The sequence below is a fragment of the Chiloscyllium plagiosum genome, unplaced genomic scaffold (genome assembly GCF_037043375.1).
Source record: "Chiloscyllium plagiosum isolate Xiang-an unplaced genomic scaffold, Cpla_swu_hap1 HiC_scaffold_10, whole genome shotgun sequence".
Lineage (NCBI taxonomy): Eukaryota > Metazoa > Chordata > Chondrichthyes > Orectolobiformes > Hemiscylliidae > Chiloscyllium > Chiloscyllium plagiosum.
Genome location: NW_028270148.1, coordinates 46,486,437 through 46,558,525, shown reverse-complemented (window position 1 = coordinate 46,558,525; position 72,089 = coordinate 46,486,437). Strand labels below are relative to the sequence as shown.

General features: G+C 43.4%; 1 long non-coding RNA gene across 1 annotated transcript; it reads right to left on the bottom strand.

Moving 5' to 3' along the window:
- Positions 1–29,129: 29,129 nt before the first annotated feature.
- Positions 29,130–52,997, bottom strand: LOC148148951 (uncharacterized). The gene is made up of 3 exons (XR_015758291.1): positions 52,890–52,997; positions 34,086–34,207; positions 29,130–29,200 (listed from the first exon to the last, which is right to left on the bottom strand). It is a non-coding gene; the product is annotated as an uncharacterized LOC148148951 (long non-coding RNA).
- Positions 52,998–72,089: the final 19,092 nt, after the last annotated feature.

Below are 72,089 nucleotides of genomic sequence, written 5' to 3'. Positions count from 1 at the left end.
TTCCCGTTGGCGAGGGTCATCTCTTCACGGGGTGAAGAGCTGTACGCTGAGTGCCTCACAACCCGTCTTTTAGCTCCATCATGGACATTTTGCTCTTGGAATGAGAGGAAGAGAGCGACTGAGTGTGATGAAAGTGGGTCACACTGCTGTTAGTAGTGGTACAAGTGGGGGAAAAGTGGTGAGGTTTCCCAAGTGAGTGACTAAGCAGCCAAGAGGCTTTGCGGGGTTAGTAGTGTAGGAAGATTGGGCAGGTGAGAGTGCATGAGGAAGGATGTTGCTTGCAATAGTGAGACTGGTTTAAACAATTCATTTAGATAAATGTAAGGTGCTGCATTTTGGAAAAGCAAATCATAGCTGGACTTACACTCTTAATGATAAGATCCTGAACAAAGGTATGTCGGAGTGCAGGTTCATAGCTCCTTGAAAGTGGAGTCACAGGTAGATAGGATAGTGAAGAAGGCGTATGGTATGCTTTCCTTTATTGGTCAGAGTATTGAATACACGAGTTGGGAGGTCATGTTGCAGCTGTACAGGACATTGGTTAGGCCACTGTTGGAATATTGTGTGCAATTCTGGTCTCCTTCCTATCGGAAAGATGTTGTGAAACTTGAAAGAGTTCAGAAAAGATTTACAAGGATGTTGCCAGGGTTGGAGGATTTGAGCACAGGGAGAGGCTAAAAAGGCTGGGGCTGTTTTCCCTGGAGCATCGGAGGCTGAGGGGTGACCTTATAGAGATTTTAAAAAATCATGAGGAGATGGAAATGATAAAAAGACAAGGTATTTTCCCTGGGGTGGGGAGTCCAGGACTAGAGGGCTTAGATTTAGGGTGAGAGGGGAAAGATTTAAAAGGGACCTAAGGGGCAACTTTTTTTATGCAGAGGGTGGTACGTGTATGGAATGAGCTGCCAGAGGATGTGGTGGAGGCTGGTACAATTTCAACATTTAAAAGGCATCTGGATGGCTATATGAATAGGAAGAGTTTGGACGGATTTGGGCCAAGTAATTGCAAATGCAACTAGATTAGGTTACACTATCTGGTTGGCATGGACGAATTGGACCGAATAGTCTGTTTCTGTGCTGTAATTCTCTATGACTCTGTGACTCTATGATGGGAGAGAATGCAGAGATAGAATGGGTGTGAGGTAGCAGAGACAGAAGATGATGGTATTTCCTCTGACAGAATGGAGAAGGACATTGACTTTCCTCCTGACCTGTGGGGCATTCATCTGGGCAGTTTTTGCAAGGTCTAGTGCCATGGGCTCCTCCATTCGTCCTGGGGGAAGAGAACATCCTTACTCTGGACCACTCATACATCCAGATTCGTGTCTACAAAATGGAGTGCCAATTTCCCCTTGTCTGTCATGTCTGGGGAAGATGATACAATCCACAAAGGGCAATTCCGGACTGACAGTGTTAAATATGGCACCGGCAGTAGGAATCCCAGGAGGTCCTGGCTGTGACAAATGCTTCTATCTGTGGGAGAATCGGACTAGTTAGGCACCAATAGGGACTTGGTGCCTAGTTGAGCATTTGGGATGATAGCAGGAGAAAACTTGTTCGACCTCAAGGAGAGAACCCCTCCATGAACATCGGCAAAAAATAACACTTAGCTGATTCAGTCCCATGTCTCTCTATTGGCTATTGTATCATTACTATTTATTTCAATTTGTACTAACTATCCATCTTTTACAAATGTATTCAGGTGAAGAGTGGATGGGTATATGAATAGGAAGGGTTTAGAGGGCCAAGAGAAAATGAGGTCTGCAGATGCTGGAGATCAGAGATGGAAATGTGTTGCTGGAGAAGCGCAGCAGGTCAGGCAGCATCGAGGGAACAGGAGAATCGACGTTTCGGGCATTAGCCCTTCTCCAGGAATGAGGAAAGTTTGTCCAGCAGGCTAAGATAAAAGATAGGGAGGAGGGACTTGGGGGAGGGGCGTCGGAAATGTGATAGGTGGAAAAAGGTCAAGGTGAGGGTGATAGGACAGATTGGGGTGGGGGCGGAGAGGTCGGGAAGAAGATTGCAGGTTAGGGAGGCGGTGCTGAATTTGATGGATTTGACTGAGACAGGCTGGGGGGAGGGGAAATGAGGAAACTGGTGAAATCCGAGTTCATCCCTTGTGGTTGGAGGGTTCCTAGGCAGAAGATGAGGCGTTCTTCCTCCAACCGTCGTTTCGCTGTGGTCTGACGATGGAGGAGTCCAAAGACCTGCATATCCTTGGTGGAGTGGGAGGGGGAATTGAAATGTTGAGCTACAGGGTGGTTGGGTTGGTTGGTCCGTGTGTCCCAGAGGTGTTCTCTGAAACGCTCCGCAAGTAGGCGGCCTGTCTCCCCAATATAGAGGAGGCCACATCGGGTACAGAGGATGCAATAGATGATATGTGTGGAGGTACAGGTGAATCTGTGGCGGATATGGAAGTTTCCTTTGGGGCCTTGGAGGGAGGTGAGAGGGGAGGTGTGGGCGCAAGTCTTGCACCTCCTGCGGTTGCAGGGGAAGGTGCCGGGAGTGGAGGTTGGGTTGGTGGGGGGTGTGGATCTGACGAGGGAGTCACGGAGGGAGTGGTCTTTACGGAATGCTGATAGGGGAGGGGAGGGAAATATATCCTTGGTGGTGGGATCCGTTTGGAGGTGGCGGAAATGACGGCGGATGATGCGCTGTACATGGAGGTTAGTGGGGTGGTAGGTGAGGACCAGTGGGGTTCTGTCCTGGTGGCGGTTGGAGGGGCGGGGTTCAAGGGTGGAGGATCGGGAAGTGGAAGAGATGCGGTGGAGGGCATCGTCGATCACATCGGGGGGGAAATTGCGGTCCTTGAAGAAGGAGGCCATCTGGGATGTGCGTTTTTGGAACTGGTCCTCCTGGGAGCAGATGCGGCGGAGTCGAAGGAATTGGGAGAATGGGATGGCGTTTTTGCAGGGGGCAGGATGGGAGGAGGTGTAGTCCAGGTAGCTGTGGGAGTCGGTTGGTTTGTAGTAGATGTCCGTGTTGATCCGGTCGCCTGAGATGGAAATAGAAAGGTCGAGGAAGGGGAGGGAGGAATCTGAGACTGTCCAGGTGAATTTGAGGTCGGGGTGGAAGGTGTTGGTGAAGTGGATGAACTGTTCCACCTCCTCGTGGGAGCACGAGGCGGCGCCGATACAGTCATCGATGTAGCGGAGGAAAAGGTGGGGGGTGGGGCCAGTGTAGTTGCGGAAGATGGATTGTTCCACATATCCTACCAGTGCTTCCTGTGAAAAATCCATTCTCTCTTCTGCAGAACAGGGATAGCTTGTGAGGCCACCCACATAGCTGCTGAGACTGTTCTACTGGCTGGTTAACAATGCAGTGGGGCTAATAGGACAGTAGCACAGCAAAGGCCAATGCTTCTTTTCTGGTTACTGGGATCTGCGTGTTTCAGAGATTCCACAGGGTTGGACCTGGTTCCCGTTGGCGAGGGTCATCTCTTCACGGGGTGAAGAGCTGTACGCTGAGTGCCTCACAACCCGTCTTTTAGCTCCATCATGGACATTTTGCTCTTGGAATGAGAGGAAGAGAGCGACTGAGTGTGATGAAAGTGGGTCACACTGCTGTTAGTAGTGGTACAAGTGGGGGAAAAGTGGTGAGGTTTCCCAAGTGAGTGACTAAGCAACCAAGAGGCTTTGCGGGGTTAGTAGTGTAGGAAGATTGGGCAGGTGAGAGTGCATGAGGAAGGATGTTCCTTGCAATAGTGAGACTGGTTTAAACAATTCATTTAGATAAATGTAAGGTGCTGCATTTTGGAAAAGCAAATCATAGCTGGACTTACACTCTTAATGATAAGATCCTGAACAAAGGTATGTCGGAGTGCAGGTTCATAGCTCCTTGAAAGTGGAGTCACAGGTAGATAGGATAGTGAAGAAGGCGTATGGTATGCTTTCCTTTATTGGTCAGAGTATTGAATACATGAGTTGGGAGGTCATGTTGCAGCTGTACAGGACATTGGTTAGGCCACTGTTGGAATATTGTGTGCAATTCTGGTCTCCTTCCTATCGGAAAGATGTTGTGAAACTTGAAAGAGTTCAGAAAAGATTTACAAGGATGTTGCCAGGGTTGGAGGATTTGAGCACAGGGAGAGGCTAAAAAGGCTGGGGCTGTTTTCCCTGGAGCATCGGAGGCTGAGGGGTGACCTTATAGAGATTTTAAAAAATCATGAGGAGATGGAAATGATAAAAAGACAAGGTATTTTCCCTGGGGTGGGGAGTCCAGGACTAGAGGGCTTAGATTTAGGGTGAGAGGGGAAAGATTTAAAAGGGACCTAAGGGGCAACTTTTTTTATGCAGAGGGTGGTACGTGTATGGAATGAGCTGCCAGAGGATGTGGTGGAGGCTGGTACAATTTCAACATTTAAAAGGCATCTGGATGGCTATATGAATAGGAAGAGTTTGGACGGATTTGGGCCAAGTAATTGCAAATGCAACTAGATTAGGTTACACTATCTGGTTGGCATGGACGAATTGGACCGAATAGTCTGTTTCTGTGCTGTAATTCTCTATGACTCTGTGACTCTATGATGGGAGAGAATGCAGAGATAGAATGGGTGTGAGGTAGCAGAGACAGAAGATGATGGTATTTCCTCTGACAGAATGGAGAAGGACATTGACTTTCCTCCTGACCTGTGGGGCATTCATCTGGGCAGTTTTTGCAAGGTCTAGTGCCATGGGCTCCTCCATTCGTCCTGGGGGAAGAGAACATTCTTACTCTGGACCACTCATACATCCAGATTCGTGTCTACAAAATGGAGTGCCAATTTCCCCTTGTCTGTCATGTCTGGGGAAGATGATACAATCCACAAAGGGCAATTCCGGACTGACAGTGTTAAATATGGCACCGGCAGTAGGAATCCCAGGAGGTCCTGGCTGTGACAAATGCTTCTATCTGTGGGAGAATCGGACTAGTTAGGCACCAATAGGGACTTGGTGCCTAGTTGAGCATTTGGGATGATAGCAGGAGAAAACTTGTTCGACCTCAAGGAGAGAACCCCTCCATGAACATCGGCAAAAAATAACACTTAGCTGATTCAGTCCCATGTCTCTCTATTGGCTATTGTATCATTACTATTTATTTCAATTTGTACTAACTATCCATCTTTTACAAATGTATTCAGGTGAAGAGTGGATGGGTATATGAATAGGAAGGGTTTAGAGGGCCAAGAGAAAATGAGGTCTGCAGATGCTGGAGATCAGAGATGGAAATGTGTTGCTGGAGAAGCGCAGCAGGTCAGGCAGCATCGAGGGAACAGGAGAATCGACGTTTCGGGCATTAGCCCTTCTCCAGGAATGAGGAAAGTTTGTCCAGCAGGCTAAGATAAAAGATAGGGAGGAGGGACTTGGGGGAGGGGCGTCGGAAATGTGATAGGTGGAAAAAGGTCAAGGTGAGGGTGATAGGACAGATTGGGGTGGGGGCGGAGAGGTCGGGAAGAAGATTGCAGGTTAGGGAGGCGGTGCTGAATTTGATGGATTTGACTGAGACAGGCTGGGGGGAGGGGAAATGAGGAAACTGGTGAAATCCGAGTTCATCCCTTGTGGTTGGAGGGTTCCTAGGCAGAAGATGAGGCGTTCTTCCTCCAACCGTCGTTTCGCTGTGGTCTGACGATGGAGGAGTCCAAAGACCTGCATATCCTTGGTGGAGTGGGAGGGGGAATTGAAATGTTGAGCTACAGGGTGGTTGGGTTGGTTGGTCCGTGTGTCCCAGAGGTGTTCTCTGAAACGCTCCGCAAGTAGGCGGCCTGTCTCCCCAATATAGAGGAGGCCACATCGGGTACAGAGGATGCAATAGATGATATGTGTGGAGGTACAGGTGAATCTGTGGCGGATATGGAAGTTTCCTTTGGGGCCTTGGAGGGAGGTGAGAGGGGAGGTGTGGGCGCAAGTCTTGCACCTCCTGCGGTTGCAGGGGAAGGTGCCGGGAGTGGAGGTTGGGTTGGTGGGGGGTGTGGATCTGACGAGGGAGTCACGGAGGGAGTGGTCTTTACGGAATGCTGATAGGGGAGGGGAGGGAAATATATCCTTGGTGGTGGGATCCGTTTGGAGGTGGCGGAAATGACGGCGGATGATGCGCTGTACATGGAGGTTAGTGGGGTGGTAGGTGAGGACCAGTGGGGTTCTGTCCTGGTGGCGGTTGGAGGGGCGGGGTTCAAGGGTGGAGGATCGGGAAGTGGAAGAGATGCGGTGGAGGGCATCGTCGATCACATCGGGGGGGAAATTGCGGTCCTTGAAGAAGGAGGCCATCTGGGATGTGCGTTTTTGGAACTGGTCCTCCTGGGAGCAGATGCGGCGGAGTCGAAGGAATTGGGAGAATGGGATGGCGTTTTTGCAGGGGGCAGGATGGGAGGAGGTGTAGTCCAGGTAGCTGTGGGAGTCAGTTGGTTTGTAGTAGATGTCCGTGTTGATCCGGTCGCCTGAGATGGAAATAGAAAGGTCGAGGAAGGGGAGGGAGGAATCTGAGACTGTCCAGGTGAATTTAAGGTCGGGGTGGAAGGTGTTGGTGAAGTGGATGAACTGTTCCACCTCCTCGTGGGAGCACGAGGCGGCGCCGATACAGTCATCGATGTAGCGGAGGAAAAGGTGGGGGGTGGGGCCAGTGTAGTTGCGGAAGATGGATTGTTCCACATATCCTACGAAGAGGCAGGCATAGCTGGGGCCCATGCGGGTGCCCATGGCTACTCCTTTCGTTTGGAGGAAGTGGGAGGATTGGAAAGAGAAGTTGTTCAGGGTGAGGACCAGTTCAGTCAGTCGAAGGAGGGTGTCAGTGGAAGGGTACTGGTCGGTACGGCGGGAAAGGAAGAAGCGGAGGGCTTTGAGTCCTTCGTGATGGGGGATGGAGGTGTACAGGGACTGGATGTCCATGGTGAAAATAAGGCGTTGGGGACCGGAGAAGCGAAAATCATGGAGCAGGTGGAGGGCGTGGGTGGTGTCCCGAACGTAGGTGGGGAGTTCTTGGACTCAGGGGGACAGGACGGTGTCAAGGTAGGCGGAGATGAGTTCGGTGGGGCAGGAGCAGGCGGAGACAATGGGTCGGCCGGGGCAGTCAGGTTTGTGGATTTTGGGCAGGAGGTAGAAGCGGGAGGGGCGGAGACAATGGGTCGGCCGGGGCAGTCAGGTGGCGGAGATCCTCTTCGTAGGATATGTGGAACAATCCATCTTCCGCAACTACACTGGCCCCACCCCCCACCTTTTCCTCCGCTACATCGATGACTGTATCGGCGCCGCCTCGTGCTCCCACGAGGAGGTGGAACAGTTCATCCACTTCACCAACACCTTCCACCCCGACCTCAAATTCACCTGGACAGTCTCAGATTCCTCCCTCCCCTTCCTCGACCTTTCTATTTCCATCTCAGGCGACCGGATCAACACGGACATCTACTACAAACCAACCGACTCCCACAGCTACCTGGACTACACCTCCTCCCATCCTGCCCCCTGCAAAAACGCCACCCCATTCTCCCAATTCCTTCGACTCCGCCGCATCTGCTCCCAGGAGGACCAGTTCCAAAAACGCACATCCCAGATGGCCTCCTTCTTCAAGGACCGCAATTTCCCCCCCGATGTGATCGACGATGCCCTCCACCGCATCTCTTCCACTTCCCGATCCTCCACCCTTGAACCCCGCCCCTCCAACCGCCACCAGGACAGAACCCCACTGGTCCTCACCTACCACCCCACTAACCTCCATGTACAGCGCATCATCCGCCGTCATTTCCGCCACCTCCAAACGGACCCCACCACCAAGGATATATTTCCCTCCCCTCCCCTATCAGCATTCCGTAAAGACCACTCCCTCCGTGACTCCCTCATCAGATCCACACCCCCCACCAACCCAACCTCCACTCCCGGCACCTTCCCCTGCAACCGCAGGAGGTGCAAGACTTGCGCCCACACCTCCCCTCTCACCTCCCTCCAAGGCCCCAAAGGAAACTTCCATATCCGCCACAGATTCACCTGTACCTCCACACATATCATCTATTGCATCCTCTGTACCCGATGTGGCCTCCTCTATATTGGGGAGACAGGCCGCCTACTTGCGAAGCGTTTCAGAGAACACCTCTGGGACACACGGACCAACCAACCCAACCACCCTGTAGCTCAACATTTCAATTCCCCCTCCCACTCCACCAAGGATATGCAGGTCTTTGGACTCCTCCATCGTCAGACCACAGCGAAACGACGGTTGGAGGAAGAACGCCTCATCTTCCGGCCAGGAACCCTCCAACCACAAGGGATGAACTCGGATTTCACCAGTTTCCTCATTTCCCCTCCCCCCAGCCTGTCTCAGTCAAATCCATCAAATTCAGCACCGCCTCCCTAACCTGCAATCTTCTTCCCGACCTCTCCGCCCCCACCCCAATCTGTCCTATCACCCTCACCTTGACCTTTTTCCACCTATCACATTTCCGACGCCCCTCCCCCAAGTCCCTCCTCCCTATCTTTTATCTTAGCCTGCTGGACAAACTTTCCTCATTCCTGAAGAAGGGCTAATGCCCGAAACGTCGATTCTCCTGTTCCCTAGATGCTGCCTGACCTGCTGCGCTTCTCCAGCAACACATTTCCATCTTTAGAGGGCCAAGTACTCGCAAATGGGGCTAGATTAGATTGGGAGAACTGGTCAGCATGGACGAGTTGGGCCGAAGGGTCTGTTTCCGTGCTTTAAAACTCTATGACTCTATGACTCTAAGAGCCTTTAATTATTTTGCCTGTTCTCCATACTTTGATCATATTTCCCAGTGCAGTCTTACATTTGTACACTCTATTTTTCCTCTGGGTGTCATTACTCAAATTGTAACCCTCAAACTATTACCCATTCTCATTGAATCTTATTTCTCAAATATTCCAGTGTTAGTACTTGGCACTGATGGTAGAAGCAAGCTACCATCTCTCAGCTATTCTCCTCAAATTGATACGCCTGGCTGTGTAAGGTAAGAGTTGGGCTGTGCCGAGATTCTCAGTATAAAATCTGAACAGTAAGAGCTGCACTGAAAACTGAGGTTTGAGATTACCTTTCAAATTGCACTAATTGTGGTTTTAGTGGGTGTGGATGTCTACTTATGGAGATCATTTAAAGATGTTGCGTGAAGAGAATTTCAGAAGTCTTTCTACTAGTAGTGTCTAAATGATGATAATATTTTGGCATTTTTAAGAAGACGGATCATAATAAGCAACGTGGGAAATGGAAATCCCATCTAGTGAAGAGGTTGTGGGTGCAGAGATTGAACTACATTGTTGAGGTGAGATTGAGGGTTTTAAAAAATCATACTTAATCCCTGAGCTGGGAGTGCTTGATGCTGTTACTTCATGCATAGGATAAAGGTATTGAATTCAACGGTTCTCATATTTCAAACCTTAGAAACATCACAAAAGAAATTCTGTGGCAAATTCTCCCCGGACCATGACTCTTACAGACTGTGGATTATATTCCAAAATTGCATAACTTACAGTTTGTATTAGATCAGAAGCATATTTCTCATTATTGTTTGAAACTACAGTTCACAATGTGGAAAGATAAATGAAACAATGGCAGATTTAGCAATCTTTGCCAATGAGAGGTTTTGCCTGAGCTGTCAGGAGGGTGCGTGGAGAAAGATTTAGTTTGATGTGACAGCAGTAATAGAATCCGTTTTGACTAGATTCGTCAGATATTATTTGCCAGTATTGACCATCCCATCCTATTCACATGGCTGATATAATTAACTGTATTTTGATAGAAGCTAACCACTGAGTATCTACATAAATGGCATGTTTTACAGGATGGCTACATTTGACATGCAAGTCAGAGTCCTTTGACAAAAATAGAAGCCTGATTTTGGATCAAAGCTAATCAGAGCTAATTCTGCCCAGTCTCCAATCAGTCCTATGGTTAATGCAGTTGAAGAGGCCCACCAAAGGTTAGTGCTGAATTATTTTTGTGGGACCCAGACAGGAAGAAAACTCCACTGTACCAAAACTAATCTAGGACCCTGCCATCCATGGACTTATAGCCTTGAGGAATGACGCCCTCTCCCTTGGAGTCCTCCTCTCTTCCCAACGCCATGCAGCAAACCATGTTGTTGGCAAACCCTACCTAATCTTAAGGCCTTAACCCAATGGCGTGCCATTCAATTTAAATGGTAGGTGCCACATGACTAGAATGGCTGATTCGCCAGAAAAACATCATAGATCTTGTCCCCACTGAATCGGAATGAATCACGTCTTTTGGGTCATGCATGAATGCACCAGAACTTGAAAGGAAAGGACTGAGAATGGACTATTTTGGCTTTTTGAAATTTAATTGTAATTCTGCTGAAGTAAAGGAGTTGTGGCAATGGGCCATTTACTGTCAAAAAATAGAAAGTGAATGACTTCATCACATATTTTGCAAACAGTGAAGTCACCCGTGGTGTGACAATTAGGTCACAAGTTAAATATTTTTGGTATTCAGTGACCTTACTTGTACCATGGATTTTCTGCAAAATGTCAACATTCTGAAAAAAGCTAACTGGTTTCTCATTTAATTGCTTAAATTAGTAAATTATAAACCTTCTAGAGTATTTTCAGTAATGCTTAACTGTATTCACTGCTTTGAAATGCTACAGGCATCAAATTTTCCCAGTTTCCATTGTATTCAAAGTTCATGTGTTCTGTTGTCTGAGATAAATGAGTTGTTTGATCACAGTCATAGAACTTTGAGGATTATCACTTTCATGTTGTTTGATATATACCAGAATGTGAAGAGTAACAATTAAGATGCATATTTCAGAATTCTAAGGAAGTTCCATGTGTGACCTCTGCATTCCAACACACAGATTGTGCTACCAAATGTGAGTTATGTTACACTTTCAATTGGAAATTGTAATGGTTGTGTTCTGAATAAGAGCTATTTTCAGTTAATGCATCGCATTATTAATTGATGTCTTCAGCAACACTTAGATCAATTGATTACATTCTCACTAAAACGTCCTGTTCTTTTTTCTGGAAATCTTAGTTTTCTAATTCTTAGTTGATACTTTTATATGATTGTTTGACTTTCACATTTTAGACATTATAGACTTTTTAAGTATCTGTGCAAGAGATATACACTTTGTGTTTGGCAATATAAATCAGCACTCACTACCAAACAAGTTAACTCATCTTCATACTGCAGACAGTTAACTATTAAGTGCTAAGACATACTATTACACAGATACGTTCCAAACTCATTTCGCAGAAGTGCTCAACATCCATGGGGGCAACGGGCAAATTCGTTCTGAAAGTGCTTGGGAAAGTTCAATCATGGGTGCAATTGATTAGAGAAATGACCGAATTGGTGAGGAACCACTCTTCCAGTTACAGGCTGGTTCTGCCTCACATTTGCTGCTGATGTGATTAGATGAGCAGCAAGCAGAGGATGAAAGAAAGGAAATGAGTCACTAGCATGTCTCTTGCTGGGCTGTGAGTGCCATCTGTCAGATCTTCTATCTACTGGGAATGGGGGGAGGAGTGCCTGCTGTGAGACAGTGGATGAGGGGGTTGTGCCTGTTCTGCATGAGAACAAATAGCGCATATAGTAACTTAAACACAGGAATTATTGGCCCCGAATGATGTGGACTGTGATAAAATTTGTGGCAAAATCATGTCCGAAGTCTGGTGAGGCCTATCTCAATGTTGCCAACAAATCACTGTGTCTTTTGTACATTTGCTGAGTGGCCTACAGCTATCTGTTGCCATTTATAGGGGTATTAGAGTTTATTAAATGTCCCATTAGTGCCTATACTCTGCTCATTAATACTCAGCTATGCATCTTAGCAAGCACACTAAACAATCTAGATGTTGAGAGTTCCTGACATGGCAATCAGAGCAAGTACCAGGTAAGTTCAGGCCACAGGTTGTTTAGACACCATGTTGGGCACCAGGTACCAACATCTCACGGTATGCTCACCAGCCACATGCATCCTACATCTACAGACACTGACATCCGGCATGTGCCAGCTTCTAAGAACTCTCATGGCACAGGGCAGTACAGTGGCTCAGTAGTTAGCACTGCTGCCTCAGTGCCAGGGATGCGGGTTCAATTCTCGGGCAACTGCCTATGTGGAGTTTGCACATTCTCCTCATGTCTGCTTGGGTTTCCTCAGGTGCTCCAGTTTCCTCCCACAGTCCAAAGATGTGTAGGTTAGGTGAATTGGCCATGCTAAATTGCCCATATATCCAGGGATATGTGGGTTAGGTGCATTAGTCAGGAGAAAAAGTAACAGGGTAAAGGAATAGGTCTGGGTGAGATAGTCTTCAGTGGGTCAGTGTGGACTTGTGAGGGCATATGGCCTGTTTCCACACAGTCGGGATTCTATGCCATCACCAATTCACTTAGAGGACACTTCTGCACTTCAGTGCTGTACCTCAGACTGTACTGGCAGCTACCACTATAATGCTGCAGCAAGAACACAGTGCTCAGGAACAGCACCCCAGCTGACTGCACCATGCTGCAACTCCAGCCTGTTCACTCACTGCCCTTGCACTCATTCGCTCTGAGCCTACCTAGTGCTCACACCCCTGTCTTGCATTGCCTAACCCTGCCTTTTTGTGCTTTACCCCCTCGGCCAGAGACACAATTTCACAGCACTGTTGTCTTACTTAGCACAGGAACAAAGCCAGTAAGTTTGGCATGGCTGACAGTTGTACTCAATCTTGGCTGTCAGTCAAGTCGAAAGAGGTAACCTTCATACAGAGGGTCATAGGAACATAGGAAGGATGGGTCATTCAAGCCCTTGAGCTTGCTCCACAATACAAAGAATTCATGGCTGTTCTGTGGCCTATCTCCGTAGGCCTGGCTTGGGCCCATAAAACCTTGGTACCCTTACTTCATAAATATTTGTCTCTCCCAGATTTAAATTTAACAATTGAATTAACTTCAATCAGTATTTGAGGAAAAGAGTTCCAAACCTCCGCTACTCTTTGAATGTGTTTGCTAACATTTCGACTTTATGGCCGGGCCCCAATTCTGTGACAATGCTTCCTGATTTGAGAATCAACTACTGGAAATAGTTTATCTTTATCTACCCTGTCATTCCCTGTTAATATCCTGAAGAGCTTGATTAGATCACCCACTCACCTTTTAATGGTCTAGAGAATAAAGACAATTTGTTTAATCTGTAAAGTCAAGATATCATCCTTGTAAACCTGTATTGAACTCCCTCCAAGGCCAAAACATCCTTCCTAAGATCTGCTCACAGTAATGCAAGTGAGATCTAACTAAGGTTTTGTTTAACTGCAGTATAACATCTACATCCCTCATTCCTGATGAAGGACTTTTGCCTGAAACGTTGATTTTTCTGCTCCTTGGATGCTGCCTGACCTTCTGTGCTTTTCCAGCATCACACTCTCCACTCTAACCTCCAGCATCTGCGGTCCTCACTTTCGCCTATCTGCATCCCTATACTCTAACCCTGTAGATAATGAAAGCCAGCATTCCATTAGTCTTCTTGTCTATGTTTTGCACCTATTTGTGGCATTTTTAAAAGCTATGCACCTTAATCCCCCAAATCTTGTTCGGCTCCCACTCTATTTAACTTGAGCCTGCTAAAAATTAACCGGACCTATCCGTTTTCAGTGCAAAATGGATACCTTCTCACTCGCTTGTATTAAAATCCATCTGCCACAGCTTTGTCCATTCACCTAATCCATCAATATCTTGCTGTAAATTTATGCTGTCATCAGCACTGTCTATAATACTGCCCAGTTTTGTGTCATCAGCAAATCTGGATATTAATGCTATTATCCAAATTGTTAATGAATACTGTGAATAACTGAGGCCCCAAAACAAATCCCTGTGGGACACCACTAGTCACATTGCTGACAGTTTGAGTACTTACCTATTATTCAAATTCTCTGTTTCCTGTCACTCAATCAATTTCCTAAACTTGTCAGCAATTTGTTATAAACCCACCTGAGCAAACAATCTCTTGTGAGGGACTTTATCAAAAGCCTTCTGATATTTCATATATTAGGGCGGCACAGTGGTTCTGCAGTTAGCACTGCTGCCTCACAGCACCAGGGACCCGGGTGTGATTCCAAACTTGGATGACTGTCTGTGTGGAGTTTGCACATTCTCCCCGTGTCTGCGTGGGTTTCCTCCGGGTGTTCCGGTTTCCTCTCACAGTCCAAAGATATGCAGATTAGATGAATTGGTCATGCTAAGTTGCCCATAGTATGCCCTGTGGAGTTTGCACATTCTCCTCATGTCTGCTTGGGTTTCCTCAGGTGCTCCAGTTTCCTCCCACAGTCCAAAGATGTGTAGGTTAGGTGAATTGGCCATGCTAAATTGCCCATATATCCAGGGATATGTGGGTTAGGTGCATTAGTCAGGAGAAAAAGTAACAGGGTAAAGGAATAGGTCTGGGTGAGATAGTCTTCAGTGGGTCAGTGTGGACTTGTGAGGGCATATGGCCTGTTTCCACACAGTCGGGATTCTATGCCATCACCAATTCACTTAGAGGACACTTCTGCACTTCAGTGCTGTACCTCAGGCTGTACTGGCAGCTACCACTATAATGCTGCAGCAAGAACACTTAGTGCTCAGGAACAGCACCCCAGCTGACTGCACCATGCTGCAACTCCAGCCTGTTCACTCACTGCCCTTGCACTCATTTGCTCTGAGCCTACCTAGTGCCATAGTTGCCCATAGTTGCCCATTAGCCCTTCCTGAAGAAGGGCTAATGCCCGAAACGTCGATTCTCCTGTTCCCTAGATGCTGCCTGACCTGCTGCGCTTTTCCAGCAACACATTTCCATCTCTGATCTCCAGCATCTGCAGACCTCACTTTCTCCCCTAAGTTACCCATAGTGTTCAGGGATGTGAAGGCTAGGTGCATTAGTCAGGTGTAAATATAGGGTAGGGGAATGGATCTGGGTGGGATAATCTCCGGAGGAGTGGTGTGGACTTCTTGAGCTGGAGAGCCTGTTTCCACACTGTAGGGATGCTATGAAATTGTATGAAAATATCAACATCACCCATCAACTTACCTCTGTCCACCACCGTTGCCACTTTTTCAAGCAACTCTATGAGGTTGTCAAGCATGACATACCATTTTTAAATCCATGCTGATTCTTCCTGATTAACCGATATTTTTCAAGTTGATAGACCACTAACAATTCTCCGTCACAGATGTTAGATCTGTAATTCCCTGGTTTCCCTCTATCACCCTTCTTAAAGAGTGGAGTGACATGAACAAATTTCCAAGCCAGAGGTACAATTCCTTAATGCAGGGAACTCTGAAAGATATTGTTAGGGCATTGGCAATGTGCTCTCCTATCTCCTTTAATACCCATAGATGAGGTCCTGAGGATGTGTCACTCTTTAGTTCCATTAATGTCCCACTATTGATGATGAATAAGCTGATTTTATTTTGACTCTTTTCTAAGCCTCTTAATTTCTTTGGGACTCCCAACAAGCTAGCCTCCTTTTCTGCTGTGAGTATTGAAGCAAAGTGATCATTCAGCACGTCTGCCAATTTCCCATGGTCATTAACAATATCTCCACTTCCCACCTTCAATAGAGCAAAAGTCAGCAATAGATAAGGAAATAGCAGGAGAACTTAATAAGTACTCTGGATCAGTCTTCACAGTGGAAGACATGAGTAATATCCCAACAATTAAAGGGATTCAGGGGGCTGAGTTGAGTATGGTTGCCATTACAAAAGAGAAAGTACTAGAAAAGCTAAAAGGTCTTAAAATTGATAAATCCCCCGGCCCCGATGGGCTACATCCTAGAGTTCTGAGGGAGGTGGCTGAGGAAATAATGGAGGCGTTGATTGAGATCTTTCAAAAGTCACTGGAGTCAGGGAAAGTCCCAGATGATTGGAAGATCGCTGTTGTAACCCCCTTGTTCAAGAAAGGATCAAGGCAAAAGATAGAAAATTATAGGCCAATTAGCCTAACCTCGGTTGTTGGTAAAATTCTAGAATCCATCATTAAGGATGAGGTTTCTAAATTCTTGGAAGAGCAGTGTCGGATTAGAACAAGTCAACATGGATTTAGTAAGGGGAGATCATGCCTGACAAACCTGTTGGAGTTCGTTGAAGAGGTGACAAGTAGGTTAGACCAGGGAAACCCAGTGGATGTTATCTACCTAGACTTCCAAAAGGCATTTGATAAGGTGCCACACGGGAGGCTGCTGAGCAAGGTGAGGGCCCATGGTGTTCGAGGTGAGCTACTGGTATGGATTGAGGATTGGCTGTCTGACAGAAGGCAGAGAGTTGGGATAAAAGGTTCATTGTCGGAATGGCAGCCGGTGACAAGCGGTGTCCTGCAGGGTTCAGTGTTGGGGCCGCAGCTGTTCACATTATATATTAATGAACTGAATGAAGGGGTTGGGGGCATTCTAGTGAAGTTTGCCGATGATACAAAGTTAGGTGGACAGGTAGGTAGTACTGAGGAAATGGGGAGGCTGCAGAAGTATCTAGACAGTTTAGGAGAGTGGTCCAGGAAATGGCTGATGAAGTTCAATGTGAGCAAATGCGAGGTCTTGCACTTTGGAAAAAAGAATACAAGCATGGACTACTTTCTAAACGGAGAGAAAATTCGTAAAGCCAAAGTACAGAGGGATCTGGGAGTGCTAGTTGAGGATTCTCTAAAGGTAAACATGCAGGTTGAGTCCATGATTAAGAAAGCGAATGCAATGTTGTCAATTATCTCAAGAGTGTTGGAATATAAAAGCACTGTTGTGCTACTGAGACTTTATAAAGCTCTGGTTAGGCCCCATTTGGAGTACTGTGTGTCCAGTTTTGGTCCCCACACCTCAAGCAGGACATACTGGCACTGGAGCATGTCCAGCGGAGGTTCACATGGATGATCCCTGGAATGGTAGGTCTAACATATGAGGAACGGCTGAGGATCCTGGGATTGTATTCATTGGAGTTTAGAAGATTAAGGGGAGATCTAATAGAAACTTACAAGATAATACATGGCTTGGAGAGGGTGGACGCTAGGAAATTGTTTCCGTTAGGCGAGGAGACTAGGACCCGTGGACACAGCCTTAGAATTAGAGGGGGTAAATTCAGAACAGAAACGCGGAGACATTTCTTCAGCCAGAGAGTGGTGGGCCTGTGGAATTCATTGCCACAGACTACAGTGGAGGCTGGGACGCTAAATGTCTTAAAGGCAGAAATTAATAAATTCTTGATGTCACAGGAATTAAGGGCTATGGGGAGAATGCGGGTAAGTGGAGTTGAAATGCCCATCAGCCATGATTGAACGGCAGAGTGGACTCGATGGGCTGAATGGCCTTACTTCTGCTCCTATGTCTTATGGTCTTATGGTCTTATAGTACACATAACCAGCCACTTGCCCTTTATATAACAATAAAATCTCTTCTTATTGTCTTTTATGTCCCTTCCAAGTTTCCTTTCAAACCCATTATAGCTGATCTTACAAATCACTTTGTGGCCCTTTGTTGGTGTTTGTATTGTCCCATTCTGTGGGATCTGTAATGTTTATTGCATTTTTTATCAGCCCTTTCTTTTAAGGTTGTGCTATTCCCTACCTCCTTAGATGTTCATAGCTGTTATTGTTTTGTGAGGCAGGGCTTCTACTTCTCATGGATACAAAGTGCTTCTAAATAGAATAAATGTTTCTTTGAACACCCTTCACTGTTCCTCAATTGTTTTACCTCACAGAGCTTCCCAGTTTACTGTGGATAGTCTCTGTCTCATCTCATTAAAATCTACCTTACTTAATCCAGAATTCGCGAACCAATCTTTGCTTCTCTCTTACAAATTCTGCATATAACTCAAATATGCTATGATCACTATTTGGCAAATGCTCATGAACAACTAGGCCACTAATAACATTACTACATCCAGTATTGCTTGTTCTTTTGTCACATCCAAAAGCATCCTGGAAAATATTCTGTGTACAGTCTAGAAATTCACAATCTTTCTGCAAGGTGTTTGTCTGTCTCTCCTAGTCTATGTTAAGATTAAAGGCTAAGGTTAATGCTGTTCTGCCAATGCTACATAGTTGCTTCATTTCAGCATTTCAATAATCTAGCACTGCTGAGCTCCTACTAGATGGTCTATATATGACAGTTATTGTGGCTTCAGTTCCTTTATGGTTCCTCAATGTATAAGGAACCAAATGTTGAGCAAATCATCAATCATCTTGACATTTTCTGCCCCGTTGCAGGCTATTTTCCTCCTGGAATAAAAGAGCGGCAAGAAAGTAAGGGAGATGAGTGTGTGGCACAGCTGTTACTTCAGGTGCAGATAAAGGTTGATGCTAGTGTCCCAAGTGAATGAGCAGGTAGGCAGGGGGCATACAGGATTTGTGATCTTCAGGAGTTGAATGAGTGAGGGTGACTAGGAAAGATATTACAGGCAATTGTGAGAGTGGCAGAGAATGAGCCTTCATGGAAGATGGTACACTACCAGTGACAGATGAATGAGAGGTATCAGAGAGAAGATGGTGGCACTAACGCTGGAGGAAGTCACTAACTTCTCCTGATAGTACTGTGAGTTTCTGCAAATGGCAGCCTTGAACCAGGCTGTCATTGCCTGTTGAAGTGACCTTTTATGCTGGTCCTGTGAGGAAGGGGACACTTTGTCTGAGCAAGAAATCCTCCAGCTTCTGTCTACAAAGTGGATTGCCAAATTTCCTTTCTCTAGCATGCCTATGGCACATGTCAGGAACTAGTGCAGAGCAGCTGTGAATGGACAATAGTTGTCGACATGCAACATGGTCTTTTAAAGGTGCCACAGGCACCTGGGATGTTGGTCTTTCAGTGGCTATTCAGTGGGCAGTGAGTTGTTTCAGGAACGGTGAGTGATAAGGTAGGGTGGAAATGTTCATCTCCTGATCTATCACCTGTTTTGCACAATATGCTTTAAGATTTTGTATCATCGTTAATTTTTATAATTCACCACCAATAGTTGGTCTTCCCCTTGGAATTTTTCTTTCTCATTAGAATGTACCTATTCTGTGCATTGCGAAAAATCCCTTTAAACATTCGGCACCACCTCTCAATTGATCTATCCCTTGATCTAATTGGCCAGTTCACTTTAGCTAGTTCTGCTTTCATGGTCGCATAATTTCCCTTATTGGATTAAAAACACTCATCTTGAATCCATTCTTCTTTCCCTCAGACAGAAATTAAATTTAATCATATTTTGATTGCTGCTACTTAAGGGTGCCATTAATGAGCCTACTGATTAACCCTATTGTTTACATAACACTAAGCTTGCTACATCTTGTTCCCTGTTTGGCTTCAGAATTGCAGTTCTAAGAATTTCCTAAAACATTCAATGAGTTCTTCATCCTCGGTCCCTTTGTTTGTTTGATTTTTCCAGTCTCGATGTTGTTTAAAATTCCCCTAGAATTGTTGCTCTATCTTTCTGATCAACTCCTATTGTTTCTTACTCTACATTTTCCATAATGTGTAGTACTGTTAGGGACCCTGTACTCCATTGCAACAAATATCTTCTTGTCTTTATTATTTCAATCTCTACCCAAACGATTTTTACATCCTGGTTTTCTGAACTTAGATCATTCCTCTCTATTGTGCCTATACCATTGTTCATTAAGAAAGCCACCACTCTATCGTTTCCTAGCTTCCTGTTCTTCCAAAACGTTAACAGCATGTTCTGAGGAATAATAAGGAACAAAACAAGACTTGCATTTATATCACGCTTTTCATGTGCATCACTGTCAACCTGTTTACTGCAAATGAAATATTTTTGAATTGTAGTCACTACTGTAGTATAGAAAATGTAGCACTAGATATGTATGCAGAGAACTCCCACAAATGGAAATGTGATCATGATAGAGAACTTGTTCTTTGTTAATTGAAGGATAAATATCATCTGGGACACTAACCTCTCTACTTCTTTTCAAAATAGTGTCATGAGTTCTTCAACATCTACCCAAACAACCTGAAGGGACCTCAGTTTAATGTCTCATTTGAACATTGGCACCTCCAACAGTGCAGGCCTCACTCAGTACTGTACTATCATGTCAGCCTTGGTCTTTGTGCTCAAGCTGTGGAACCTGGAACCCTATGGTTCTGAGGCAAGAGTGTTACCAACTGAAACATGATTTACCATAAGACTATAAGAAATGGGAGTGGAAGTAAGGCCATTTGGCCCATCGAGTCCACTCCGCCATTTAATCATGGCTGATTGGCATTTCAACGCGACTTACCCTGTATTCCTTAATTCCTTGCGAGATTAAGAATTTATCAGTCTCTGCCTTGAAGACATTTAACATCCCAGCCTCCACTGTGCTCTGTGGCAGTGAATTCCACAGACCCACCACTCTCTGGTTGAAGAAATGTCTCCTCATTTTCATTCTAAATTGACCCCCTCTAATTCCAAGGCTATGCCCATGAATCCTAGTATCCCTACCTGACGGAAACAATTTCCCAGTGTCCACCTTTTCTAAGCCATGCATTATCTTGTAAGTTTCTATTCGATCGCCCATCAACCTTCTGAGCTCTAACAAATACAATCCCAGGATTCTTAGCCGTTCATTGTATGTTAGGCCTACCATTCCAGGGATGAACCGTGTGAATCTCCGCTGGACATGCTCCAGTGTCAGTATGTCTTTCCTAAGATGCTCAGCCCAAAACTGGACACGGTATTCTAAATGGGGCCTAACCAGAGCTTTATAAAGTCTTCATAACACCTCACTGCTTTTACATTCCAACCCTCTTGAAATAAATGACAACATTACATTTACTTTTTTAACCATGGACTCAACCTGCAAGTCAAACATGGACAAAGATGGAAGATTGTGAAGAGAGTCAGGATAAGTAGGTAACAAAGGATGTGTAAAATGCCTATACTCCCGTATTCTCCATCATTAGTCTCAATGAGTGTTGCACCTCCTCTGGCCTGTAACAGCCACCAGCTCTCACACCTTTGCTCATACCACATCTCAAGTTGCAGTCCAATGGGGTAGAGGAAGCACTCCCTTGAATTTCATTTCCAAAAGCCTAATGAATCAGTTGCAATTGTAATCCATTCAAACACATTCTAAGATTTACAATGATTGTATTAAAACAGAGATAGTGCTATTATTACTATTCTGAAATAAGTTGTAGTGCACATTCTCTCTATATGAAATAATGATATATAGTTAGGCACAATGTAATACTTATCAGGTATAGAGTTAACAGAATATAATGCATGTGCCAAAAACACCTTTGGTATCTATGAATTGACAACCGCTCATTGCATGAATGAAATATATGGGAGAAAGAATGAACCATTCAATAAAAGCAAGTGAACATGATTAAAAAAAATTGTCATCATATCTGACTCTATGGGCTCAAACCCACTGGGGTCAAAGGAGCCAATTCTCAAACTATTTCTGAGCTTAAATAAGCTACTCTGGGAAACATTCTCGCATTTCCTATGCACAAAAGAATGAAGTAGGTTTCATTTGTCATGCCCTTAATTTAGATGAATGGCATATTTCTATACAATTTTCCATTCAGCTGAATGTTTCAAATTCCATCTTTTCTGCATCATCTCAATTCTTTCATTAAGATGTAACAAAATTATATGCCCACAATACGGGTTCCAATGACATTAATCCTATCAAGGTCTTGAGTATTTCACACCCCGAATTTATCCAAATATGATTTTCACAATATCAAAAGGCCAATGTTTTATTATTTCTCAATAAGATTTAGCAAAGACAGCTTGCTGGCCAAGCTGCATATACATACTATTCCCTTCTCTTTTCCCTGAATTTATTGGACTAGAATTTGGTGGTGCTATATTTCTCAGGTGTAAAACAGGCAGTAAAATGGACAGCTTAGTGGGCATTAGGTTGCCTCCAATTTGGTGAAGGCAGAAAAACATGTACCTAAGACCTACACTTGAAACAGGCATTAGACCCTTCCCTAACTAACAGCAGTAGCGTAAGATTTGATATTGTGGTGCTTGTTTGACCACATTTTTCAGCCTTGGCCTACTTAAGTCTTTTTGATGGGTGGCATTACATTCACTAGGAACCCAATCACATGAAAAGATGGCTGTGCCATGTCTTGAAAGTGTGGACAGAGTGAATGGCAACCTTTATGATGCTGTTTGACAATTTTTTTTTATGTTTTTAAGATTTCCACTTATGCTGGTGCAATCCATGGTAAATTGCACTTTTTAGCTATTGTAAATCTCCCCCTCCATTGCTGCAAATTAACAAAGGAACAGGCACCTGGATTGGAGTAAATGTAATAGTATCCACATCAAAGCTTTATGAATGCTTAATTTTAACTTTTGTTTATCTTCCTTGGATTTGAGTTTCGCTGATGAGTCCAGCATCGTTTGCTCATTCCAAACTGCTCTTGAGAAGATGAGGTGGTGAACTGCCTTCATTAAAAGGCTGCAGTCCATTTGTTCAAGGTACACTCGCAGTGCTGTCGGATGGGAATCCCAGGATTTTGTCCCAGCGATATTGAAGGAACAGTGATCTTACTCTAAATGCAGAAGGGGTGTACTATGGAGGGGAACTTCCCTCCATTGTCTTTCAAGGATGGAGAGAAAGTGGGTTTGGAAAGTGCTGTGGAAGGTAACATGATGGATTGCTGCAGTGCGTCTTGTAAAAGGTCGGAACTACTGCAATTGCACATTAGTGAAGGAGGGAATAAACCCTGAAAATGGTGTCGGGCAGTTGACCAGAAAAAGCTGCTTTGTTGTGGATTTTGTGCAGCCACTTAAATTCTGCTGAATCCTCTCTCATTTAGTCACGTGGAGGGTATTCCATAATTCCTGACATGTGTCTGGTACATGGTAGACTGGCTTTGCGGAATTGGAAAGGGAGTTAGTTGAAGCAGAATTTCCAGATTCTAGCTGTATCCGCAGTATTTATTTGTCTGCTCCAGTTCAGTTTCTGGTCAATGGTAGCCCCAGAATTTATAGCGAGATATTTAGTGACAGTAATGCCATTGAATTTCAAGGGGAAAAGATTAAAATTTGTCTTGTTGGAGATGGTCATTGCCTGATATTTCTGTAGTGTGGACGTTACTTGCTGCTTATCAGTCTAGGACAGACTCTTATTCAGGTCAGAGCGACATGGTGAGCAGAATTGGCAACAAGTGCAGTGAGGCCCATCTTAATATTGTAATCATCTCACCCCACCTTTCACAAACAGCATGACAAGATTTTCATGAGGCAGTGGAGATTTATAAAGGTTAAAATGCTTTATAAATGCTTTTTTAACACTACAACTTTCCTTATTAGTATTCAAACTTGGAAAACAAGCTCAACATTGGGAAAACCTGGCAAAGAAACCAGAGCAGGTACCTGAAGACCACCCCCCACCCTTCACTGGCTCCAGACATGGTCCCTATCAATTCTTCGGGACCCAACTGTTTTCATTTCTGAGGTACACCCACTCTCCTGTTCTGGATCCAAGTGGCCTTCCCCCTGTTCCAGATTGGAGCTCCCACCCTTGTTCCAGACCTGTACCCCTTCACTTGCACCAAGCCCAACCCTTTCTTCAGCTCTTAAAGCCAAGCCCCTTTACCCTCTGGGAGCCAAGCCCCTTTCCCAGCTCCAGACCTGACCTGACCTACATAACCTCCCCCATTTATTACCCTGTGTTTGACATATCTGGGGTAAATAAAATGGACCACGTGGTGCAGCTGCAGACTGTTAGTGCTTGAACAAGTGCACGGTTGAGTTTTAAAGGTAGCCACAGTGCCAGTGCCAGGAATCTTGGGAAAGGTCGCTCAACTCAAAACGTTAATTCTGATTTCTCTGCACAGATGTTGCCAAACCTATTGAGCTTTTGCAGCAATTTCTGTTCTTGCTCCAGGAATCTTGTGATGTGTGGGATGCAATAGGGGTGTGGTGTGATAGGGGCGTGGTGGGTAATTAGTTATAGAATCATAGAGATATACAGCACAGAAACAGACTCTTTGGTTCAACTCATTCATGCTGAACAGATATCGTAAATTAATCGAGTTCCATTTACCAACACTTGACCCAAATCCCTCTAAACCCTTCTTATTCATATACCCATGCATATGCCTTTTAAATATTGTAATTGTAATAGTTACCACCACTTCCTTTGGCAGCTCTTTCCATACACGCACCACTTTCTGTGTGAAAAAGCTGTCCCTGAGGTCCCTTTTAAATTTTTCCCCTCTCATCCTAAACGTATGCCCTCTAATTCTGGACTCCTCCACCCCAGAGAAAAGACCTTATCTCCAGACCTCATCCATGCCCCTCATGATTTTATAAACCTCTATAAGGTCACCCCTCAGCTTCTGATGCTCCAGGGGAAACAGCGCCAGCCTGTTCAACCTCTGCCTATATTCGAACTATACAACCCTGGCAACATCCTTGTAAATCTTTTCTGAACCCTTTCAAATTTCACAACATCCTTCCTATAGCAGGGAGATTAGAATTGCATACAATATTCCAAGAGCGGCCTAACCAATGTCCTGTACAACCATAACATGACCTCCCAAATCCAATACTCAATGTTCTGACCAATAAAGGAAAGCATACCAAATACTGCCTTCATGATCCTATCTACCTGCAACTTCACTTTCAAGGGACTATGAATGTACACTCCAAGGTCTCCTTGTTCAACAACAATCCTCAGGACCTTACCATTAAGTCTATAATTTATAAAGACACATTTCGGAAGATATCACAAGAAAATGTGTTAATGCTCATGGAGAGAAACTCCCCATGAAGTGCATTAGAAATTACACTTTGCTGATTTCTGGTAAGGTTCAGCCCAATGTTACTTTTCGGGAACATTGAACCCAGACAAAGTGGCACCATCTGTTGTGGGTTCAGGACAGCTCAGCGTAGTAACACCACTCTGATTGTTCCAGCTACAGTTTAACACAGATAATGTGAGATAAATGAAAACACAAGCAAGGACAAACCTCCAGAAGCTGGCTACAGCAACATTTCTCTCTCGAGTCCTTTACTCTGTGACATTGCTCTCTCCAATTCTCCATTGAAAGAGCAAGGAAATGAGATACAAAAGTGCTGAAAAATTCTAAAACTCAAGGGAAAATGAAAGACAGAGTTCAACGAACCAATGAACTAAAAACTGATCATCAATGTGCAAATAAAGAATCGTGGGAACAACTCACCTCGCTTGATGATCTGAAGTGGTGATACATAGTGGGATTTCCCGACTTCTCTATTTTCTCCACCCACAATATTTGTGTCATGTCTGTTTTCTGTATATATCTGTGTGAGTGTCTGAGTGTGTGTGTCTGTGTGCATGCGCACGCGTGTGTGTGTGTGTGTCTGTGTGTTGTGTGCGGGTGGGGGGGTGGGAGCTATATCTGTATCTGAGTATAGGGGTGGGGAGTACAAGGGAATTAAAAGGGGAAACATTTAAGTTGTATAGTCACAAATCACTCATTCATTTTCCTCCTTTTTGATATTGCTTCAGATCAATTTGGTTACAACCTTATACTATTTTCTTGATAATAGCCTGATTTGTATTTAATTTAACATGAATCACATAAATAGGTAAATAGGACATTTAGGTCACTTAATTCAGTCTTCACATTTTGTTGACTCCAGGAACCATGGGGCTAAACATCAGCACAGTCTCCCAAGCAAATCGTGACAAGTGAAATATCATTTTAGTCAGAATCATCATCATTTTTTTTTCTGCTCAAAAAGTCATTTGCAACCTATGATGCCACTTTTTCTTTATGAGATGACATCCAGAGAATTAGGAATTTCCAATGTCAAAAGTAATAAAAGTGCCGGATATTAGCATGAGTCACACCCTTCTTTATTCTGCTCCCTCTGTCTCATACTCATAATAAATCTCTGGGTGTCACCTAGAGCATATTTTTTGATTTATTTCAGTTTTTTTGCATATTTTCAAATTTTGTTGGTGTTCCTCACTCCAAGTCTTGATCTTTCATCTTGGTTTCTTAATAACAGGAAAGACAAATCACTATTCTGGGGCTCAACTGTATGATTTATTTAAAGTCCTTAATCCCCCCTGGTCTGATACAACAAAATATCTGCACTCCTATATTTTGTGTAAGTTGAACAAAGCTAAGAAAGAGTGGCTTTTCAGCACCGTGCATGAGGAGGAATTCATGTCTCTGCTCTGCACTGGATTTAAATTGCATCCCAGAAGATAAAAGCTGCTATACTCCGCATCAAGTAGTGTTCAAGATATTTTACTTCATAAAGAAAGCAAATATGGGGATAAATCATATTGTTGGACTCAGCTCCTTTCATACGATCAATATTGTTTCACCATTGTCTATTTTTGTATAAGGAATAATAATCAGTGAACCTGAAACCTTTTTCCACGTATGGAGTCAGCTATTACGAGGGGGCATAGCTTTAAATTAAGGGGGGGTAGGTATAGGACAGATGTTAGGGGTAGGTTCTTTACTCAGCGAGTTGTGAGTTCATGGAATGCCCTGCCAGTAGCAGTGGTGGACTCTCCCTCTTTATGGGCATTTAAGCGGGCATTGGATAGGCATATGGAGGATAATGGGCTAGTGTAGGTTAGGTGGGCTTGGATCGGCGCAACATCGAGGGCCAAAGGGCTTGTACTGCGCTGTATTCTTCTATGTTCTATGTTCTATAACCCTGATCCAGACACATAACAAAATTATCCAGAGGAATCAGTCAACTGCTGACCCATTTTGGATCAAGGGTCCTTAACAATTTTTACTCCAGTGAGACGTTGAATTAATAGAAGTTCTCCCTTGATACCTGATCCAACTGAATTAGAAGTCAAAGAACAGTAGTTGTAGCACCACACTTTTGTATCAGAATGCCACACAGTCAGCGCAGTGTTGGGCTTAATTCCTGAAAATAGGGCCTGATATATGTTTCATCTAGGAACTGGTAATAGAATACAGTTCCAGCAAACAAACTCATAAGTAACATAATAGGTAAACGTGAGCAATGTGATACTGCATGTAAAGACTCCTTAATCATTCTCATCATCGTTATTTTGGAGCCTTTAAAAATGTATTAGGGTTGAGCTTCAGGACATTGATGACCTTCTTATTAGGCCTGACAGTAATAATAACAATTGAAAATATATTTACGCATACATTTGTCAGCATGCCTCTCCGTGAGAATGTTCAACGTTCATGTCCCACCCACTCTTGGACTTGAGCACACAAGTTGGCCTGATACTTTCGTGCTGTACAGGGGAGTGCTACCTTGGAAGTGCTATTTTTAAGACAACTGATAGGTAGTTTGTAAAATTTTTTTTTTGAAGAAAAGCCAGAGATTTTCTCTGTGCCCTGACCAACATTCATCTGCCATCCACCATCGCCAAAACAGATTTACTGGTCATTGCTGTTTTGTGAGAACAAAATTTTCAGAAATTGGTTGCCACGTTAACTGACAAAATAACAGGATCTGAGATGACAAAATAACTCAGTAGCTTTTCAATCTTTTGAAATGTTCTGATAATATGAAATGTGTACAAAGTATAAACCTTCAGATATATATAATGACCATTGAATATAAGATTATGGTCACTATAACATATCCCTTTTATATTGTCAAACCAGTGACGTTTTACAATAAAGAAAAAACCTTCTAGATTTTGAAATAGCAAGAGAATAATTTGTAATATTTATGAAAGAAATGTATTGGCAGTAAGTGTTGGAAGCATTTCTTTTTGGAATTAGTTGTTTAAAACCAAAGCCTATGACTTAACATAGGGTGAACTCAGGGTTAGGAAACACTAAATTTTATTAAAAGTTGAATATGTGTTAATGTACTACAAGTGGTAGAGGAAACCTGAGACCAGTTGAGGAAATGAATGAGTGTGCTACTGCACAGAATAGAATCTTTAGCATTAGTAATTGCATACAATTTAGAAAACAGTGTCATTCAGGAAATCTATGCAGTGTGTGATGGATTAAAGATATTATAGAGTTATTTACAGCTAACTTCAAACTACATTGTGTTCTGGGAACAATCTCCAGTTATAGCATTATATCCTTGGACCTCAAGTATGCAGTCTAGTAGTATCTGATATGCTATTTCCAGCCTCATTACTAAACCATTTTGAATGCAGCTTGGCCCTTTCAGGAATGGCCAGGGTTCCTGGGACCTGAAGTCACTGCACAAATACTCAAGTCCCACATGAGGCCCTTGATAGATTTTTATCCTGCATGCTCCCAGACGCATTCAAGACTGCCACTGGTCGATAGCAAACACACATTCTTCTTCTAACACACTGCCAGGAATGTGAATGCCATAATTGCTCTCAACACTTTTGTGGTTTCTAATGCATGGCATTCATCTAGGATAACGACAATTTGAACTATCTCATCGAAACTGGTTTGGTGTTTAATAATTTACAAGCACAGCAACAATGACAGACTTGCAGAGACATCAAAAATCATATATTTAATCATGCCAAACAAAGCACAGAGCAAGCATCAATTATTATAGCAGGGCAGAGGAATTAATCAAAAGCTTTCCTGAATTTGATACAGCACCAGAACAAGAGTAATTGTTGGGAAAATAATATTATTCTCCTCACACTTGAAATATGAACCATCTAAATTTCACTAATATTATTGTTACATGTGCCTCAGATTTTCTTTGGGAGTTCACTCCCTGTATAAAATACCAGTCGGCCGAAGTTCATTGTCCTTTAGTGGTCTCATTAAGCTATTCACTACTTGCAGGCAAGTAACCATTGTTACAATCCCCATAGAGACCCATGACTTGAAGGTGCCGGTGTTGGACTTTGGTGGACAAAGTCAAAAACCACACAACACCAGGTTATAGTCCAACAGATTTATTTGGAAGCATTAGCTTTTGGAGCACCGCTCCTTCATCAGGTGGTTGAGGAGGTAACCTCATAAAGACCAAAAGCTTTCAAAAAGCATTCATATTCTTTCTGTGAGAAAATCTCAGAAAGTCAGTATGCAGGTACAGCAAGAGTTTAAGAACATAAATGGAATCTTGTTTATTGCAAGGGGAATAGAATATAAGAGTAGCGATATTTTGCTACAGTCATTTGGACTATTGTTGAGGTGATAGCTGGAGTTTTCTATACTATCGTGGTCTCCCTTTTTAAGGAAGAGGTAAATGTATTGGAAGCAATTTGGAAAAGGTTTACTCAACCAATACTCACAATGGAGAAAGTGAGGACTGCAGATACTGGAGGTCAGAGCTGAAAAATGTGTTGCTGGAAAAGCGCAGCAGGTCAGGCAGCATCCAAGGAGCAGGAGAATCGAAGTTTCGGGCATAGGCCCTTCTTCTGGAATGAGGAGATTGACAATGACAAGATTGTCTCATGCAGTAAGATTAGACAGACTGAGTTTGTATTGTCATGACCCTAATGGGAATTGGGCTCTGGAAATCAAGCTCCCTAATCCACAAGTCATCAGAATTATAAAAATGAACAATTTAATCACGTGGATCATTAATTTGTCTGACTGTGATTAGTGTCTGGGAGGAGAAAAATTCACATCAAGTTTCATTAACAAAAACTAAAAACTTCTATTATTATGACAAAGCATCCTTTAACAAGTGGTAACTTGTATTATGAATTAACCAATTTAAACTACATCTCCTTTCCATCCAAACACACGCACATTCATTGTCAAGTAGGGCAAACATGGCAGAATATCATGGGTGGAAAATATAGGCAAAAAGGAACAATCTCTATGAATCAATAGGCCAAACCACAAGTAGAACAAATTTCTTTTTGGTTTTTGAGGATGGTATCATGTTGTTGTTAACATAAGCGATCAATTCCGTAGCTGGACAATTGAGCTAGGACATGGCTTGAGTTAAAAGCTTTTCTTTGCAGAGTCTTTCAATGATTGTTTTCTCCCACTCAGATGAAAAGAGCAATCTGGCTTGCTTGTAGGCTTTTGGAGGTCTGGGTACAATTGCTGCTTTCTCTCAGTTCTGTGACAAACTGCTACTTAAAACTAATCCAAAAGCTGTTGCTGGGCAGTTAATTTTTATATCCAAAATGCACATAGTATCAGCTAGTCTCAGAAAAGTATCAAATCAGCTTCAACGACAGTTGCATGCACTTGTGCAATCAATGGGTGAATGCAAAACTGTTCCCCTTTTCCTTCGTGATGTTAAAAAAAATTAATTCTTTGCAATACAGCAGTCCAAACTTCCCTTTTCCAGTTTATATTTCAACTAAAATTTATATTGTCCTTACAATATCCATTGGAGTTCAGAAGAATAAGAAGTGATCTTATTGAAACATTTGAGAAGATTTGTCAGGGCGAGTGCTGAAAGAATGTTTCCCCTTGTGATAGAGACAAGGACAAAGGGAAAGTGTTTAAAAGTAAAGGATCTTCCATTTAAATCAGAAATGAGGATAACTTATTTTCTCCTCGTGTTGTGGATCTTTGTAATTCACGTCCATAGAGAATGGGGGAGGCAAGGTCGTTGAATACATTTAACCAGAGGTACATTAGTTTCTTGGCTAACAAAGGAGTCGGAGGTTATTGGGGAGTAGGGAGAAAACTGTTGAGGCTCCAGTCAAATTAGCCATGATTTATTGAATGGTAAAGCAGTCTAGATGTACTTAGGGAGGCGATGGCATTGTGAGTGTATCTGCATCAAATGATTACTGCAGTTCAAGGCAATACATCATCACCTTGTCAAGGAGAACTAGAGATGGGCAATAAATGTTGCCCCAGAAGCAAAGCTCACATACCATAAATGAATAAAAAGGAATACCTACACATGCTTCTCATATTCATATGTTTGTAACTTTCAGTGAATGACTGAAAGGATCAAGTTCCAGGATTCCAAATTTTAAGGCCTTTACTATAAACAAAAATAACTAAAGGCAGTATCAACTATATACTATTTCTGGAAGCAATGTACAATGTAAACTGTTGGAAATAATCCTCCATTTAATTTTGCAATTGTCAGAAATCCTCAGCTCCTGAGGACCTGTCTCACTTACTTTCCTTTCTCAGCTGGATAACTCCTAATGCCAGAACTGACTGTCACCGTGAGAGACGAATTGGAGATACTTTTCTTGAGCAAAAACTGGGTAAGACTTTGAGCCTCATTTAGACTCTCTCAAACTGAATTCCTTTAGGCTTCTATCTGCATTTTTTTCTAGTGGTGAATCATGGAGACGTACAGCTTCTATTCTCTCACTCTTTCTCATCATCTTGCAGACCCACTCTGTGAAGACCAGTAATTCTGTATTTGGGATAACCATAACCTGCATCCTGATCTTACGATGGCATCCTATGGACTCTCCCTTTCTCAAAACCCATCCCCATGACACATGAATCACTTGGGACCTGTGTGGTGGAAATGCCCATTATCTACCCTCTGGGCAACCTTTCCCCACCTACCCAAACTCCAACCTATCTTGGAATTAAGTAAACAATATAAAGTGCAATGTTTATGAAACCTGATGTTCCTTACACCTTCCTGGGATTTGGAGATTAACAATGTATCCACAGTTGCTCAGGTCAATGTTTACAACCGTAAATATTGCGCACCTTCTCCCTAGTAAATCAACTCGATTCCCCGTCCCTTAAACTTTAACAAACAAAGCTGTTCAAGTTTGCTGTCAGACAGAAATAAGAACAGATCACAATATTTCTTCATTCCTCCATTTTACTATAAATGAGATACTTTCCCAAAAGATGAAATCCTAGAAACCTCATATTTGCAACACTGTGCCAACCATTCTCAGCCACCTCAGACCAGTCCAAATTTGCCTCTAATGAAAAGGCTAGTGATGGGAACATATGTCCAAACAAATATTACATTCTTTACCAATCACTTAGTCATCCTGCCTCTGATGTAACTTAATAATGCAGCTCCTAAGTTTCATCATCCAGTGCTATATCCTACTTGCTTAAGTGCTGCCCAATAATACTTTCTCATACTCAATAATGCTTAATAGTAACACTTTTAAACTAAATTGCACCGTGATTTTGCAGTAGCAGCTATTCTGGGATCCCAAGCATGGCAATATCTGGTTGAACTGAATAGGAATTCCTGTCAGCACATGCATATGACTAAAGTTTAGAGTCATACAGTCATGCAACATGGAAACAGACTCTTTGGTCCAAATAGTCCATGCCAACCATGTTCCCAACCTAATCCAGTCCCACTTGCCTGCATTTACCCCACATCCCTCCAAACCTTTCTAATTCACGTACTTATCCAAAATGTCTTTTAAATGTTATAAATGTATCATATCCATCACTTCCTCAGGCAAATCATTCCACACACGAACCACTCTCTGTGTAAAAACAGTTGCCCCTCGGGTCTTTTTTAAAACTTCTCCTTTCACCTTTTGTCCTCTCTCATGCTATCAGTTATAAAATCTTATCAATGTTCCAGGCCTTTCTGATGGTTAAAATGCTTTCAAAAGCATTTTTATGGACTGCATAGTAATAATCAGTGCCATAAATAACAATACTGATGTATCAACTCTCTTTCTTGCTTTACTACTTTTACCTAACATGTCCCGGCTTTGTCTGAAAAATACTAGAAAAGTCAAACAAAGGTCTACAGGGCCAGAGGCAGAGCTCCAACATGAAATGAGCACAAGAGAAATGCTGCAGGTAAGCAAGCCAGGTAGCACCAAGATGTACTATTTCTTTTAGCCCAAAGACATAGGTGCTGGAACATGGTTTTTGGCTCCATAACCTTTCCAACCAAACAAAGGAAATAAGAAAATGTTTTTAACTCCTGAACCTCATCTAGAATTAGAATTAGGATTAGCTTTATTGTCACATATACTCAAATGAGCACACTGAAAAGTTAACAAGTTGCTACTTAAGGCGTCATCTTAGGTACAAAAGTCTCTAGGTACAGATTTTCAAGTGTGAGTTCTTAGGGAAAAAAATTAGAAAAATAAAAAAAGTCTAGCATTACAGATCATATGAATAAATTAGAAAAATAAAGAAGCAAAAGTTTAGAATAACAGTTTATCCAACGCAGTCCATTCCAGCAACGAGCCTGTATTGTTTGCCTGGACTTGATTCCAGACTGCACCACACTTCACTTCTTGGCTTTTGAGGCTGGGAGATCACTCTGGAATCATTTCAAGGCCAGACGTCCACACAGGGCCGAGAGACTGCCACACTGGGCTGCCGAGAGACTGCCACACCAGGCCGCCAAGAGACCACCACACCGGGCTGCCGAGAGACTGCTACACCAGGCCGAGAGACTGCCACACTGGGCTGCCGAGAGACTGCCACACTGGGCTGCCGAGAGACTGCCACACCAGGCCGCCAAGTGACCACCACACCGGGCTGCCGAGAGACTGCCACACCATGCAGTCGGGACAACTGCCACACCGGTCCAAGAGATCAACACACCAGGCTGAGAGATTGCCACACCGGGCCAAGACACTGCCAGGCCAGGCCAGGGAACTGCCACACTGGGCCAGGGGACCGCCACACTGGGCCGTCAGGAGGCTGCCACACTGTGCACTTGGGAGACTGCCACACTAGTCCAAGAGACCAACACACCGGGCCCAGAGACTGCCACACCAGGCCAGGGAACCGCTACACTGGGCAAGGGGACTGCCACACTGGGCCCAGAGACTGCCACATCGGGCCGAGAGACTGTCACACCATACAGGGGACCGCTACACTGGGCAAGGGGACTGCCACACCGGGCCGCCAGGTGACTGCCACACCTCAACACTGAGAGACCGCCACACTGGGCCACCGAGAGACCCCCACACCAGCGTGAGAGACACCCACACTGGGCCAGGACATCACCATACTGGATTGAGAGACTGCCACACTGGCCAAGAGATTGCTACATTGGGTCAAGTGACTACCACACTGAATCCACGCTTAGGCCGAGAGTCCGAGTCCACACTGAGGCCAAGAGTTCAGGACATCAGCAACAAATCCATGTGTTATTGGTCAGCTCCCTAACTGAAACTGGTAAGAAACAGTAGTTCAATAGCTGCAGAACATTGGATGATGACAAGAGGCTGCTGACAGTGACTGTAGGAGCAGTCTCCATAATTCACTGTACTCAGTCGGTGTTGGAGGAGAATTCTGCACCACTTCACCACACAAAGGAAGAAACAAAAATTTAAAACTTACCTAACTCAGCTTCTTCTGACCCCCTACCTCCTGCTAATTTCACCCAGTGGGAAATTCTCAACTGCTTACCTGGTTTGGTGCATTGATTAATGGAGCTATCGTCTTTTCAAAGTTCTTAGATCCCAGGTTTCCATATTTAAAGAATGATCCTTCCAGCTTCCAGATGGTGTCCTTCTCCCCAACTCAGTGTGCTATAGAAACAGAAGTTATAGAAAATTTAGAGCAGAGAAAGTGGTCACTTGGCCAATCATGTCTGCACCGGTACAAAACAAAATCCCTCAGTCCAGCCCGAGGTTCCGCATTTGCTGCAATGCACAGAAGGCTACAGCACCTGAGGTTCATACCTGGGCAGCATTTAAATGGATTATGCTTTACTGCCTCTATTACACTTTTAGACAGTGAGTTCCAGACCTGACATCCTCTGGATGAAACATGTTTCCTCACCTTACTTCTAATCTTTCTACCAATTGTTTTCATTCCATACACCCTTATTACTGACTTCTCTGCTCATGTACATAGGCCCTTTCCATTCATTCTTCACTGGACCCTTTCAGTTTTGTACTCTCAATCAAATTTCCTCTCAGCTTCCTTTATTCCAAGAAGAACAACCCCAGTTTATTTAATCTTCCCTCATGGCTGCAATTTTCCAGTCTTAACAATAACCTCATAAATCTCCTCTGTACTGTCTCTAGTGCAATTACATCCTTTCTGTAATGAGGTGACCGGAACTGCACACAGTACTCAGGTTGTGGCTGAACTAATGATTAATACAGTTTCAGAATAATCTCCCTGGCATTTGTCTATACTTTGGCTAATAAAAGAAAGTATTTCATATGCTTCCTTAACCTACCTCATCAAAATGTTCTGCTGCTTCAGGTGTCTGTGGACGCTCACTTCCTTTACATCTCTCAGTAACCTCTCATTGTGTATTCTCTTATCTTGTTGAGCTTCCCAAAGGTATCATCTTGCACTTTTCTGTGTTAATTCCACTTGCCACTTCGTCACCCATCTAATGAAACCTTCCTGCAGTTTACAGCTTTTTTCCTCATTTTCAACCACATGACCAATATTTGTGCTGCATGCAAACTTCTTGACCATGCCCCTTACATTTACATCCAAATCGTTAATATCGACCACAAAAAGCATGGGGATCTCATATGGAGACCTGTGGAAGGCCATTATATATAGCTTTCCAGATGTAAAAACATCTATGTTTCCAGCCACTGAGTCGATTTTGTATCCAGCTTGTCACATTTCCCTGAATCCATTGGCTTCTATTTGGTAAACCAGTCTGCCATGTGGGATCTTGTCAAAAGCCTTGCTAAAATCCATATAGACCTCATCAACCTTCATCAATCCTCCTTATTATTTCCTCAGAAACTACATGTAAGTTAGTCAAGTTATTTTTAAAGGGAGACTTAGGAAGTGATTGGTTGCCCTTCAAGGGCAGGTTCAATTTCCCTAACCATGCTCGGTCAGTTAGGACAGTGTAAACCTCCCGAGGAAATTCCAGGTTCAGTCTCTGGCAGAGCTGAGCTGAGGACCTAAGCCAGAAAGACTGTGCAATTGCTGCAGTTGGCTTGCATTTGGATTCTTATATTTTTTTGCTCTCCAGAAGCCCTGGGATACAAGTGAATGCCAGGTAAGGACAGAATAAGGTTTCACTGTTATTGAATAATTTTCAAGCATTCATTATATTGGTTGAAATGCAATGAATGACAAGAATGTCCACTTGAGTGGGTTATTGAAAGACACCTGGCACCTGTGGATCTATTAACTGACAGGAGCCACAATTTGTACAAGAGGGAAGAGGACGGACAAAAACTAGTTGGAGAAATACAGAGAATTCTTTTTTAAAAAGCAGGAATAAGGCTCTATTCTTTCTGATGATTGCTAAGAATGAAAACAGAGGAAGATTTCCAGATTAAACTTGTACAAAGGTCTGTCCACTTATCAAATCTTAAAACTAAGAGAAGCTAAATAGCCTCCAAAAATACAAGGCATACCTCTTTCATTCTGCATACTATTTTTGTAACATAATGGCAGCAGTAATAATACTGTTGAGTGGTTACATGCCACAGTATGGCTCTCAACATTGAGAGAAGGTATCACTGATTGAAGCTAACTGCACCCAGTCAAAGCCATCCAGCAGCTCTTAAAGCAACTCTTGAAGAGAAGGCATATTATGACTGGCTCATGTATGGAAAGCCTTGTACAAATCTTGATTCACTGCCTATAGTTAGACATAACTTGGATGTTGAAGGACTTATGTTGCGGATGCAGTACACCAAAGGGTTGACATGCAGCACCCAAAAAGTGACATGCATTCAGCCAGTGACACCTGACACCTTGGTAAAGCTTGTAAGCTTTTCAAAGCTGCCTACTCATTCAACCTATTGCTTTCTGACAAGAAAGAATGAAATGGAGCTTGCTGTTTTGAATGAAGAGTATCAGGGACTTCCTTCATGCAACAGATGCAATTAAACAGCAAGATGTGGCAAATATCCCAAGCTCCAAACTGAAAAGGAGGTGGATGCATTCTAATTCATAGTTATAATGACCTTCACAGTCATTGGCAATTGTGTCCTTGCTCTGTTTTGAAGTTGCAGTTCTGGCTGCAGCAGATTTCAGACAGGACATCGTTGCTGACATGTAAATGTCAATTACATTGTCCCTCACTGAGCTCTGGCTGGGGAGTTAGGTTCTGAACACTTTTGGTAGTTATGACTGATATACAGACCCCTTTTGCCACTGCTTGCTACTTCATCTTCCAGCTGCTTGTTCTGTGCTTCTGTCATCTCCGCTTATTCTCTCTGTTCAACTGTTTTCCAAAGAGTTTGCTGCTTCTGCATGCATTTCTGGGAGCAACTGTTTTTCTCATGCATCTGTATACTTCAAGCAGATATTCACAGCAAATGCTCTAAAACCCTCTCTGGTAGACCATCGGAGGTGACTCCCTAACTTAGAAATCAAAAATCACTTGTCAAGCTGGAGTTGATGCTCCCTTATCGATGAATTTGAAGGCGGGGGCACTTGCTAAATCTTGGGCGTTGCTTGCCCACCATCTGGCTGCCATTTCCTTCCCCACTGCAATTGTACCAACTGGGCCGGTGGCGGGTACTCTGCTTAGCAACAAGCCAGGTTAATTGGGAAATTAAAACACACTAAGGGCATCATCGCAGATTCAACGTGGTGAAAGTGGCCCATGCCAAGCAACCAGCCTGGCAGATTTCTGCACAGGAACCTGGTGCCTTGTGTAAAATAGCCAACAATGCATACAAAATGGTCATTTTTGTTCTAAATTTCGTGCCCAGATTTTCAAACCTGTCGGAATCCTTCTGATACGTGATAGCTTTCTGTGCAATCGTTTCTATTCTGGTTAATGCTGCAGTCTATGTGGAATAGTTACTATTTAAGCTAAAAGGGGGCGCGGGGGGGGGAAATACAGTTTGGCAAAAAGACCAGATGATGTGGTTGCAACAACAAAATGAATCTAACATTTGCAGTTTTCATTGGCATTTTATGCAGCATACAATGACAAAATATTCCAGTGTGTAACTGTTGGCCATTCACATTATCATAAGACATTTGGAGGTCAAGTGCAAAGGAATGTTAAGGGTATCAAGAGTAAATTGAAAGTTTGACCCGATGCTGTGTACTTCCCTTAACCTTGATTCTCAGAGCCCATACTAACCTCCCGTTGTGGTGTGACTACAGTTTATTCTCTGTGAATGCTGAATGTGGTTTGATATATTTTATTTTCACATCTTTGCCCAAATTTTCATGAGTTGCTGCACTATGCGATTCCATATCTATGGCACAGAAACTGCTCAAAGGTCATCAAAAGAAGGATGAAAATGTAGTGTGAGTAACCTACTCCATTAATCATACCTCTCCATATTTTGCAGAGACTGTTCAACTATGCTCCCCATTGAAAAGAAACTTAATTATTTTAGTTCCCCAGGTAGTAGTGGGCACTGGTACGACTGCACCCAGCTGTAAACCTCACAGCAGGATAAGTGGGGTCAGAGCTAGGACCCCCACAGTGCAGAAAAAGGCTATTCAGCCTATCAAGTCTGCACGAGCCCTCCAAAAACCATCCCATCCAGACCCACTCCCCCACCCTAGTAACCCCGCTTGGGGTTTTTACTATGACCAATCCACCTAACGTGCACATCTTTGGACTGTGGGAGGAAACCCAAAGCCGACAGGTGATCTGACACAGCGAGAATGTATAAGTTCCACACAGAGAGTCGCCCAATACTGGAGTTGAACCTGGGTCTCTGGTGCTATGAAGCAGAAGTGCTAACCACGGTGGCACCCTGACTTGCTGCCCGGGGTGTGGTAGAGGAGCTGCTGCATGTGCTGTCATTACCATTCAGGTGCCCCGCCCTGCATAGTGCCCCATTCATATCAAGCCACAGGGAGGCCATCAGCTTCAACAGTCAGTCTCTCCCCATACAAAAGAGGGCCCCATTCATTGTTAAAATGTCAATGATGGTAGGAACTTTAAGTGGCACAATTGCTCTTTGGTCGTAAAGAATGTCCTCCACTTTCCCCATTAATGGAAGGCCATGATCCTTCCATTTTGCACTTGACACCCTCACCTCTCATCCTGCTCATGCAAGCTGCACAAAATTCAACCCACTGTAAGTGGCCAGTTAGAATGTCAGGACATGTTGTGTCACTCTGTCATATAACAGCATGTCAGTGAGGATGTCACAATAGTTGGAAGTTTTTCCTCCTGCATGTGGTATAAACAGTAAGGGAAAAATGGACAATCTCGGGCTCTGGATGCTGAGAACATACCTTCTGATTTTCTCAAGTCGTATATGGCCAAGTCGGAACCTCGCCACTGAACAGTGACAACCCTATTCCAAGCATTTAAATCTCTCTAAAGCTCCAACTTGCCTTATGTAGTGTCCTCTCCTTCACTGTAAAACTAGATGGTGCAAATTCATGGATGGGTAAATCACAGTGGGTCAAGATTAGAGTGGTGCTGGAAATGCACAGCAGGTCAGGTAGCATCCGAGGAGCAGGAAAATCAACATTTTGGGCAAAAGCCCTTCATCAATTTCCCTGCTTCTTGGATGCTACCTGACCTGCTGTGTGTCTCCAGTACCACTCTAATCTTAATTCTAATCTCTATCTTCTGCAGTACCCACCTCTGCGTAAATCACAGTGGGTATCTGGTAGCTATAGCTCATTGAATGCTTGACCCAGCCATCATTGACTTGCTTCTTTACAACAACATCACTACATTCTCCACAGCCACCATGATCCTCAAACCTTGCATGCAAGTGGACTTTGACAAGCCACTAGCCTCACTGCATCCTCATTCCTGCTTTTGGATCAACTCTCACACCATCCTGGCCCTTCAACACTTTGGAACTCAGGGACACCTATGACCTGCATGCTCCTACTGGTCACTTTGTACACAGGGCCATGCCTGCATCTCATGAATTTATATAAGATGCATCTTGTGAGTCTTAGCTTGATTTCTCAGCAAATGGTGACAATTATTCTTACAATGTACAGAAGAGCATTGATCTTGTTCCTGCATCGCTGGTGCCCTGCTTCATTTGGGTCCCAGCATTGAGCCTGGCTGCAGTTTGGTCCAAACTAGCTTCGTCTTTTGGTATGGCCTCCTCTGTCAAACAGCTGGGAAAAGGTCTGCCTGTCTCTCCACCACTCTGTCCACTAAAAATTCGAGGTCTCACTCCGTAAAGCAGTTTTCCTTTCCTCTGAGCAATCGAGATATATGTGTGAGGATAAGTTGAAGCACATGAATCTAAGGCATCAGTCCTGATTCCTGTGTATATTGTTGATAATTGAGGGATGGGAACAAGGAATATTGAAAAATATATAAGGTTGGCAGAGCAGTTGTTGCCTATAGCACTGACCTCTACAACTCATGTGAAATCATTGAACTTCTAGTTCAGTATCAAAGTTCTCAGGCTTGATTCCCGGCATTGGTATTTGTGACACTGTCCTCCCATTACCTTCACAGTGGATGTCTGGACTGTCTCCTGATCTCCTACAAAGAATTCCCTCTCTCTACCTTTCATCCTCCTGCACTCATGTCTTCAATGCTGTAGTTGGGAAAGCAAGAGCCACTCTCTGGCCTTCTGTTCCAATGCTCCAGTATCTTCTTTCTGCATGCACCTTTTCCAGCTGATGCAGCCAAAATGCACCTCACCTTTAAGATGTACATGATAGATTTAACTGACACTAGCTCCGTATGATGTAGGATCCTCTGGTGAATTTGCAGCAGTTCAGCAGGGTGTTTAGCAAACTGCATTCATGGATACGGGCACACAGAACCAAGTTTACATGCTGCCTGCATCACATTTGCAGGTTGCAGGGTAATTATCTATTGTGATTTCATAGCCCACGAGCAGACCTTATTGAATTTTAGTTCCTTACTTTTAACCAAAAGAAGGCAGTCTCTGGGTGAGTCCAGAACCCGCTGGGGACAAGCGTTTGAATCCCACCATGGCAGATGAATTTGATTAAAATGTCTGAAAATAAAACCACTCCAATGCCAACTATCAATTGTTATAGAAACACATCTGATTCACTAATGTCCCTTAGGGAAGGAAATCTGCTGTCCTTACCTGATCTGGCCTACACACGCCTCCAGACCCACAGCAATATGATTGACTTTTAACTGCCATCTGAGATGGTTCCAGCTCTAACCACTCAGATTAAGGGCAATTAGAGATGGGCAATAAATGGTGGCCCAGCCAGAGATGCACATATTCATGCCCATGAATGAATAAAGTAATGTTCAAACAATGAACAATATATTAAATGATTTGATATCATAGATTAAAGTTGATTTTGGGAGATAGGCGTGTTGGGAAACAGACAGACACATACATCTGAGGTCACAGGAACAGACTGATGTGCTGAAACCTGCTGTGTGTAGGCATATAATTCATTACAAGCCTTGTAAACTTTAAATTGTGTGCTAAAGTCTAATTTGGATGAACCAGAGAAGGAAATCTGCTCAGAATTAGCCATTTGTTTTGCCATTTTTGATTTACTATGCTCCACATATCCCAATGATTTTACATTTATGGTTTGCTGTTAATTCACCACCAGAAGATAGTCTTACTCATGTCCACCTTACAAAGTTACCACCAATGTACCTATTACAGGAAAATCCAGGTCATTATTTCTTATTTTTAAAAAAATCATTTTCCAAATATTCAAGCACAGAAACCAAAGTTGGAAAAGAGAAACCATTGTTTCGTACACATTTAAATATTTCATCCACATAGTGCACATGGGGGGTATTTTGTTTCGCTCAGGCATTTAATGGTTGGTTAAATGTAATATTGTTACAGCAGTCAGTGTCTATAATCCCCCATGGCATGATCTTTTATTGCTCTGCAACTTTTATCTTTTTCCAGACCAGTACATTCTCAGAGTAAAGTCCCAGACATTCTGAGGGAACTACGAACACTTTGTCAATGCTTGAAAGAGAGAAGGCATCTGATTCAAGATGTATATGTGCGGAGGAGACAGGTGATGAATATTGACTAAGCGTTGCCAAAGCAGTAAAGGGAAGTATATTAAAAAAAATTCAAAATGTTATCCTCAATACTTTTTTAGAATGATATTATGAATTTAATCCATTTATCCTCACTGATTTCAGTTGTTGTCAAAAAAGCCTTAGCTTTCAATGAATTATTTATCCCAGTGCATCAATGTGATTACAATTTCTGTCTGGTATTTCTACAGCTCCAGGAGAGAAATTTAATTACTCTTCAATATTGTGAAACACTGGGTCTCCAGAGTAAACCTTGTGAGTAGAAAGTATAGTCTACTGCAATTAGCATTCAATCTGCTTAAATTCAGATCTCCTTTCAAACCTGCTCACTCTCACACAATGGTAGATATCAGTTTTAGTTATCAGGATCGCTTTACCGCTTCATAATTTTTTTAAAAGATCTATTTTGAGGCAGTTAATGCATTTTCTTGATGCTGTTTGGATTGGAAGTATTTATGATCCTGACTAGCCGAAGGAGCAGGCTGAAAAGCTTGCTTCACCACTGTCCAAATTCGCTGATTTATCACTGACGGGACACTTGGTCTCTCATACATGGAGAGGCCAATATTTAAGGTCTTTAGACCTGGATCTACCTTCAGACAAATATCCAGCTGGATTAATGGCCTCAAAGTGAAATAACACCATTTCAAAGTTACATAGATATCAGTTTCCCTTCGCTGCACACCTGCAATCAATGAACACAAACTTAATTAAAAGAGATTCCACCTACAATCTGTCATACATTTCTTTCACTGTTTGTCGAAACTTGCCTATTATTATTTCCACTTGAATTTTCTATCAAGCACTATAATCCATAGCTGTTTGTGGCACCAATGTGCTGTTATTAAGTGCTGTATAATTAGTTTGTCAGAGAAAAGACCAGGACTTCATGCATGTAATATAATCTGACCTACTAGAGCAGAGATATGAAGTTCTACACAAATGGATGTGCAATTACAGTACAGAATATGACTAATGACACTATGCCAGTTGGCTAGATGCAGTATTTCAAGTTGCTGCAGTTATTTTAGCTCACACAGTTCTCAAAATCAATTATTGATTTCATCAACTGAAATTTTTATAATGGAAATGGCAAAATGCCATGCAGTATCCCCAATATCAATGTCGCGAAATCTTGTTAAAGCCAAAACAAATGGACAGATGTTCTGGTGGACCTCCAGATACGGGGGTTCAGCCTTCATATGGATTCCAAGTCTGTCTATATCAGCACATATTCCTGGATTAACCTCATAATTGGACAGTAAGTGGGCCCCAATCCTACTATTTCAGAAGGGCCCAGTAATGTCAGAGGGCTGCCCTATTGGTAGAGGTGGGCACTGCCAAGGCAGGCAGGTGAGCACTGCCTCAGCATGGAAGCATCGTTCTCTCCCTGTGTAGAAGTGATACATCAAAAAGTAGCCTGAATTTGGCAGGGCTATCCAATTGAAGGGAAAACCCCTCATAAACTTATTCACAAGCTGAGTTATGGCTTTTCATCCGAGTGGGCCACAGTGAAGCATGGTTTCTCCAGCTCCCCTGGCCCGCCGTGCAGATGTCTACCACTGTTAGTCTGATGGCCTCTGCACATGTTGGCTGGAGGCAAAGGAAAAACACCCAATAATGGTAAAATACCAGTGCAAAGTGGTTCCTAAACGGGCCTCTTCAATTGCACAATTTAGATCAAACAAGGGAAAGTACTTGCATTCACCCTGTATCTTACGTCATCAGATCATTCTCTTGTACAAAAGAAAGCAGGAGTAGGCCATATGGCCCCTCGATCCTCCTCCTCATCTGATAACATCATGGCTAATCCAACTCTGACCTCAGCTCTACTTTCTCATATATGCTCAATCAAAACTCTATTTAATTCAGCCAATGAATAAGTTTTTAAAATTCAAATAGCTACTGTTATGTAAAACGTAAGTAAGTTTGAAAAGTAAATATTAAACCATTGCTATATTTTATATTTTAATACATATTTATTTACATATATATTTTCAGCATTTAATTTTGAGTACGATCATTCTGGTTCATAAAATTGGTGAGAAAAGGTTGTCCTAATAGAAACAGAGATTGATGGTGGAGTTTTACACGTATGCAAAGTTAGCAGAAATGGCTTGTATTCCCCCTTGGAGTTCGTTGTCCTATCCCACTAAATTTGTCAAGCTTGTTAGTTGGCCTTGCCACCCACTTTCAGTATAGGCAAATTGTAAGAAAGGGTCAGAGGAGCCATAGGTAAATGTCCAAGTGCAAAAATTATGGAAAAACAATAGTTATGGATTTCAAAGTTTGTGAGAAGATTTGTAGCTCGGGTGCTCGTTGTTGTGGTTCTGTTTGCCGAGCTGGGAATTTGTGTTGCAGACATTTCGTCCCCTGTCTAGGTGACATCCTCAGTGCTTGGGAGCCTCCTGTGAAGCGCTTCTGTGATGTTTCCTCCGGCATTTATAGTGATTTGTATCTGCCGCTTTCGGTTGTCAGTTCCAGCTGTCCGCTGCAGTGGTCGGTATATTGGGTCCAGGTCGATGTGCTTATTGATTGAATCTGTGGAAGAATGATCAACCTGGAAGCAACTAATTGAAGGAAGGTCAATAACAAGTCAGTAGGAGGTATTCAAAAGCAAGAATCTAGAGGCACAGTGTAGGCATGGACCCATGAGGGAAAAGAGTGGTATTGCCACATCCAATGCCCTTTGTTATTCAGAAGCATACAGGGTAAGATATTCAAAGTTTGTGAGAAGATTTGTAGCTCGGGTGCTCGTTGCTGTGGTTCTGTTCGCCGAGCTGGAAGTTTTTGTTGCAAACGTTTCGTCCCCTGTCTAGGTGACATCCTCAGTGCTTGGGAGCCTCCTGTGAAGTGCTTCTGTGGTGTTTCCTCCGGCATTTATAAAAGGGCCACAACACACTGCAGCACACCAGAACTGCAAAAAGAGGAAGAGGAACACCTATACAAGGTATTCGCAAAAAACGGATATCCGCGCAATTTCATCAACAGATGCCTAAGGGAAAGACAACAGAACGAGGACATGCCGCAACCCAAAGGTCTAGCCACACTACCATACATCAAGAACATCTCTGAAATGACAGCCAGACTACTGCGACCACTAGGACTTATAACAGCACACAAACCAACAGCCACTCTCAGACAACAACTCACCAGAACGAAGAACCCGATACCTAGCATGAGCAAAACTAATGTAGTGTACAAAATCCCATGCAAGGACTGCACAAAACACTATATAGGACAAACAGGAAGACAGCTAACGATCCGCATCCACGAACATCAACGAGCCACGAAATGACACGACCAGCTATCCTTAGTAGCCACACACGCAGACGACAAGCAACATGAATTTGACTGGGACAACACTACCATTATAGGGCAAGCGAAACAAAGAACAGCCAGGGAATTCCTAGAAGCTTGGCACTCATCCACAAACTCCATCAACAAACACATAGACCTGGACCCAATATACCGGCCACTACAGCGGACAGCTGAAACTTACAACCGGAAGCGGCAGGGACAGGCCACTATAAACACCGGAGGAAACACCACAGAAGCGCTTCACAGGAGGCTCCCAAGCACTGAGGATGTCACCTAGACAGGGGACGAAACGTTTGCAACAAAAACTTCCAGCTCGGTGAACAGAACCACAGCAGGGTAAGATATAGCAGAAAAGTAGAGTTAATGACAATCTTAAAAAAAACTTTAGGAAGCTCAGATAAGTGTAGAAAGCAAACTTCTGAAATGGCAAACAGAGGATATGAAAATATTAGCTGGTAAAATTAAAGAAAATCTAAAGATGTTTTTGAGCAAGAGGCTAACTAAATGCCTATGAGAGATGTAAATTACAACTTATGTCTGGATACAGAATAAATCAGCAGAGTTCTTAATATGTACTTTGGACCTGTCTTCACAAAGGAGAGGGATAGTGAAGACATTCCAATTAAAGAGGGTAAGTGTGAAACAGTAGATAAACTAAGCACGATGCGAGGGAAATACTGGGTGGACTGACCCCCTTGAATGTGGGTAAGTAACCAGGGTGGATGAATTGCTTTTATAGGAAGCCAAAGAGAAAATAAGAGTTGATAAAATGTGGAGCTTGAAAAAACATAGCATCATAGAAGCAGGAGAGTTGTGTTTCGGACGGGACCCTTCATCAGGACTGAGGAGGGGGAAGGTGGATGAGAAATAAATAAAGGAAGGGGAATGGGGCTGGGAAAACATAGGTGGGATAGCGATAGGTGGATGCAGGTGGGTGGTAATTGGGATTGGTCAGTGGGAAGGGATAGGTGGAATGAAAGATGTACAGGTTAGGTCAGGCAAAGGCAGTAAAGCAGAGATGAAGGGCGGGATCTGGGGAAATTTGGAAGCTGGCGAAGGCTTCCAACCCAGACCCTAACATTTCTTGTTGTTTCAGGCATATGTAAGGTGGATATCCCATGAGTGATGCAGCTGGTCAAACCAATTGGCTTCAAGTAAAATAGAATTTATTTAAACATCGTGGAATGAAACACAAACAAAAGAAAATAGAATTTAGAATAACGACATGAAAACCTAACCGACACAATATCTCCTGCAACTTAACAAAGAGCTATTCTGATTTCCTGCAAAATGGTAAATTCAAGCAGCTTCTCTGGGTCCCCAGTTAAAACTAAACCAAACTAGAAAAATCCCTGAACTGAGAGAACTGGCTGCTCCCCTTTCATTGTATAACTGTTTCAAAAAACAAAACCCTAAAAGCCTCTTGCCTGATTGTTGCTTGGACAGTATTTGTTAGCCATTAGCAAAGATCCCAAATCCCAGACAAATCAGAATCTCTGCCTTTTACAACCCCACTTAAAAAAACCAAGGACAACAGAACCTTGTTAAAGGAGCAGCATTGTCATATTCCTGAAGTGGAAGATGAGGTGTTCTTTATCCAATTTGGGTTTGGCCTTATCTTGCCAGTGGAGGAAGCCTAGGATGGACATGTCATTTGGGGAGTAAGAGGGGAAGTTCAAATGACTGGCAACCGAGACTTGGGGTTGATAGGAGCGTACGGACCATAGATGTTCCATGTACTGGTGCCTGGGTTTGTGCTCCCTCTCTCTGATGTAGAGGAGACCACCTCTGGAACAATGAATGCAGTAAATCAGGTTGAAGGAAATGCAGGTGAACCTCTGCCAAACTTGGAATGAATCTTTGGGGCCTTTTGCACATTCTCCCTGTGTCTGCATGCAAGTGTAGTCATTAAGTACATTCAAGAGAAAGATTGATATATTTCTAGTTAATAATCACATCAAGGGATAAAGGGTTAGTGCAGGAATGTGGTGCCATAGGTAAATGATCACCTGTGATCTAGAATAGCAGAGCATACTCAAGATGCTGAATGGACTACTTCTGTTTATTTGTTTCCTCAACCAAGGTCTTCAATAGCATTGGGAATTCAATCTTTTCCATCTCTATTGGCCTACTCTTTTAAGCAAACCTGGAATATTTTATAACTTTAAAGGCATTTTGGAATTTAAGTAAGTTGTTGCTGTTCCAGTACATACTTAATACAGTTCTTAGGTTTTCTTAGACAGCTTTCCTCCCACATTCACAAGGATTCCAAACTTGCTCAGCTTCTATTCATTACCTACATGCTATTCCAAAGGAATATTATACACAAATGTGCAATCAGCTTTTCTACATAAACTGACGTCATCCAACCAAGTTTCTGTAATAAAATTGAAACCAATTATTGATTTATTATCTGTTTGTCCATGATCTGGAGTGGTTAAGATATTTTCACGGTATTGTTCAAGCGCTTTGAAGAAAAATTAATACTAGTTCAGCAGGAAAGTGCACCAAAAAGAGTTACTGATCTTCCAGTCTCATTATTTACCATGAGTGGAGATTTTAATTGCCAAGACTTTAATGATCAAGTAACTGGGATGCTAAGTTCTATGTAGTTTCTTTTTTTCCCTTGATCCAAAGAGAAAGCAAGGAAACTTACTAGTCAGCTCTCTTTAGTTCCCAATCCACTTTGTGCTGCCCTTAATTTGATAAAAGATTACTGTAATCTCTCCCTCCCACTTGCCATCCTGCTGGTCACCCAGTGAAGCCAGAATAAACATTGCTGTTGGGATCAAATAGCATAATTGGACCCCAATTTGCACTTACAAGTTAGGAACCTATAGTCTCTGGGTGCAAAGCTCAGCTTTCTCTCCAGAAATGTCACTTTAACTGGTGAATAAGCAACCTCATTCATCTTAATTGCCTACATCTTAACTGCCTATCTAAATCCATAACAAGGGCCTGTGAGTCAACTGTAGGGGATGTGTGTGTGTGCGTGAGAGTGTGTGCATGTATGTGTGTGTTTGTGTTTATATTTGTGTGTATGTGTGTGCGTTTTTATGTCTGACTTTTTGCTTGGCATATTTCAATTCCCAATATCTGTTGCCAGCAGGGAAGGTTCCCTTAACCAGGCGTAGCTGGGAAATGTTCCTTATACTCCTATTTATTGATAAAGGACTGCTCACAAAGGCTGATTAAAATGAAGTGCATTTTTAATGTCCTCCTTCTTTCTCCCAACCAAATTGACAAGAGCAGATTAGCTTCAAAAACATCACTGATCCTTTAGTGACTTTGCCTCAATTCAGCACTGAGATACACTGGAGATTGGAAGAATTTATACCTAATCCAAACATAAAGTTCTGGTGCAATATTCCCAACTTCGTTTGTTATCTAGAAATCCTGATCCATTTATAACATTTCTTCATAAATTAGTTCTGCCTTTATCAAGATTTAGCCATATTGGGGTAACTGCTGGTAATTCAATTTCTGAAACACTGCAGGATTAAAATCTGAAATTTAAAACTGAAATAGATTGAATCAGCATTAACAAGTAAAAATTTACTTTTCAGAGCAACATTGGAACAAGGAAATAACTCCTTTCCAATTACTATCTAGTTTCAATTGATTATTTGAGCTAAATGAAATGAGAGCAGCATATAATGCTTCAAATAATTTTGGAAGCTTGAATTCACAGAGCAAATAGCATGTTGTATTAATCTTAGCCTTTCATGTTTAATCATCCACGAGACTGTCACAGCACATAATGCTAAAATGTGTTTAATGACTTTAGGAGCTTGCTAAATTTTTGTCTTTAAACTCTCTGGAGACAACTTTTATTCTTGGCCTTAAACTCTGAAGTATATATGTCAAGGCTGAAAAATGTAGTGATACACTGCGGCTCTGTTTTTCAAGAAACAGTGCTGATTTGTGGACTTACATAGCTGATGTATCCAACAATAGCAAATTCTTTGTTAACTGGAATAGAGGTTGTACTTCAGGAGTGTCGGCAGGACATTACAAGTTTTCACCATTCCAAAATCCTGTGAACTCGTTGTGTTTTAGGAATTTCCCTCAATACCAAAGCATCATGGGGTTTTTGGATGGGTTTGTGGAATGTTAATATTAATACTGTACAGCAGTGTTAGCTTAGACAGTGAAAGACTATGCTGCACTTGCAGTCATTATATAAAGGAGTCAATCCCTGGAGGATCAGTGGTATCGGAAGCCCTTATTTTTGTAGGTACATGAAACCAATGGAGCCAGACAACTTCATCGCCAACAGACCTCACCCCTCCGTTTTTTAACAATAGTATTTGAAAGTCCAAACTCACAGTGTGTTTTGATTTTGAAGCAACTGGAACTGCTAATGTAAGGAGAAAAGTAGCCATGGCCACTCAAATCATCCTGTTAAAATTGAACATGAGCTTCATGAGTTCACAAGTAAGTTATCGAGTGTAATACCTGAAAGCAGTGACATCTTTCAATTCAGCCCAAGTTAAAAATAACCATGTTTTCTTGTGTTGAAATAAGTATATTTCCTGTTAACAAATTCTGAAGCATTGCTACTTTTCACAGTAGGTTGAGAATCTACCACCCTTTCTTCTCAAGGGTGGAGATAAACTTGTTCCATATATAAACTTTAATGGCCTTTTCCTCTAAACCAAAAGCAGCCATGAGGTCACATGACTATGGCAAGTCACAGTGTACAAATGCAATTCTCCAAATTAAACCAAAAAAACCTTCAGAACTAGAACAAAATATAAATCTGGGGCAGAAGCCATTTTCAAAATTACAAGAATTGGATCTTTATCTCTTTTCTGATGTCATATTCCAGTTTTTTAAACATCAGAAAAAGAGAAAAAAAAAATCCAAGGTTAAAAATTAGGCCCAAATAGGTTACGTCCAGAACAGCTAGGAATAGATGAAAGCTGCCCAAAGTATAGGCCCTCAATATTAAATCTGGCAGGTCTTCTTCATCCAGCAGCTAGCTTCACATTTTCGATAGTCTTGCCTTTCCCTATCTCTGTAATCTATTCCAGCTCAGCAGATGTTCAAGGTGTCTGGGCTCTCCAATTCTGGCCTCTTGCACATCCATCATGTTTTTGTATGCACCACCACCCTCTGTCTCTTTGTGTCCTGCCGACCCAATCAGTACTCTTCCACTGACACACCCATTCTTTTGGCTGAACTAGTCATCACCCTCAACAATTTCTCATTCAAATCCTCCCACTTCCTCCAGACCAAAGGGATAGCCATGGGCACCCGCATGGGACCCATCTATGCCTGCCTCTTCATCTGGTATGTGGAACTGTCTACCTTCCTCAGCTATATTGGCACCATTCCCCCCCTTTTCCTCTGTTACATCGATGACTGTATCGATGCCACCTCGTGCTCCCACAGGGAGGTTGAACAGTTCATCAACATCACTAATACCTTCCATATTGACCTTAAGTTCACCTGGACCATCTCGCACATCTCCTTCCCCTTCCTGGATCTCTCCATCTCCATTCTGGTGACCGACTAAACACCGACATCTGCTTCAAACCCACCAACTCACACAGCTACCTGGATTACACCTCCTCCCATCCTGCCTCCTGTAGAAACGCTATCCCTTATTTCCAATTCCTCTGCTGTCACTGCATCTGCACCCAGGAGGACCAATTCCACCATAGAACATCCCAGATGGCCTTCTTCTTCAAGGACTGCAATTTCCCCTCCCATGTGGTCAACGATATGCTCCAATGCATCTCCTCTATTTCCCACACCTCCTCTCTTGAACCCCACCCCTCCAATACAACAAGGACAGAACCTGCCTGATCCTTATCTTCCACCTCACTAACCTCTGGATACATCGCATCATCATCCACCATTTCTGCCACCTACAAACAGACCCCACCACCAGGGATATATTTCCCTCCCCACCCCATATGCATTCTGCAGAGACCATTCCCTCCGCGACACCCTTCTTAGGTCCATGGCCCCCACCAACCCACCCTGCACATCCTCTCCTCCCACCACAAGAAGTGTAAAACCTGCGCACATACCTTCCCCCTCCCCTCCATCCGAGGCCCCAAAGGATCCTTCCACACCCTACAGAGAATTACCTGTACTTCCACACACTTTGTCTACTGTGTCCGTTGCTCTCGGTGTGGTCCCCTCCACACTGGGGAGATAGAACGCTAACTTGCAGAATGTTTCAGAGAACATCTCTGGGGCACACGCACTAAGCAACCCCACTGTCCTATGGCTGAACATTTTAACTGTCCCTCCCAATCCACCAAGGACATGCGAGTCCTGGGCCTCCTCCATCACCAAATTCTAGCCACTTGAGGCCTGGAGGAAGAACACCTTACCTTGCGCCTTGGGACCCTCAAACCACATGAGACCAATATCGATTTCACCAGTTTCCTCATTTCTCATCCCCCCCATCTTATCCCAGATCCAACCTTCCAACTCAGCACAACCCTCTTGAACTGTCCTACCTGTCCATCTTCCTTCCCACCTGTACGCTACACCCCCCTCTCTGACCTAACATCTTTATCTCGATCTTCATCTACCCATCGCGTTCCCAGCTACCTTTCCCCAGCCCCACCAACACCACCCCCCCCCACACAAATTTATCTTTCAGCCTCCTTGTGCCACCCACTCATTCCTAATGAAGAGTTCATGCTTGATAAGTCGACGCTCCTGCCCCTCGGATTCTGCCTGACCAGTTGTGCTTTCTCAGCACCACACTTTTTGAGGCAGATCATAGCAAACAAGGGCATACAGATCATAGGGTGCTTAGACAGAGTGAGGCATACAAGGTTACAACTGCACAGGAGGTGCACAAAGCAAGATCAACATTAGCATTATCAATGTTATTTGAAACTGGACAAGTCCATTTCAGCACTTTAATAACAGGAGGGAAGAAGCTGTTGGTGTGTGTGTTCAAGCTTCTGTAACTTCTGCCTGACGGAAGAGGTAGGAAGAGAGCATTACTGGGGTGGGAGGGGTCTTTGATGGTGGCAAATCCATGACCTGGCAATCTGTCCTTCTGAATGGAGTGTCCTTGAAGAAACATTCCAAAGCCAGTGAATTCCAAACTGCGGTGTTAAAATGCAGAGTGCATTGTAAGTGGATTGGAGATGTGCCACGATGTGCACAGATGCTGTAATGTGTTGAGTGCCACAATCCATGGATGAGAGGTGAGTGCAGGCATTGCTCATGGAGCATGCCTCAGGATGTTGGTGCCCAATGTCTAAGAGAGAGGTTCAGAGGAGCAAGCAGTAAGCTGGATTGAAAGATATCCACTATGATTTCCACGTTGAGAATTCTTAGCATCTACTTTATACCAAGTGGGTGGTAGAACTGGAGATTGCATTCTGATCAGAAGACACTAAGTAACAATGAGGGTGATAATGAGCAATAGTTCCCATTACTAGAATCCTGGAGAATCTTGTCTCAACATCCATAACTCAGTTGGAAAATGCGACTTGTTACTCCCAATGTTGACAAAACTTCACTCAACTTCTCCCATGATGCTCCCAAACCTCTCATCATAGCCCACATTGTTCAGGGCTTGGCCAAATTCTATTTAATCTTTAATGACTGAATAAAAAGGGCCCATAATTTAACCAACCTAAGGAGAGAAAGAAATTCTCTGAGTTTGCACAAATGCTTCCCATTGATTTGAACATAAATCAACGCTGTATAAAAGATGCAATTTTGAACAAGCCTGCATCAGAAATGCTGATCAGACCCTTTGGACATTCCATATGAACATAGTCTTGTTCGACTTTGAAGACTCTGCCTTCTTTGCTCGATCAGCCAATCTGATCAAGAATTTGATGGTATCTGAATGATTTCTTCACTAATTATGCTATTGCCTTTGCTACTGCATGTGATAGTTATACCAGTTTTGTTAATATCTGGTCCATTAAGCAGTTCAATAAAGATCAGCTCTCTCCATCTGGACTGTGTCTTGCAAGGCATTCGGAGGTTGCAATGATTCTTACCTAATTGGTGGAATTTGGATGTCTGTCAAGCAGCTTACTTCCCCACAGGCAGCTTCTGGAGTTAGTCTCTGCTCCAATTTCCAATTGGGTTTGCCAAATTCAAACCTGTTGATTATACAATATCATTATAAAATTAAGAATTGTGTGCTTTCCTTTGTTTAAAATAAATGGTTATCTAAAAGGATTGGGTAATCAGAAAGTCAGAGTGGCACCTTTTGCCGAGAGTTGTAGACTCTCGGGTGAGAATGGCTGAGCCCAGCTATCGCCACGGCAGCAGGAAGTGTCTTACAGTGGTGCTCATGACCAAATACAGCATCCAGCAGAGACATTAATAAATGCAAGTTATGTGGGTCCAAACTTAATTGTTTTTCTGTTTGTTTACGTGATCTGAAATGAAACTACTTATCGATTTCCACCTGGCCTTGACTCTTGGTGTATCTTTGAGAAGACTGGTGCACGGGCAAATGATAGAAATATCCATTTCAGAACCATGTTCTCCTAAATTAAACTGTGATATAATTTGATATTTGGCCTTGGTGCCATCCATTAATGAAGAACACTTGTCAAAGTAACTGCAACCTTTCTTTTAAGGAAACCTCCCAAAATGGCTGCATCAAATAAGCTTGAATCATTTGAATCCAGTCTTGAGTGGGCATGGGCCCACAGGAAAAAAAGACTTAGCAATATTTCCACTGAGCTGCCATTCTTACACAGACTGGTGTGGGAATTGTCAACATACAACAATCATGAGGGAATGCATTGCTAATCTGAGGTTGAGGTACACTGTTGGGTCATTGCAGTGGGAGTTTTATATTTAATCATGCTGTACCCAAGAGTGCTATCCTCACAGTGCCAGCAATGGAAAATGTTTCAAATTGCAGCATTCTTAACTATATAAGTATATAAGTACAATAAAGAGGAGGAAAACAACAACAAACTGCCATTCCTAAATGTCAAATAGAGCGAACAGCCAATGGGGAACTTCAAACCAGCGTCTTCAGGAAAATAACACATAGGGACCAAATACTGAACTACAGAAGAAATCATCCCAACATCCGCAAACAAAGCTGCATCAGAACATTATTTCAACAAACCAACACACACTGCAGCATAGAGAAACTACACAGAGCAGAGGAAAATCACCTATACCGTGTATTCAAAAAGAATGGGTACCCAGTGAACACAGTCCGCCGATTTCTCAGCAACAAACCCAAACAAGCAGACAAACACTTCCAGAAACCCTAGCCACTCTCCCCTCCATCAAAGATATCTCGGAAATGATTGCCAGACTACTCAGACCCCTTGGCATCATGGTAGCCCACAAACTCACCACCAACACACTAAAATAGCAGATAATGAACTTGGAAGACCCGATACAGACAATGAGCAAAACTAATGTCATTTACAAAATATGGTGCAAGGACTGTAGCAAACACTACATTGGACAAACAGTCAGAAAACTAGCCACCAGGATACATGAACACCGACTAGCCACAAAAAGATATGACCCACTCTCACTAGTATCCTTACATACGGATGAGGAAGGGCATCACTTCGACTGGGACAACACATCCATCCTACGACAAGCCAAACAAAATCATGCAGGAGAATCCCTAGCAGCATGCCATTCCAACCAGAACTCTATCAACAAACACATCGAATTAGACCCCATCTATCACCCCTGAGAAAAGGAACAGGAAGTGACTTCACCACAGGAAATAACACCACCACAGGAAATGACATCACCAACCCAAAGAAACCCAAACATATAAATAGAAAGCAGGAATTTTCAGTATTGCTTTGCCTGAGGCCCACTGAAGATGTTACCTAGTAGGATAACAAAACATCTGGAAATGAACCTTCCAGCTCAGCGAGCAAACCTACATCTAAGACCTCAACGTGAGCTCAAATCTTCTCAAAACTTGCTAAAATCATAGAACCTCTACAGTGTGGAAACATTCGAATCTATATCGGTCCTCTAAAGAGCATCCCATCCAGACCCACCTCATCCCTCTAACCCTCCATTTCACCATGGGTAATCCACCTGGCCTACACATCCCTGGACACTATGGGCAATTTAGCATTGCCAATCCACCAAACCCGCAAAATGTTGGACTATGGGAGGAAACCGGAGCATTCAAAGGAAACCTATGCAGACACAGGGAGAATGTGCAAAGTCCACGCAGGCAGTTGCCTGAGAGTGGAATTTGAATGCGTTTCGGGTGCTCTGAGACATCAGTGCTAACCACTGAGCCACTGTACCACCCACAATATTGCTGCTGTTACGACTATTACTGCAAATAATAGCAGTACTGCTAAAAATATTACTGCTAACAATGGGTGTTACTGGTAGTGTTGACTTTGGTGGTCAAATCATTAATTTTGAAATTCTTTGGCTTTGTTTGCGTATTGGAACTCTTATCCTGATTCCTTTTGATAGTAGGTGACTGTCAGCACTCAGAGTGTGAGGGGGTATTGTTTCCTTACTTTTAACTACTGTGCAGAGGTATTATCAGAGCTGTTATCAGAGCTGTGAATCTCCTAGCACAATACCCCACATACTAAAATGTCAACCCTCTAACATCTACGAATGAAGCTTGAAGCTCGTTTTTAACCTCAGTCTCTTTGTATCCTTGAAATTAAGGGAATGCAAAATGTCTCTTACCCAGACTGCTGTCTTCTTTTATAACTATCATGTTCACCATCTTAGGTACTCCCAACAGATCGCAAATACAGTTTGTCATACATTTTTGTCCTTTGAAGCTTCTTCAATACTTTTGTCAGTTGCAACATTCTCTGTCTTCAGATAGATTCTGAATTTCTATTGAGTCAAGTTATTAGCTGCATCTCCTTTGTTTTGAAAAAAAAATCACATATTCTACTTAAAGCTCAATATGACCATAGGTGATCTGAGGTTGTGATCCATAGCCATGACAACTTTCAAATGAGAGAATCAAACTTTAAAACCCCATCTCATTAAGATGGATTTCCATCATGCATCAGATATCAGTCAAACAGAGGGAAAAAGAATTCAAAATTAGGAGCTTTTGAAAATACCTCCAGTCACACAGGCAATAGCACTGTCAGCACCCCCACGAAATTTAGGGATACGTTTTTTACTTAAAAGGGATGGCAAGAATATTGACTGTAAATCTTAGAGAAAAAAAAGATTGACGACAAAAATAAAATTTCCAACTTGTTTGAGAAGTATTTACATTTATCTTTTCCCAAAATTCCTTTCATTTATTTTCTATATCTGAACACCAGAGCTATGTGCTCCTCTTCCCATTTATAGTTCTTTTGGGACTAGCAACATTTAACTTCTGCCACTTAAGAATGATGCTACTAGGTAAAGTATGTGTTCCCATGGATGAAATGCATGTTCTATTTAAACGTATACGGATTCCATTCCTGCTTGGGTTCAGCAATCTTTGGCCTCTTTGATGGTTGTGACCCAATGAGCAAGAGTTTGGGAAGTTCACACATCCTTTCAAATATTTTTTACAGGACTCTTGCCAAGCAGACACTGCTGCCACTAAGTGATCTACGGTGTACATTGCCAGAGGTGCTGGTGTAAAGACATTTTGTGGGCACTGCATTTTAGCAGCTTCCAGTCTTTGTAAATTTGCTGAAGCATGCCAAAATATTTATAGCCCGAGACCCGATGAGAAATGAGCCACTGCCATCTATATGAAAACAGGTCAAATGGGGATTTTTCTTATCAACTGGATTAATGATTAAACAGCTAAACAGTGTTTCTCTGTTCAAGCGGCAATTATATTTTAGTAATTATTCCATTCCGCGCCCAAATTCCAATGCTTGTTAAAGCTCCTCAGTCATCAGATGCTAAATTAAAAGAATGCTTTCGGTTGCATCTGCAAGTCTGTGAATGATGTGCTAATAATTATAAAAACCAAGCTTGGAAAGATTACGTTGCCTTTTACGTTTTGGATTCTCAACTCAATTAACATTCAATGAGAGTTACAAGTGAGGAGAAACATTGAAAATGGAACCATTCAGTAAAGAAACCCTACATTGTGAAAATTCTGAAATGAAAAACATCAACAATGTTACCCTGTAGCTTATAACATAACATATCCTTAAGGTTGGATTCCCTGGAAATTGTTGAATAAACGTAGAACATAGCACGATATTTTTTCTATGCTATTAACACAGAAATATTAATTAGCACTGTGAAATTATTTTTTCTCTAACTTTTGTAGAAGCAGGAAACCAGTAAAAGTAGGATAAATGCGTATTTTGCATTTACATTTGACAGCATCTGATTATTGGGTTTTAAGTCAATTATATGGGTTGCTATGCCAGTTGCCTGCTCACATATCATCCTAATAATTTTTCAGAACCATTTTGGTCAATCCAGGTAGTGCACACCAGTTAATGCATGTCTTACAGCAATATTTAATACCTTTTAACATAGCTTCCATTGTCCACCTCTCTAAATAGAGCAGTCAGAGTTGCGAAGCACTAAGCTGCCCATAGAATGCAGAGTAACAAATTGTCAGATATTCCTCAATCATTTTCTTTTTGTTTCCTTGGTTCTCGTTCAGATTTGCAGAAACCTCTCTGACAATTGTCAGTTCAACTGGTTAACTGTTTCAGGAGAGTTATAATGGGTTTTACATGAGGGTCCTCGCATGTTGTCACTTCTTAGAGGAAGGAAAACAGGACCACTGGAGTGATATTATGTAGAACAGGTTGCACCATAGATACGTTCTATCCTTTCACAGGTAATGTGACAATAGAACTTGCAAACTAGGATACACTATTGGACAGAGAAACAGCAGTACAAGGGTGACTGAGCTATGACGCATGTTCAAGCCAGACCTGTTACTGATTGGACGTGATTTTTTTGAATTTTAGAATATCCTTTGTTGTCACATGCACTCAAGTACGGAAGTACTGGAGTACAGTGAAAAGTTTGCAATGTCGCCCCATATGGCATCACTTAGGTGCAAAGTACCTAGGTCTTAGATGCGAAATACAGAAATAAAGGGAAAAAGAAAGGAAGAAAAGTGACATTACTTATAGGTGTTCATGGTATAAGTTAAAAAATGAGAATAAAGTTAAAAAAAATAAGCATTACAATCTTTTAGTAAATCAGCACAAGGAGCTTCCACACGTGGTCTGGCCAGGCTCGCAAGCCACTGACTACCCACACCAGTCCCCAGTTCAAACACCTCAAGGAGTCACCATCAAGTTTAAAACCTTTCTGAACTTCCATGCTTTAGCATCATTTCAGGACCAATGAGCACAATTGGCAACACAAGTCAATCCAATGTCTGTAAATATGTAAAACAAACAACTGATATCTTCCTTTAGAGTCATACAGGACGGAAACAACCTTTCAGTCCAACACGTCCATGCCAACCTGATATTCTAAATGAATCTCGTCCTGTTTGTCAGCATTTGGCCCATGTCCCTCAGAACCCTTCCTGTTGTTCAAGCTCAAAGCTCAAGCAAAGATTTTCATCCAATTTCCAATCGAGTGCAACATAAGAGATGATTTTAACCAATTATTGGATTTGTAAAAGTCACAGAAATTTGGGGAAAAACATATGCTTCTTTCAAACACAAGGCTGATGAGGTTAGATTTTAAAATTCAGGTGGCCAAGTGTACAGGAAGCAAAGATCATAAAATAAAATTTTGGCTACATTTACAAAATGCCAGTAAGTGCAGTGCTGGTGCTGTGTGATGTCGAGCTCTGTTTTCCTTCTTCTAAGAAATAGCAACATAGGAGGAACCTCATGGAAAACCCAACATAGCTCTCCTGAACCAGTTAACCAATAGAAGCAACAGTTGTCAGAAAGGTTTTAACAAATCTGAATGAGAACAGAGGAACTAAAAGAAAATAGTTGAGGAGTACCTGACAATTTGGCATTCTTTAAACTTCATTCCATGGACAGCTTACAGCTTGGCAACTCTGAATTCTCAATTTAGAGAGGTGAACAATGGAAACTGTGTTAAAAGACAGAAATTATAGAAAATAATTTTTTTCCTAATACATGTATTTTCCACTAACCGATTTGCACTACCTGGATCGATCAAAATTATTCAAAACAAAATTAGGGTGATACTTAAAACAAAAATAGAAATTGCTGGAAAAGCTCAGCAGGTCTGACAGCATTTATGGAGAGAAATCAGAGTTAATGCTTCACTTGACCTGAAATTTTAACTCTGATTGCTCTCCACAGATGCTGCCAGAGCTTTACCAGCAATTTCTATTTATGTCTCTGATTTACAGCACCTGCAGTTATTTCGGTTTTTATTTAGGGTGATATGTGGGCAGACAGCTGGCATAGCAACCCATACAATTGACTTAAAATCCAACAATCTTTGTATTACTCGCAAAACTAACATGTAAATATGTCCTACTTTTACTCTGCTTATCTGCCTGTATTAAAGTTATGAATAAAATAATTTCTCAATGCTAATTAATATTTGTGTGCTCATAGCAGAGAACACATTCTGTGCCTATGTTCTACATTTATTTAACAATTTGCAGGTGCAACAAATCTTGAGGTCACCCAATGTGAGTCCAAAGTGAGTTCGTGGCCATTGTTGTGGTGAGGCCAGTGATGGCAGCCCAGGAGGCCAGTGGCTCAGCATACTTTTGTAGATTGCAGTGGTGCATTCAGGCCCCATCAAAGTCATTTTGACCATTTCTTTTGACCAGCACCTTGAACTGTATGATCCATATGTTATGGACCAGGCCAGATCACTCAAAACATTCTTCAGTGGGCAGCCCAGACCGTAACTTCGCTATTTGTTTCGGTAAATATGCAGCGAAAAATACACAGAGTAAGTTAGCTAGGTTGACTACCAGGTTTTAAAATAGACAAAAACTTATTCACAAAAGTAAGGAGTGAAATCCAAAGAATAGAATATAGAATATCCACAGAACTCATTTCTGGATCAGTGGTGCTGGAAGAGCACAGCAGTTCAGGCAGCATCCAAGGAGCTTCGAAATCGACGTTTCGGGCAAAAGCCCTTCATCAGGAATAAAGGCAGTGAGCCTGAAGTGTGGAGAGATAAGCTAGAGGAGGGTGGGGGTGGAGAGAAAGTAGCATAGAGTACAATGGGTGAGTGGGGGAGGGTATGAAGGTGATAGGTCAAGGAGGAGAGGGTAGAGTGGATAGGTGGAAAAGGAGATAGGTCAGGCAGCATCCAAGGAACAGGAGATTTGACATTTCGGGCATTAGCCCTTCTTCAGGAAACCCTGAAATTCCTGAAGAAGGGCTTATGCCTGAAACGTTGATTCTCCTGTTCCTTGGATGTTGCCTGATCTGCTGCGCTTTTCCAGCAACACATTTTCAGCTCTGATCTCCAGCATCTGCAGCCCTCACTTTCTCCTGGAAAAGGAGATAGGCAGGTAGGTCAAGTCCGGACACGTCATGGGGACAGTGCTGAGCTGGAGGTTTAGAACAAGGGTGAGGTGGGGGAAGGGGAAATGAGGAAACTGTTGAAGTCCACATTGATGCCCTGGGGTTGAAGTGTTCCGAGGCAGAAGATGAGGCGTTCTTCCTCCAGGCATCTGGTGGTGAGGGAGCGGCGGTGAAGGAGGCCCAGGACCTCCATGTCCTCGGCAGAGTGGGAGGGGGAGTTGAAATGTTGGGCCACGGGGCGGTGTGGTTGATTGGTGTGGGTGTCCCGGAGGTGTTCCTAAAGCGCTCTGCTAGGAGGCGCCTAATCTCCCCAATGTAGAGGAGACCGCATCGGGAGCAACGGATACAATAAATGATATTAGTGGATGTGCAAGTAAAACTTTGATGGATGTGGAAGGCTCCTTTAGGGCCTTGGATAGAGATGAGGGAGGAGGTGTGGGCGCAGGTTTTACAATTCCTGCGGTGGCAGGGGAAAGTGCCAGGATGGGAGGGTGGGTTGTAGAGGGTCGTGGACCTGACCAGGTAGTCACGGAGGGAACGGTCTTTGCGGAAGGCGGAAAGGGGAAAGGGGTGGGGAGGGAAATATATCCCTGGTGTTGGGGTCTGTTTGGAGGTGGCGGAAATGTCGGTGGATGATTTGGTTTATGCGAAGGTTGGTAGGGTGGAAGGTGAGAACCAGGGGCGTTCTGTCCTTGTTACGGTTGGAGGGGTGGGGTCTGAGGGCGGAGGTGCGGGATGTAGACGAGATGCGTTGGAGGGCATCATTAACCACGTGGGAAGGGAAATTGCGATCTCTAAAGAAGGAGGCCATCTGGTGTGTTCTGTGGTGGAACTGGTCCTCCTGGGAGCAGATCCGACGGAGGCGGAAGAATTTGGAATACGGGATGGCATTTTTGCAAGAGGTAGGGTGGAAAGAGGTGAAATCCAGGTAGCTGTGGGAGTCGGTGGGTTTGTAAAAAATGTCAGTGTCAAGTCGGTCGTCATTAATGGAGATGGGGAGGTCCAGGAAGGGGAGGGAGGTGTCAGAGATGGTCCAGGTAAATTTAAGGTCAGGGTGGAATGTGTTGGTGAAGTTGATGAATTGCTCAACCTCCTCGCGGGAGCACGAGGTGGTGCCAATGCAGTCATCAATGTAGTCTTTGAGGAGAAAGTAAGGACTGCAGATGCTGGAGATCAGAGCTGAAAATGTGTTGCTGGAAAAACGCAGCAGGTCAGGCAGCATCCAGGGAACAGGAGAATCGACGTTTCGGGCATAAGCCCTTCTTCAGGAATGAGGAAAGTTTGTCCAGCAGGCTAAGATAAAAGGTAGGGAGGAGGGTCTTTGGGGAGGGGCGTCGGAAATGTGATAGGTGGAAAGAGGTCAAGGTGAGGGTGATAGGTCAGACTGGGGTGGGGGCGGAGAGGTCAGGAAGAAGATTGCAGGTTAGAAAGGCGGTGCTGAATTTGATGGATTTGACTGAGACAAGGTGGGGGAAGGGGAAATGAGGAAACTGGTGAAATCCGAGTTCATCCGAGTAGATGTCCGTGTTGATTCGGTCGTCTGAGATAGAAATAGAAAGGTCGAGGAAGGGGAGGGAGGAATCTGAGACTGTCCAGGTGAAGTTGAGGTCAGGGTGGAAGGTGTTGGTGAAGTGGATGAACTGTTCAACCTCCTCATGGGAGCACGAGGCGGCGCCGATACAGTCATCGATGTAGCGGAGGAAAAGATGGGGGGTGGGGCCAGTGTAGTTGCGGAAGATGGACTGTTCCACATATCCTACGAAGAGGCAGGCATAGCTGGGGTCCATGCGGGTGCCCATGGCTACTCCTTTCGTTTGGAGGAAGTGGGAGGATTGGAAAGAGAAGTTGTTCAGGGTGAGGACCAGTTCAGTTATCGAAGGAGGGTGTCAGTGGAAGGTTACTGGTAGGTACAGCGGGAAAGGAAGAAGCGGAGGGCTTTGAGTCCTTCGTGATGGGGGATGGAGGTACCCTTCGTGATGGGGGATGGAGATTCCCCCAAGGCCCTAAAGGAAACTTCCATATCCGCCACAGATTCACCTGCACCTCCACACACATCATCTATTGCATCCTCTGCACCCGATGTGGCCTCCTCTATATTGGGGAGACAGGCCGGCTACTTGCGGAGCGTTTCAGAGAACACCTCTGGGATACCCGGACCAACCAACCCAACCACCCTGTGGCTCAACACTTCAACTCCCCCTCCCACTCCACAAGGATATGCAGGTCTTTGGACTCCTCCATCGCCAGACCACAACAACATGACGGTTGGAGGAAGAGCACCTCATCTTCCGCCTAGGAACCCTCCAACCACAAGGGATGAACTCGGATTTCACCAGTTTCCTCATTTCCCCTTCCCCCACCTTGTGGAGAGTGGTGCCGGTGTAATTACGGAAGATCAACTGCTCTACGTAGCCAACAAAAAGACAGGCATAGCTGGAGCCCATACGTGTGCCCATGGCTACCCCTTTGGTCTGGAGGAAGTGGGAGGATTCAAAGGAAAAATTGTTAAGGGTGAGGACCAGTTCGGCCAAACGAATGAAAGTGTCGGTGGAAGGGTACTGTTGGGGACATCTGGAGATGAAAAAACGGAGGGCTTGGAGGCCCTGGTCATGACGGATGGAGGTGTAGAGGGATTGGATATCCATGGTGAAGATGAGCCGTTTGGGGCCGGGGAAACGAAGTCTTGGAGGAGGTGGAGGGCATGGGTGGTGTCTCGAACATATGTGGGGAGTTCCTGGACTCGGGGGGATAGGACAGTGTCGAGGTCGGTAGAGATGAGTTCAGTGGGGCAGGAGCATGCTGAGACAATGGGTCGGCCAGGGTGGTCAGGGTTGTGGATCTTGGGAAGAAGGTAGAACCGGGCAGTGCGGGGTTCCCGGACTATGAGGTTGGAAGCTGTGGGTGGGAGATCTCCTGAGGTGATGAGGTTCTGTATGGTCTGGGAGATGATGGCTTGGTGATGGGGGGTGGGGTCATGGTCGAGGGGGCAGTAGGAAGAGGTGTCCTCGAGTTGACGTTTGGCTTCAGCGGTATAGAGGTCAGTGTGCCAGACTACCACTGTACCCCCTTTATCTACGGGCTTGATGGTGAGGTTGGGATTGGTGCAGAGGGATTGGAGGGCTGCGCATTGTGAGGGTGAGAGGTTGGAGTGGGGGAGGGGGGTAAACAGGTTGAGGCGGTTAATGTCCCGGCGGCAGTTGGAAACGAAGAGGTCGAGGGCAGGTAATAGGCCAGTGCGGGGTGTCCACGTGGATGCAGTGTGTTGGAGAAGGGCGAAGGGGTCCTTGGAAGGTGGGCGGGAGTCCTGATTGTGAAAGTAAGCTCGGAGGCGGAGGCGACGGAAGAATTGTTCGACGTCACGGCATGTATTAAATTCATTGATGCATGGACGGAGAGGGATGAAGGTGAGTCCTTTGCTAAGGACTGATCGTTCGTCCTCAGTGAGGGGGAGGTCTGGGGGGATGGTGAAAACTCGGCAGGGCTGGGAGCTCGGATCTGGTGTGGGTGTGGAGCTGGGAGTGGAGGCGGAACCTGTAACTGGAGTGGGTGTGATGGTGGGGGGAATGGGGGTAGAGTCATGAGCAGGGGTAGTGTTCCTCTCGGGGTTCTGGGGGGTGGGGATAGTGACAGTGGGGTCTGTGGGGGGCATGTCAGCAGAATGCAGGTGAGTGGCACTGGTGGGGGCGGAAGTGGTGGTGACAACGGCAGTAGGGGTGGCGGAAGTCACTGAGCATGTGGCATCAGCGATGATGTGAGGGGCGGAAGTGATGTCACGTGTGATGCATGAGGAATTGTGAGGGGTGGAAGTGGTTGTGGGAGTGGCCATGATGGGGACAGAAGTGACATCATCAATCAGCGTGGGGTGGCAGCTGCATCAGCCGCATGGCTAATGGCGGAATAGGTTCCGAGGCCAGGGGAATCTTCTGGAATGTTTGAGGAGCGCTGGTTATGGAGGTGGGTGGATAAAAATTTGTTGTACTTACAGTTTTTGATGTTTGAGATGGAATTGAAATACTGTTTGTTGAGAATATGAATTCTCCTGAGGATGTAGTACAGAGTGGGTCCTTTGCAATTCTGAGAGAGTGTGGCCCTCAGCTGAGGCAGGGCAGACTGTAGAGAGGTTAGGTGCCGGCACATGGCTGCAAGCGTGGAGCGGAGGATCTTGAAGGAGAACTGTTGCTGGTGTTTTTGAATCTGTAGTCTGTACTGTTTGTCTTGTTCGGGTCCGAACTCTGCTGGTTTAAAGGTGGTCCGGAGTCCATGTGGGATGAGTTGGTTACGGAGGCAGGCACTGAGGAAGCAAATGTGGCTGTGGTAGCGAGTTTGTTTCAGGACATGGTTGAAGAGCTTCAGGGCAGAGCATGGATTGCAATGGGTGAGTGGGGGAGGGGATGAAGGTGATAGGTCAGGGAGGAGAGGGTGGAGTGAATAGGTGGAAAAGGAGATAGGCAGGTAGGACAAGTCCAGACAAGCCATGGGGACAGTGCTGAGCTGGAAGTTTAGAACTAGGGTGAGGTGGGTGAAGGGGAAATGAGGAAACTGTTGAAGTCCACATTGATGCCCTGGGGTTGAAGTGTTCCGAGGCGGAAGATGAGGCGTTCTTCCTCCAGGCATCTGGTGGTGAGGGAGCGGCGGTGAAGGAGGCCCAGGACCTCCATGTCCTCGGCAGAGTGGGAGGGGGAGTTGAAATGTTGGGCCACGGGGCGGTGTGGTTCATTGGTGCGGGTGTCCCGGAGATGTTCCCTAAAGCGCTCTGCTAGGAGGCGCCTAATCTCCCCAATGTAGAGGAGACCGCATCGGGAGCAACGGATACAATAAATGGTTATAGTGGATGTGCAAGTAAAACTTTGATGGATGTGGAAGGCTCCTTTAGGGCCCCTCCTCTAGCTTATCTCTCCACGCTCCAGGCTCACTGCCTTTATTCCTGATGAAGGGCTTTTGCCCGAAACGTTGATTTCGAAGCTCCTTGGATGCTGCCTGAACTGCCGTGCTCTTCCAGCACCACTAATCCAGAATCTGGTTTCCAGCATCTGCAGTCACTGTTTTTACCTCATCCACAGAACTCAGTCTATCCAAACTAGACTTAATTATGCTGTTCCAAAATTACACAACAGTCCCAATAAACAAACCTCTTAAACATTGAGTAAAACTGAAATAGAGGCTTACAGGTCAAAGTTAGGAGGGCAGAAGGTGAGAGAATCTAGCAGCCTTTTTCCACACAGCCCACTGCTGAACTGAACTGACTAACAACAAGAATTCAGCTGCCAGAACTGACCACTTGCCTTTCATGATACAGGTCACTTCTAAATCGGGAAAACTTTGGCCTAAAGTTTCATCTGTTTATGTTTAAACAAAAAGGCCTTACAACACCCTTTTCATCTCTGTGCCAAACCAGTCGTTTCGGAGCCCGGCCTGTTTTACGGCCCCTCTGAAAAAAACCAAAGACACAGTATCCTTGAGAAACCAGCTTTTAGAGAAAAGGACCAGCTTTGTGACACATAACGTTGTGCCCTATTAATGCTAGATACTGGAAATTCATTTCGGTCAATTTTCAGATGCTCATTACCTGCAATGATTTAGCTTCGTGCATGAAGATGAAAGCCTGAGGATCTCAAGAAATATTTGCCTCGAGCAGCAGCTAAGCAATCGCATGAGCTGCCAGTATTTGTTGCACCCTCTGCTTGTTCGACTGGAAAATCAAATTTTATATCCTTTGCATCTGCACTAGTGGCCTCTGTAGTCAAGTTCCAGGTAGAAAGGGCAGTGAGAGAGGATTTGATCAAAGCCTTCAACAGTGTTTGAATCTTAAAAGAACATTCCAACTTAACACCAAAGTAATTTTTAAAAGTAAGTATATGTATATAAACTTGCCCCTTGGTCATGATGTGAAGGAGCCAGTGCTGGACTGGGGTGGACAAAGTTAAAAATCGCACAACGCCAGGTTAGAGTCCAACAGGTTTATTTGGAAGCATAAGCTGTCCGACTGCTGCTCCATCATCAAATAGCTACCTGATGAAGGAACAGTGTTCCGAAAGCTTGTGCTTCCAAATAAACCTGTTGGTCAATAACCTGGCATGATGTGATTTTAAACTTTACCCCTTGGTGGCAACTGTCGGTTAGTCTTCATTACATCTTTGAAATCTTAGTGAAATAGGCCCAATGTCTACATAGTGCAGCCTAGTTTCCCAGACAGGTCTGACAACAGATTTTGGAACCTTAATTAACATATTGAATAGATCAAGAGCATGTTGAAAGTGGCAGTCTTGGTTGACTGAGACATTCAATTTTACGTCAATCATCACTTGGTCCTAATTAAGGTATAGGTTGTCACCCTACTACATTGGTCTTCATTTTACCTAGTTTCTGCCTGTCAGACAGGACACCATGGGTATAATTAAATATATATTTAAAATGTTTCAATAATTACCTTTATTATACCAATTTTATGAGTTATTCATTCCCTTCTTGAACTTACAGTAACCTACTTTATCATTGAGTTGGAATAGAGAGGTGATATATGATGATACCATAACACTACAATACATGGGGTTAAAAATGTTCAGAACAAAAGTTTATGCTTTTTAAAGCATTGCAGTGGTCAAACCTAGAACAGCTTTTAATATGTTTATTGTATGATGAATTGTCTTTAACACCAACCTGATACACAAAATGAAAAAAACACAAAGGCATAGGAGTGAAGATGAAGAAGCCGAGGTGCTACTTAGAAAGAGCAGGTGGTACTCCCAGTTTTATAAAAAATGGGAAACTCCCTGTTTTCTCTGGAAATAATGAGCCACTAACAATACTGCAAGAGTGTGTGACTTTGCAACTTTGAATTGTATTAAAGGGTTCTTAATCACTGAATAAAACAGGCATCCTCCGACTCTTGTTAATAAAGGAATTTCTGACCCTCATGGTAATAAACAGGAAAGAAAGGGGCAAAGGCATTCTTTTATATGATATTTATAATTCCATTTAAATGATACATGAAAATGAAGGTGTAGTCAGTAAAAAAGTTGATTGTCAAGCTAAAACATCTAATAAATTGACAGTGAACGGAAAACAACAAATGGTGACGATCACAGCAGGTCAGACAGCATCCATGGAGACAGAGCGAGCTAATTTTCGAGTCTAGGTGACTCGTCATCAGAGCTGAAAAGAAGTGTGGAGCGGGACAACATTTATGTATAGTCTGGGGGGTGTGGTGGGGTGGGGGTAATGGGTGTAGGGTGCTAGTGGAGAAAAGGCGTTGGTAGGTCAGATTAATTGATCACAGTATGAGAATGGCAGAACAATGGTGTGTCTTCCACCAGACTTGAAAGGACAGGAAGTGGTGGTGGTTCCAGGGGAGGGTGCAGTGGAGGATCTGACAACAAGCTAAAAGAAAGGGAAGAAATGGAAGTTGGTTCACGATTTAAAGGTGTTGAACTCAATATTAAATCCAGAAGGATGTAAAGTGTGTTTTTTGAAGAGGAGATGTTGTTCCTCCAGTTTGCACTGTGACTCACTGGAACACTGCAGCATGCTGAGGACCGAATGTGAGCATGTGAGCAGGATGCTTTGTTAAAATGATTGGCTACAGGAAGGTTGGGGTCATGCTTGTGCACTGACTGAAGGTGTTCCACAAAATGGTCACTCAGTCTGTGTTTGGTTTCTCCAATGTAGAGTAGGCCATATTGGGTGCAGCAGATACAATACACAAGATCAGAGGAGTTGCAGGTGAAATGCTGCTTCACCTGGAAAGACTGTTTAGGCTCTTGGATGGTGAGCAGGGAGGAGGTGAAAGGGCAGGTGTTGCACCTTCTGCCTTACATGGGAAGGTCCTTGGAGAGGAGAAGATGGTGTTGGCGCTTGCAGAATGCATTAGGGTGTCCGGAAGGGAACGATCCCTGTGAAATGCAGATGGGAGAGTGAGGTGAAGATGTGTTTGGTGGTGGCATTGTGCTGGAGTTGTCTGTCATGGCAGAGAATGAATCCTTGAATGCAGAGGCTGGTGGGATGAAAGGTGAGGACAAGGGGAACACGATCACGTTGTGAGTGATGGAAAGGGGCAAGGGAGGAGGCATGGTGCGGTTGAGGGCCCTGTCAACCACAGTGGGTGGGAAACCAAGGTTATAGAAGAAGGAAGCCATGACAGCAGTGCTATTTTGCAAAGTGACATCATCTGAACAGATGCAATGCACGTGAAGGAACTGGGAGAATGGAATGGAGTCCTTGCACGACATGGGATGTGACAAGCTGTAATGAAGGTAGCTATGGGAGTCCGTGGCATTGTAGTGGATAGCAGTGTATTCCCCAAAATGGAGACAGAGAGATCAAGGAAAGGAAGGGAAGTGTTGGAAAAGGATGATTTGAAAGTAATAGAGGGGTGGGAACTAGAGACAAAATGAATGAAGTTTTCAAGGTCCTGGCTGGTACATGAAGCAGCACCGAAGCAGTCTTTGATGTACCAAGAAAAGAGTTATGGGAGGGGCCCAGTGTAAGATTGGACAAGGATCATTCTATATACACCATAAAGTGGCAACGAATAACTGGCACTCATTTGGGTGCCAATAGCCACTCCTTTGACTTGGCAGAAGTGAGATGAATTAACGGAGAAAATGTTCAGTGAGAAAACAAGTTCAGCCAGGCAGAGGAGAGTGGGGGTGGTTGGCGATTGTTCAGACCTCAGGTCAAGGAAGAAGCTGAGAGCTCTCAGACCATCCTGGTGGGGAATGGAGGTATAGAGGGATTGGATATCCATGGTGAATTGGAGGCAGTTAGGGCCAAAGAACTGGAAATTTTTATTATGGCGAGGGCATCAGAGGATGTAGGTGGGAAGGTCTGTGCAAGTGGAGAGGATGGAGTCAAGGTGAGTGGGTAAATTGCTAATATGGTTTAAGTGGGAAATTTTTAATAAATAATCTGCAAATTTAATATTAATAAATGGCTATGAGGCCTTAGGATTGCACAACTGAAATAATTTCCAGTTCACAGAACTGTACTTTAGACTGGAATGAAAGAATGTTACCAAACTTATGGCTGTCATTACCAGACTCAAATAGTAAGTTTCCATAAAAGTAGGCAGCACTATGTTAGCTACAAGTGGAACAGACACACAGCAAATTCCACCCAGTGAGTGGAACAGAATATAGGAAAGATACATTCACATTAATAACAGACAAAGAAGCAGGAAATCAAACACTGTCTAGGACTAACTGGCATGTTTTTCCGGATACTTGGCTGTGAGTGTAACAGATACAGAAACTCTGGAAAAATTTCAGAAGAAATTTCGGAAATACATCAGCAACTGGAGGTGCATTGAAAAGAGAACTGAATTAACAGAGGCTCAATACATGATTACAGTATTTGATTCATCACACTTTTTAAATTAATTATGCTATCTGATCTACAAATAGCAATAAGGAAAGACAACTGGTGAAGGAAAAATAATGGAAAAGCAGAAGACTGGGTTACAATTTGTTTTTGTCTCTTGGCTGTTGCTTTAAATTGAATACAGCTGATAAAGTATGTGACTTTTGTTTTGTTGGCTGGAGGATCCAGATTGTGGACTATGAACCCTGGTAATCCAGCCTATTAATACCAAGCAACACAGTTTTATTTGAATGGAGGAGGTAGATATTCAATTCTGCAGCTATTAAGGCTAGTGTTATAAATCAATCACATGTTATCAAAACCATCAAATGTAACTTCCATTCAAATAATTGGAAGTATTACCAGACAATTCCTGTAATCGTGAACTAATCATAAGGAAAAAAGTAGAAAACCAACCCAGACTTTTTTTGCTGACTGCTTTGCCCTATGTACATGTTGTGAGTCTAGAGTTTTCCAAAGGATTGCACTTAAGGTTTTTGCCCTTTTGGTGGATAAATCCTGGGTCACCTTCAATGAATTCAGACTTCATCTCAATTCACTGTTCTGTAATTCCACTACATCACTGCCAACCCTAAATCTCTTTCTCTGGATAAACTGTTATACCTAATTTTAATAGTGAACACCCTCAACCTTGCCATCTTACCTGACCTCCCTACTTTCAGAAGGCCACTAGGAGTGACCATGCCAGATTTCAGTGGGTGCAAGTTCTACTGGGCCTACCAGGGCGCAGTGGACAAAGACTAAGGGGCAGCCTGGGAGTATCTTCAGGTATGCTAAAATCTTCATTTGAAACTAATGGAATGGACTAAGGATCTGAGCTTGCCCCTCACCCCATCTCACCCACCTCTCTTGCTCATCAAATTTTCTATTCTCTCCTTTTTCCATTTTGTAGTCTTAGAAATGAGAGCCTTTTGAAGGTATCAGCATTTCAGAGTTATTATGTTTTCATGAATTTAGATTTCCAAATTAACCGACATGGGTCCTCTAACACAAGTAGTTTTCATTTCAAATTTGTTCAGAAGCCAGCTACATATATCTCACACACACACACACACACACAATAGTACCACAGAGAATATTTCTGTGGACCCATGTAGAATATTTGTACAATGTATTGAATTTCACCTGCTTCTGTGAACTTTTCAATACTTAGAACATTACACTTGCAGGTGTTATGTCTTTTTGTTCTAATATTTCATTGTGAAGTAAATTGCAACATAGCAGAAATGGCATAATATCTTTGCTAAAGGACATCTAAAGTGCAAAAAAACTGTCCTTTTTTGGATGTATTATTTTATTGGTTTTGGTTTCACTTTTGATTGCCACAAGTTTGTAAACACAGCACATAGCCATAATTGAGTTGCAAGCTGTGAGTTTGACCTTAATATTAGGAGGAAGGAAGAAAGCCAAAGGAGAGCCCCTGGGGTGTGGGAGGGGGTGGAAGAAGACAAAAAATTCAATAAAGACCTTGAGAGACAACACAGATAGAGAGGATTAGAAAAAAAACACAGGAGAAACAGAAAAATGGGTAAAAATGGGCAAGGTGTAGGTTAAGAAAGGGAAACTGAGAATGTTGGGAAGAAATGTCACTTGACTTTTGAGACATGAAGAGTTGTAGCAGCAATGAGATATTGTGTCATATAACAACTTTGTTCCTGAGCATAATTAAAAATCATAGACCCCCTACAGTGTGGAAGCAGGCCATTCAGCCCATTGTGTCCACACTGACATTCCACCCCAACCCATCCTTGCAATCCTACATAATCCAGCTAATCCACCTAACCTACACATCCCTGGACACTATGGGCATTTTAGCATGGCCATTCAACCTAACCTGCTCATCTTTGGTCTTTGGGAGGAAACCCATGCAAATACGGGGAAAATGTGTAAACTCCACATAGACAGTGGCCCGATGCTGGGTTTTTGGCATTGTGAGACAGCAGTGCTAAGCACTGAGCCATTGTAGTGCCCCAGAATTCTATGAGATTCTATAAACAAAGATGTGTGAAGAAGGTTTGTGGTTCTCTTGAGGGCATAACATTGTATAACCTCTCATTTCTGTTCACATGCTGTAGAAGTGGAGCATTGTAATTACGACAGTGTAAACCTGGCTTCATTACTAAGAGAATTGACATTGCATGTCCTGTCCCAGCATAGCTTCCTTCCCAATGAGGATAACATGGAAATAAGAGGTCTTTTAGGCTAAAAATCTAGGAAATCATGAAAAAGGACAATAAATAAAAACATTGTTGAATGCCGTCTTTCCACATGTAATCAGTGCAAGTCACAATTGTTACACATTAGATTGTTTCCATATCTGTGACTAGCTTTTGAACAATAAGCCAAATGCCTTTCATGGCTATGATATTTTAATAAATGCTGGAAGAACTACAATATGTATTTTGTCTATCAAATGTACCC